This window comes from Rosa chinensis, chromosome 6, assembly GCF_002994745.2.
Source record: "Rosa chinensis cultivar Old Blush chromosome 6, RchiOBHm-V2, whole genome shotgun sequence".
Classification (NCBI taxonomy): Eukaryota; Viridiplantae; Streptophyta; class Magnoliopsida; order Rosales; family Rosaceae; genus Rosa; species Rosa chinensis.
In genome coordinates, this window is record NC_037093.1 from 68,800,434 (window position 1) to 68,870,858 (window position 70,425).

The window sequence follows — 70,425 nt, forward strand, 5'->3', positions numbered from 1 at the left end:
TACTTGGCCAACCTTCTGGCAAGTATGATTATAAAGTCAGATATGATCCTCCGTCCTGGTTCAGTGATCCAGACATCAAAGAGATAATTCCTACAAACTGGGATGATAGTGAAGATAAATCACCCATGCAGGAAAATGTTTCAGAAGAATGTAAACCATTCATTCCAAAAGAGCAAGCTCAAGAAAATGAGCCTCACCAATCGAAAGTCGTCTCTACAAGTAGATACAGCAACTACATAGAGATCGGGCTCAAGTTCCCTGATCACAGGAAATATCATCTACATGCCTTTGTAGATAATGGATCAGGTTTTACTGTTGCAAAGAGATTTGCAATTCCAGATGAACTCTGGAAAGAAGATAAGAAAAAGTCTGCTACTGGTGTTACATTTGATGGAAGCCATCTCACCATGAAGAAAGTAGCAAAAAATGTTCATATCACCATTGGTGGAGGAACATTTATCATCCAGAATGTTTGGCAGTCAGAAGGCCAAGGATCAGATTTCCTGATAGGAAATGATTTTATTCTCCAACAGAGATTCATTCAGGATGAAGAAGCGATAGGTTTCAGGAAAGGAGAACGGGTGTTCTGGGCAGATCGACTCACACATGCATTCAGTGTGGTAGGTCCCGGTTTTACTACTCACTATCAGAGATCGCAACCGAATAGTGGTGATCTTACCCCCTACAAACCCAAATTCGAGCCCATACTCCAAATCAAACAACAAGAAGAATTGCTTGTTGAAGAATCCTCAGAAGAAAAAGAAGAAGAAGCTAGTGAAGATGAAGAAGCTAGTTTCATCCATGAACACAACCTCAAGCACTTTCAGAATAAGCTTGAGTCTCAGCAAACTCCCACTCTTGAAAAAATCAAGAAACTACTCGAGCAGAATGTGGATACAAATCCTCAAAAGTTTTGGGAAAAAGACCCAGTGGTCTGTGAATTGAAATTGCATGACATGAATGCTATCTGCCATGTCAAAGCCATTCCTCATTACAAAGAAGAAGATCAAAAAGAATTCAGAAAAGATATTGAAGATCTCCTGAACAAGAAATTGATTCAACCTTCCACTAGCCCTCATCATGCTCCAGCATTCTACGTGAGAAATCATGCAGAAACTCTACGAGGAAAAGCTAGAATGGTGATTGACTACAGAGATGTCAACAAAAAGACTGTCAAAGATGGTTATCAAATTGCTCAAGTAAGAGTACTGATCAACCAGCTCAGAGGAGCCAAAGTCTTTTCGAAATTCGATGCAAAGTCGGGTTTCTGGCAAGTCAAGATGCATCCCGAGAGTGTACCTCTCACTGCATTTGGAACACCACAAGGTCATTACGAGTGGCTGGTGATGCCTTTCGGTCTCAAGCAAGCTCCCTCAATCTTCCAAAGAAAGATGGACAACATCTTCAAGCATGTGGCGGAGTTCTGTGTCGTCTACATAGATGACATTCTGGTCTTCTCCAAAAACAAAGAAGAACACATGAGACACCTCCATGAGGTAGTAAAGCTGATAGTTCAGCATGGAATTATCTTAGGAGAAAAGAAAATCTTCTTTATCCTCGATGAAGTTGATTTCCTAGGAATAAACATCAAAAATGGGGTCATAAAACTCCAACCTCATATCCTTGAGAAAATCTGGAAGTTCCCAGATAGAATTCCTGATGCTAAGAGTCTAGAGAGATTCCTTGGTGTCATAAATTATGGGAGAGACTTCATCCCTAAAATCTCAGGGTTAACAGCAATGTTATCTCCTAAGACAAGTTCCAAAAGAAAATGGAACTTCACAGAAGATGATGAAAAGATTGTGAAGCAGATAAAAAATCTCTGCAAAAATCTCCCTCCTCTCCAACAACCAGAAGAGAATGATGAAATTATCCTCCAGACAGATGCGAGCGATAATTACTGGTCCGGTGTTGTTCTGGCAAGAGCGCCTGGAACTAACATTGAAAAGATCTGCAAATTTTGTAGTGGCAAGTTCAGCCCTGCAGAACTGAATTATCCCACAGGGGAAAAAGAAATTTTGGCTGTCAAGAAAACGATTTTAAATTCACCAGCTTTTCTTGGAAAAACCTTTACTGTCCGCACCGATTGTGCCAGAGTAAAGAATTTCAAAAATTTTAAACTTGATAAAGCTGCTGATAGGGGAAGATTAGCAAACTGGCAATTATTTCTTAACCAATATGATTATAATGTTGAATTAATTGCAGGAAACAAGAATTATCTTCCAGACGCATTGACCAGGGAAATGGCAATGTTTAGCCAAAGAGAAGACGACGAAGGTCGTAATCCCAGAAGCAGAAGGACTGGGAAAGAACATGAGCATCAAGAAGATCCTATGGAAACCAAAGAAAAAATTCTTAAAAGGTTTTTGCTAAGTCCTAAAGGACTAGCCTCAACTGATCAATCCCAGGGTAAAGGATTGGCTAGCCCGTCTCAAACGGCAGACGGTAAAGGCTCATCAAGACCGTTGACGGCTGCTGCTTTGCCAAAAAGCAGACCAACTCCAACTGGAGTCATAAATGTTTTTAATTATGAATTAAGAACTTTTGACACTCCTGTGTTCAGAACTGGCAGGAGACTAGCTTATCACCAGAAGGCAATCCTGGATAATCTCTTATTTGCTTTTCAAGAAAGAAGCAGTGGTCTAATGTTCCCGGCACTCTTTGCACTAGCCGAAGAACTATATGAGAACGCCAGACCACAATTTGAAGAAAGTCATATACAGCAGAGTGCTGTAAGAAAAGAAAAAATTCTCTTCCTTGAAAGTCCAGAAAGTGCTAGAGTTCCTGTCATGGCACTTAATGAATCAGACTGGCATGAATTCCATAGTCTGATAGGAAGACATAATCCAGAAGACCTAGTTCCTCCAACTCTCTTTATTGTTTCAGGTCCTTATGTTGGAAGATACCTGGTTAATGTTCAGAGTGAACATCCTCAAGAACACAAGCTCTGGCTTGTTGAAAATGGTTTTGTCCATAATCTGTGGACTAAAACAAATGATGATCTAAAAGGTTTGCCGCCTATCATTGTCAATACAGTCAAAAATGTAAGAAAAAATGACTGTATGCTTCGACTGAAGTTCAGATCCACCCCTCCAGAATGGATCCAGAAGGCAAACGGTGAAGTTGAATATATTCCTCCTTATCATTATGTAAGAATTATTCAAAGGAAATATCTTCAACCAGCCTGTGTAGGGTACAATGGCCAACCAAACTCAAGCATTCCATGGATGAAGGCCATGACTCTAGAATATATCAAAAAGATCATCTCTGAGGATACCTACAATACCTTCCTGGCAGCAGGAGAAAAAATTATCATCACTGCTTACGATCATCCTGACGTAGTCAGCAGTGACTTATTCTTATCTCTTACCAGAAAGGAGATAGATTCGACACTGGCATGCTTACGATGGGTGGAAAAACTTGAAACTGACAACCACTACAAGATGTATGTTGATACAGATGTCGAAGACAATGCAACAACAGTAAGGATGGCCCAGGCAGATAACGACTCGTTTGTCCTTGGTCACAATTCAGAAACCGACGAGAACATGTGAAGCAGCAGGTGTAGAAAACACCGAAGGTCCTTTTGGATTTTTCCCAAAAGTGACTTTTGCTTTTCAAAAAGTAGGTGAAAAACATTTCACCTAAAGGAATCTGCTTTTTCCTCTGCCGACCTCCACCAGCAGGAGCACTAAGGAAAGCAGGAAATCACGGAGTCGTTCTGTACATTTTGGTGTTTTGAATTGTAATTTGAGTTCCGCTCCCTATATAAGGAGCTTTAGCTTCTCTTAGAAGGCATTCGAAAAAGAAAGGCATCAGTTCTATATTCGAAAATCTCTAAGATCAGCATATCTCAGTAGCAGTAGCAGTCCGTCTGTGGACACAGTGTGCTTTCTATTACAAGTAAGTGTTTGTAAATCAGTTATGAGTAGCTAAAACAGCTTCTAGCTGTTTGCCCAAGAGTGAGGCTCTGGGTTCTGTATCTGTATTTATGTTTGAATAAATAAATTCAGTTTGTGCCTAGTACGCTGTCACAAAAATATTTTACTGTTTTTGCATCTATGTTTTGGTAGCAGTAGCAGTCAGTAAGCAGTAGCAGTCTTTCTATAAAAACTGACCCCTATCATACTAAGGCAGCAGTGATTCCGCCCTGGTAGTAGCCGCTTAGACAGGAAGTCGTTAGGTGAAATTGTGGCATGTTGAAGGCTAGTCCTTAGGCTGATACTGTGTTAGTTTGGAAAAGAAATAGGCTGATACTGTGTACTGTAGCTGATACTATGTAAAAAGCAAAAGAAGGTAAAAGGAGAATAGTGTCTGTCCTTAATTGTATAGTGGAAAAGGTTGTGGACTTAGTTGTCAAAAAATATGTTGTCTGGTAGTGCTTTGTAGTTAACCCATTGAATTACATAATAGAATTCACGTTGCCAAATGCCAATTACACCCTGAGCCAATTATTTGAGGGATATTAACCCCATCTATCCGTCACTCTGTCAATGATCCACAGTCTTCATCTCAATACGTCATTATACTGTCCATTCAAGAGATCTCATCTCTGTGGAGCTCTTAAAGATCTCATTTTATTGTCCATTCAAGCGATCTCAAAGAAGGGAAAAATCCAAGGCCAGTAAATTGCAACGAATTACTGACATCGTAAATTCTTCTTATGAACAATAACAAATACAAGACCCGAAATTGAGCATTATCCCTAAGGACGAAAATAACAACTGACCTATAATGAAGTAGTAGGTTGCGAGGGATGGGTAGAGTTAGAGAAGGGGTCGGAGAGAGGAGAGAAATTGAAGAGAGGAAAAAGCCTTCATTGGTCGGTTGTTGTTATTTTTCATCCTCAATTTCGGGTCTTGTAATTCTATGCGTGCCTAGAGAACAAAAATATCATGCGGATATTGTAATTCTAGGCACGCGTTGGGCCCAAAAATGGGGACCCGAACAGTAAACAAAGACTCAACTCGGAGTAGTAACCAGAAGCAGACCCCTAAAGTGAAACAATTACTTGTACTTCAAACTCTTCGCTATGCTCTCTATACTGGTTTAGCCCCATTCCCAGTTCTCCCCAATTTCAAAATCACTCCATTAATGATGTCTTGAATTTTGGAGGGAAACCAGACAATGCACCCAAGAAATAATGCAGTTGCACACCAATCTCCGACCCAAATCAATTTTCTTCTCCACCAAAAACCACAAAACCCTTCTCCCTCTCTTCAATTTCTCTTCTCTCTCCAACCCCATCTCTCACTCGCAACCCTCTTCTTCATCTTCTCCATGGTTCTCTATCCTCCGCTCCGCCATTGCCAATACAGACTTGCCCCTCGGCAAGCGCGCCCACGCCCTTATGTTAACCTCAGGGGAATGCCAAGACCATTTTCTAATCAACAATCTCATCACCATGTATTCGAAATGCAGGTCGCTCACGTATGCACGCCACCTGTTCGATAAAAGTCCTGACCGAGACCTGGTCACCTGGAATGCCATTCTAGCAGCCTATGCGCAAGCTGGGGGCTCTGTGGTTGAGAATGTTCAAGAGGGGCTTGGCCTTTTCCGGCGGCTTCGCGAGTCTGTTGTGTTCACCAGTCGGCACACTTTGGCTTCCGTTCTGAAGCTGTGTTTGCTGTCGGGGCGTGTTTGGATTTCGGAGGCTGTTCAGGGGTACGCTGTGAAAGTTGGGTTGGAGTGGGATGTGTTTGTTTCGGGTACTCTGGTGAATGTGTATTGTAAACTCAGAAGAGTTAAGGAGGCTCGGGCTTTGTTTGATGGGATGCTGGAAAGGGATGTTGTGTTGTGGAACACAATGCTGAAGGCATATGTGGAAATGGGTCTTCATGAAGAAGCACTTGCTCTTTTCTCCAAGTTTCACCGGAGTGGATTGGGTCCTGATGATGTCAGTGTGCGTTGTGTTCTTAGTGGGATTCACGAAGTTGATTATGATGAAGGCAAGAGGCACATGGAGGAGGTTCAAGCATATGCAGCAAAGCTGGGGGAGTTTATAACTAATGTGGATGATGAAGCCCATCCACCAAGCTTATGTGTTCCCACTACTAATTCCGACATATTTTTGTGGAACAAGACATTGTCCAAGTATATCCGAGCTGGTGAAAATTGGGCTGCGATAGAGTTCTTTAGAAATATGATTAGATCAAAAGTGGGATATGACAGTGTGACATTAGTAATTATTCTATCTGCGATTGTAGGCACAAATAATTTGGAGGTGGGGAAACAGATTCATGGTGCTGCTTTGAAATCAGATTTTGGTTCTGTTCTTTTGGTAGCAAATAGCCTTATCAACATGTATTCAAAGGCTCGCTGTGTTCACTTTGCGAGAGCAGTATTCAATCACATGAAAGAAGTGGACCTAGTTTCATGGAACTCGATGATATCATGTTATGCTCAAAGCAGTTCAGGAGAGGAATCAATAAATCTATTTATAGGTTTATTACGGGATGGTCTAAGACCTGATCAATTTACAATTGCAAGTATTTTAAGGGCTTGCTCCTCTCTTCAAGAAGGGTTGCATCTCAGTGAACAGGTTCATGTTCATGCAATAAAGAACGGTATTGCTGCTGACAGATTTGTTTCAACAGCTCTTATTGATGTTTATTCTAGAAGTGGAAAGATGGACGAGGCAGAGGCCCTTTTAGATAACAAAGTTAAATTCGATCTGGCATCTTGGAATGCGTTGATGTTTGGTTACATAAAGAGTAATGACAGTCACAAAGCACTACAACTTATGAGGATGATTCATGAAGGTGGAAAGAGAGTAGATGAGATTACTCTGGCAACTGTTGCTAAGGCCACTAGTTGCCTGGTAGCGTTGGTGCCGGGGAAGCAAATTCATGCTCATGTCATAAAAACAGGGTATTCAAAGGACTTATATGTTAACAGCAGTATTCTAGATATGTACATAAAATGTGGAGACATGAAAAGTGCACACACAGTTTTCAATGACATTCCTGCACCTGATGATGTTGCGTGGACAACTCTAATCTCAGGATGTTTAGAAAATGGAGATGAAGGGCGCTCTGTGTCTATATACCATCAGATGAGGCAGTCAGGAGTTCAGCCTGATGAATACACCTTAGCTACCTTAGTCAAAGCCGCCTCTTGTCTGACAGCATTGGAACAAGGGAAACAGATACATGCAGATGCAATAAAGTTGGAATATTCCTCAGACCCTTATGTTGCGACATCACTTGTTGACATGTACGCCAAGTGCGGTAACATAGAAGGTGCATATCGTTTATTCAGAAGGATGGATGTCGGGAGCATTGTTCTGTGGAATGCCATGTTGGTGGGTTTAGCTCAACATGGAGACGCTGAAGAAGCACTAAATCTTTTCAGAGTCATGAAATCTAATAACATTTTGCCTGATAGGGTTACTTTCATTGGAGTTCTTTCTGCTTGCAGCCACTCTGGTTTAGTTTCTGAAGCTTACGAGCATTTTTCTTCAATGCAAAGAGATTACGGCATTGAACCTGAGATCGAGCACTACTCTTGTCTAGTCGATGCCCTTGGCCGCGCAAGGCGTGTTCAAGAGGCAGAAAAGCTGATAGCATCAATGCCATTTGAAGCTTCTGCTTCAATGTACAGAGCCCTGCTTGGTGCTTGCAGGGTTCAAGGGGACACAGAAACAGGAAAACGAGTAGCAGAACAGCTCTTGGCTATTGAGCCAACTGACTCATCCGCGTATGTTCTCATATCCAATATGAATGCTGCTGCCAACCAGTGGGATGCTGTGAACGATGCTCGTCAAATGATGAAACAGAAGAATGTAAAGAAAGAACCAGGTTTCAGTTGGATGGATGTGAAGAACAAGGTCCATTTGTTTGTAGTAGATGACAAATCCCATCCTGAAGCCGATTTGATATACGACAAGTTGGAGGACTTGATGAAACAGATCGGTGAAGAAGGGTATGTCCCTGACACAGAGTTTGTGCTTGCTGATGTTGAAGAAGAGGAAAAAGAGCGAGCCCTATATTACCATAGTGAGAGGCTAGCAATAGCTTATGGACTGATAAGCACTCCCTCATCTGCCATTGTTCGGGTCATTAAGAACCTTAGAGTTTGTGGAGACTGCCATAATGCAATCAAATACATATCAAAGGTTTCTCAAAGAGAAATTGTGGTGAGAGATGCAAATCGCTTCCATCGTTTCAGAAATGGGAGCTGCTCCTGTGGTGATTACTGGTAAACCCAGCCATACAGGGTAGAGTCAACCTAATTAAAGCATCTTTTTAGTTCCTTTTGTTGTGAACATTTTCAATTCATTCAATATTAGTTACTTTTAGTGGATTAATTAAGCTCGTTGATGACAACATCATTTTCAAGTTTCAAGCAACGTAAATATGTAATGTGTAAATGAACGATACAAAAACTTGATGCGTAATATATTATTCTTAGGTAAACTCATTCATTCACTCTTACTTGTAACGCAATTCCATTTTAGGTTTTTAAATACGAGTCCTTTTTCGTAAGTGTTGTGATTGCAGTCGATTTGTAATTACAATTTATTGGAACGAAATTCTTAAAAATACATGTAACACTCACTTGTCCAACAATGTGTTTTGCCTTTTTTCATATAATTGTTATCGGCAGACAAATTTTTTTTGACTAAAGCAAAGAAAAAAAAAGATGAATAATATTACCATTTTTAACTTAAAGATGAATAATATTACCATTTTAAAGTAGGTTATGGTGTTCTTTTTCGGATAATTTGGTAACTCATGAGATCTTCTTGATCTTCTATTATCATGTCATTGTTCCATGATTTCAATTTTCAAGGTACCCCTCAACATGTTTAAGACCAAGTAAATTCTAGTTTAGTTTGGTCAAAAGTAAATCCGAGGTTGGGAATTGATCACATCGGTGCGAGTTCATTGACCTTGTTTTTCTTCTTCTTCTATAACTCTAACAGTTTTTCTATAATTTCTGTATTTTATAGGGAAATAAAAGTCAATTTTTTTTTTTTGGATCAAAATAGGTCAGCCCATTATATAGATTCAGCAAGCAGTACAAAAACGAAACACCCCTATATGGGGTTGACAGAAAGAATCGTTCCTCAGAGCACCCTAAGACTTCTATTCTAAACAAGAACAAGAACCCAGTATACCCCCATACTTTTAGAAAGTCCACGCACCATTAGTTCATACAAAAACCTAGAAACTCCGAAGCAGGAATAAAAAACCCTCAGAGCTACTGTTTTCTGAGACCAAGATAAAAAATTAAATAAAATTAGGAGTAGAGGATGATGTATCATCATCCACTCCGTCTTCATTCATTAGAGCAGCCCAAATTGAGGATCCCCGATTAAACTTAGCCCAGCTAGAGACCCATGCATCACACAGGAAGTCCACCGTCCAAAAGCAAGCCCAAATGCCCCAACCATAGGCAAAGGTCCACTCCAGGCCCAATAGTCTTAGAGCCCAGTAGCAAACCCTAGCATACCTAGCGACCCAAGAGCCGCCGCCCTCAGTAGGATCTCCCTCACCACTGCCGCCATAGCCTTTCCTATCGCCGCCGCAATCCAGCATAGGAGAAAGATTACCATCACCACCGTCACAGTGTAATTGCAGCCCAACTGCAATCTTTGCCACCGAAGGAGAAACTGGATCGCCTCCGATCACCGGTTCGCCATCGATCACGTTGTCCTCTGCCACCATACAAATCGAACAGTCCCATTTGATCGGATCTGAGCCCATTCCGGCCTGAACAACCCAGCCATCACTGCGTCCCCGTCCCACATCACCTAACCCAAACACATCGGCGGCGAAATGCCCTGCTCCTCCTATTGCCGCCGAGCTTCAAGTCAAGGAAACTCGCGCCATCTCAGCCAAGATGACTACCATCATAATCTCCGATCCATCCAGAAGACCAAACCGATCCAAGCAGATATTAAAGGGACGTCGAATCCAACCACTAGCATCACCAAGGAAGGGAGAAGAAAGAGAGACATCGCCGCCCTTCCAAATCCAAGATGCAGAGCCACAACGTGGCTGAGAAACCTCTCTCTCCAGAGTTAGGAAATTTGCAGTGCCGCCACCGCCAATCAAGGCCGATTGTGACCTTAGGGTTGCTCGCTCGAGAGAAAGAGAGAGCGTCATTTTTTTATAGTTATACATAAAATAAAAAAAGTCAAAATTTTAGCCTTTCTTCTTCTATAACTCCAACAGTTTTTCTATAATTTCAGTATTTTATAGAGAAGTAAAAGTCAAAACTTTAGCCTATTTTTGTTTTCCAACTCCAACAGATTCCCTATTTTTGTCCTTAAAATTTTAGAGATTGTTGTAAATTTAGAGAATTTGATTTTCTCTTTTCTTATTATCCTTAAAATGAAGATAATTATAGGAAATCAGTTGGAACAAAAGAGACTCATCTTTCCTTAAAATAAATAAAAATCAAACACAGGTGAACAACTTTTTGTGGTAACTCAGCCACCATTTTATAAAAAAGGGCTATTCACCTTGTTACACTGCAGGTGAATACCTCTTCTTCTTTAAATTATTAAGTTCGGAACCCAGTCGTTGTCCACTGGCCTAACCCGGTCACACCTTCACGTGCCGCCCAAAACCCCATTTAAGAAAAAAAAACACAGAAAGGAACAGTTCACAGTCCCATAGTCTGCACTCTGCAGTCACTTCGGTGTTAAGAAGAACCCACAACCAGGGAAAAAAAAAAATCCTTCATGATTTCTTAGGAGTTAGGGCTGCTTCAGTGGGATTTCTTTCCCTTTTTATTTTTTCTTTTCACAATCTCTGCAACATGCATTTGCCAGTGGAAAAAGGCCAGAATCCCCTGAAACGCAGCTTCTCTGAAATCACTGATGATCATGGTAGGAGTTTCATAGCGCTTCAATCCCACAAGCTCTTTTTTTTTTTTTTTTTTTTTTTTTGTGTGTGTGTTACTATCTCTGGCTAAGGCATTGTGGGTGCCTGTAAAGTTAAGATTTTGATAGTGGGAATTTTTTTGGGTGTGTGGTTTTGGTTAATAGGTATCAGACACAAGTGTATGAGGTTGCTAGGAGGAGGAACACAATAGCTGTGATGGAGACAGGTTCTGGGAAGACAATGATGGCTGTGATGCTCATTGATGAAATTGGTCAAGCTATCAAATCATCTGGTGACAACAAATTGACCACACCAGTTTTGAAGTGGAGGAGTATTATGGAGCCAAGGGGGTTGATGCATGGGATAAGGAGCATTAGGAAAAGGAATTTTAAACCCATGATGTAAGTTTTCTTTGAAAATCTTGACTAGTAATTTAGATTAATAATGTTGATGTTCATGCTTAATGCCAGTGCTTCTTATCTTTGCACTTTCTGCAATGTTCTTAATCCGTTGAAATTTGAAAGATCGCATCTTTTTTTATTGCTGATGAAGTAAGAAGCTGATCCGTGCTCACTTTGCTTAGTTCCTTGTGTTAGTTAGTTATGAGAAATTACTTAATTTGTTCAGAAGTCATGTTGGTATAATTTATCACAGTTCATTTTGTTAATCCTTTTGTTTCTAGTTTTTCTGCATGATTATTGAGTTTTTATCTGTATTTCCCTTTCTGTTTTTAGCATAGTGAGAACCACATTTGAAAAAAGCTATTAAAGTATTAACAAGTACCATTCTCAAGGCACATAACATACTTCTGTTAGATTCCTTATAATAAAACAGAAGTATCAAGTTTTTGCGGTTGGTGAACCTGTTATTTTATCCTGTAGGTACTGGTTATGACACCCCAGATTCTTTTGGATGCCTTAAGAAAGGCATTCTTGACCATAGAAGCAGTATGCTTGATGATTATGGATGAGTGCCATCGGGCTACCAGAAACCACCCTTATACAAAGATAATGAAGGTTGATTTCGTTGCTGTATTCCTCCCATTTCTTTGTTGTGATTTGTTACAAAATATGCATAGTTATATCATTTGTAGTCGACCAACTTGACAATATTTTGTCTTCCCTCTTGTTTCAATGTAGTACTATGTTTTTTGTTTATATAAAGGCTTGCTCTTTACATGTCCATTATTGATACCAAACATACTGCTAGAATTTATGGATCATGTGTCTCATCCACAATGGACTTTGAAGATCAAATATCAGAACCCGAAAGCATTTTGGAGTCCCAGGTAACCCACCTATTTTTTATTTTTATTTTTTCCTTCAGTTGTCAATGTGAGTTACTATTGATGGATCATATGTGATGATTTACTGTCTTATAATTTGCTTAAACAGATTTATACTGTTAAGGATAAAGTATCAATTTAATGTGGGTTTTTGGTGGAGAAGAAAATTGATTTGGGTCGGAGATTGGTCTGCAGCTGCATTATTTCTTGGGTGCATTGTCTGGTTTCCCTCCAAAATTCAAGACATAATGGAGTGATTAATGTAAGATAGTCTGTTGCCGGAAAGTCAAAGAAATGACCTGTGTTGCCATTGAACTTATTCCAACGATTGTAATTTGCATTTCATGTTGCTTTCAATTTAATCTTTTGACTTCTACGGTCCCCAGTTCTCCCCAATTTCAAAAAGCACTCCATTATGTCTTGAATTTTGGAGGGAAACCGGACAATGCACCCAAGAAATAATGCAGCTGCAGACCAATCTCCGACCCAAATTAATTTTCTTCTTCACCAAAAACCCGAAAACCCTCTCCCTCTCTTCAATTTCTCCTCTGTCTCCAACCCCATCTCTCACTCGCAACCCTCTTCTCCATGGTTCTCTATCCTCCGCACCGCCATTGCCAATACAGACTTGCCCCTCGGAAAGCGCGCCCACGCCCTTATGTTAACCTCAGGGGAATGCCAAGATCATTTTCTAATCAACAATCTCATCACCATGTATTCGAAATGCAGGTCGCTCACATATGCACGCCATCTGTTCGATAAAAGTCCTGACCGAGACCTGGTCACCTGGAATGCCATTCTAGCAGCCTATGCACAAGCTGGGGGCCCTGTGGTTGAGAATGTTCAAGAGGGACTCGGCCTTTTCCGGCGGCTTCGTGAGTCTGTTGTGTTCACCAGTCGGCACACTTTGGCTTCCGTTTTGAAGCTGTGTTTGCTGTCAGGGCGTGTTTGGATTTCGGAGGCTGTTCAGGGTTACGCTCTGAAAATTGGGTTGGAGTGGGATGTGTTTGTTTCGGGTACCCTGGTGAATGTGTATTGTAAACTCAGAAGAGTTAAGGAGGCTCGGGCTTTGTTTGATGGGATGCTGGAACGGGATGTTGTGTTGTGGAACACAATGCTGAAGGCATATGTGGAAATGGGTCTTCAGGAAGAAGCACTTGCTCTTTTCTCCAAGTTTCATCAAAGTGGATTAGGTCCTGACCATGTTAGTGTGCGTTGTGTTCTTAGTGGGATTCACAAAGTTGATTATGTTGAAGGCAAGAGGTACATGGAGGAGGTTCAAGCATATGCAGCAAAGCTGGGGGAGTTTATTATAACTAATGTGGATGATGATGCCCATCCAACGAGTTTATGTGATCCTACTACTAATTCCGACATATTTCTGTGGAACAAGAAGTTGTCTAAGTATATCCGAGCTGGTGAAAATTGGGCTGCAATAGATTGCTTTAGAAATATGATTATATCGAAAGTTGGATATGACAAGGTGACATTAGTTATCATTCTATCTGCGATTGTGGACACAAATAATTTGGAGGTGGGGAAACAGATTCATGGTGCTGCTTTGAAATCAGATTTTGATTCTGTTCTTTTGGTAGCAAATAGCCTTATCAACATGTATTCAAAGGCTCGCTGTGTTCACTTTGCGAGAGAAGTATTCAATCACATGAAAGAAGTGGACCTAGTTTCATGGAACTCGATGATATCATGTTATGTGCAAAGCGGTTCAGGAGAGGAATCAGTAAACCTATTTATTGGTTTATTACGGGATGGTCTAAGACCTGATCAATTTACAATTGCAAGTATTTTAAGGGCTTGCTCCTCTCTTCAAGAAGGGCTGCATCTCAGTAAACAGGTTCATGTTCATGCAATAAAAACTGGTATTGCTGCTGACAGATTTGTTTCAACAGCTCTTATTGATGTTTATTCCAGAAGTGGAAAGATGGAGGAAGTGGAGCCCCTTTTAGAAAACAAAGTTAATTTCGATCTGCCATCTTGGAATGCATTGATGTTTGGGTACATAAAGAGTAATGACGGTCACAAAGCACTACAACTTATGAGGATGATTCATGAAGGTGGAAAGAGGGGAGACGAGATTACTTTGGCAACTGTTGCTAAGGCCACTAGTTGCCTGGTAGCGTTGGTACCGGGGAAGCAAATTCATGCTCATGTCATAAAAACAGGGTATTCAAAGGACTTATATGTTAACAGCAGTATTCTAGATATGTACATAAAATGTGGAGACATGGGAAGTGCGCACACAGTTTTCAATGACATTCCTGCACCTGATGATGTTGCGTGGACAACTCTAATCTCAGGATGTCTAGAAAATGGAGATGAAGGGCGCTCAGTGTCTATATACCATCAGATGAGGCAGTCAGGAGTTCATCCCGATGAATACACCTTAGCTACCCTCGTCAAAGCCGCCTCTTGTCTGACAGCATTGGAACAAGGGAAACAGATACATGCAGATGCAATAAAGTTGGAATATTCCTCAGACCCTTATGTTGCGACATCACTTGTTGACATGTATGCCAAGTGCGGTAATATAGAAGATGCATATCGTTTATTTAGAAGGATGGATGTCGGGAGCATTGTCCTGTGGAATGCCATGTTGGTGGGCTTTGCTCAACATGGAGACGCTGAAGAAGCACTAAATCTTTTCAGAGTCATGAAATCTAATAACATTTTGCCTGATAGAGTTACTTTCATTGGAGTTCTTTCTGCTTGCAGCCACTCTGGTTTAGTTTCTGAAGCTTACGAGCATTTTTCTTCAATGCAAAGAGATTACGGCATTGAACCTGAGATCGAGCACTACTCTTGTCTAGTCAATGCCCTTAGCCGCGCAGGGCGTGTTCAAGAGGCAGAAAAGCTGATAGCATCAATGCCATTTGAAGCTTCTGCTTCAATGTACAGAGCCCTGCTTGGTGCTTGCAGGGTTCAAGGGGACACAGAAACAGGAAAACGAGTAGCAGAACAGCTCTTGGCTATTGAGCCAACTGACTCATTGGCTTATGTTCTCATATCCAATATGAATGCTGCTGCCAACCAGTGGGATGCTGTGAAAGATGCTCGACGAATGATGAAACAGAAGAATGTAAAGAAAGAACCAGGTTTCAGTTGGATAGATGTGAAGAACAAGGTCCATTTGTTTCTGGTAGATGATAAATCCCATCCTGAAGCCGATTTGATATACGACAAGTTGGAGGACTTGATGAGATGGATCAGCGAAGAAGGGTATGTCCCTGATACAGAGTGTGCTTGCTGATGTTTAATAAGACGAAAAAGAGCGAGCTCTATATTACCATAGTGAGAGGTAGGGATGGCAAAAATCCTCATCGAGTAGGGTACCCATCGGGTATTCGACCCTAACGGGGAGAAATTCGGGGGAAATCGGGTAACGGGGATGGGGATTCCTAGTATTCAAATTTTGAAATTGGGTACGGGGCGGGGATGATATTTTGATCCTCATCCCCATACCCCCCAATAAGAATTGTCTGAAATATATGTATATATACAGCCCCCTTCCAATGAGGGATACCTATTTTTGGCCAATTTGAGGGATAGGCTCCCAGCCCTTGGATCAGGTTTAATGAGCTTGGACGGCTGAGATCGTAAACAGTGATTTAACCCTTATCTAACCCCAATTCCTGAACTCGGGTCCGTTCTCAAGCCTCCCAATTTCTTCTCTTGGTCCCTCTCTCTCTCTCTCTCTCTCTCTCTCTCTCTCGCTCAGAGAACTTGTAAATCGAGCATGAACTTCTCTAGAAATCAGGTGGGTTTTGTATTTGTAGTGAGTATTTGATCAGCCTGAGGCCGCCGAGCTCGACCCCAACGACGATGGTAGCGATCTCGAAGAAGATGGTTAGTTTACCTCACTGTAATTTGTTTTGAAGAAGAAGACGGTTAGATGAAGCTACTGCCTAACGTCCTCGACAGGCCTCTCAGCAAAGGAAAACAAGAGGTCTTCTCTCTCTCTCTAGCTCATTCACTTTTGTTTCGTTATGCATCAAATTACTAATCCTTGAACTTAATGGGTGTGATTTTGATGGATCTCTGTGTGTTGGGTACTCGATTTAAGGGGAAAGATCGAAACTTTGTACTCAATTAACCTTAATTTGAGTGATGAGGACCTGGTTTTTTTTGCTTTTATTGAATTTTTGGGTGATTGAGATTTTGGATGTTTGCTGATTTTGGGATTTGACGGTTGTTTCAGGTCAGTTTGAGTGCATTTGCGTTCTTTTTTTCAGAGCTTGTGCAATACAGCCAAACACAGGTTGACAACATTGCCTAGCTAGAACCAAGGTGATTCACGTTCTTGGTATTTCGATTCGTTTGTTTTGTGCTCATGTACATTCAGAATTGGTTAGTTTAGGGGTTCTATTAGATTGAAGAATGAAGTGCTCATGTGAAAGAATTATATGAATTGAAATAGAGATAAGGTATGGCTTCTAGTTCTTGAATTGAAACATATTTCAATGGATATCCCTTTACTTCATTTTGGCAGTAACTAAGAAATAAAAGGCAGACGTCCATTTTTTGGGTGCTATAAGATGTAATCTATCTATAAATTGCTCCTATCTAAATGAATGTTACATTGGGTTATTTTGTAAACAAAATTCTACGTTGAACAAAATTCGTTTTTACTGCTTCACTTTGCTCTTATATGTTTTACTTTTTCCTAGTTTTGTTGCTGCTGCTGGTGTTATTGTTGTTCTTATCATTGTTATGTCTTGTGCCTGTCCATGTTTGGTAAAATCTGTGTGAACATCTTGGTGTGTTGCTTCATGGGGCGAAAAGATTTAGGGGTTATGCTTGGCTGTAAATTTACAAATTCGGTTTTGAGTGTCTTTTATCATATGAAAACTTAAACATGGACATAAAGATATGTCCTGTAAATCTTATACTACTTTTAAGGTGGACATGAATCTATTAGGAGTTGTGTTCTGTGCAAGACAAGATGCTACTGTTGTCATGTCTACTGAGTTGTATCAGAGTTAGGTACATACAGTCATAGAGGAACTACTTATTTTAGTCTTGACTCTAGGGAGGATTGGTGTTTGGCTCTCTTGTTGTAATAGTGGAGTAGCAAACATGTAGTTTGACAATGTTGGACTCTTAGACCATGTATGTTAGGAAGCAAAACTTATCAAGCCACATTTTGGGAGGGCAAGGTTTGGTGCAATAGATGGATGTTGAGTTGCTATTTATGATTTTTACATGATTTGTTGCTTCATGTGAATAAGATAAACTTTGATCACAAAAATAAAAAATAAAAAAAACGATTAACCTGGCAGCTTTGGGTATTTGAGCAAATATATCTCATTTATTAAGAAGGATGGATGAGTTGAAGAATCTCTGATCTTGAAATCAAAACTTTGGAACAGTGGTCCTAGTTTTCCAGAGGGGTTACCAATCACTACATCCCTTTGGTCTGATATCAGGGAAGAATAGCTACCATATGTTTTCATGCCTCCTAACGTTCCCATAATGTCTTTCTATTTCACATGGTTTACACATCTTTAGAATGTATTGAACTTTCTTGACATTTGCATAGTAACTTGTGTTATCATGTCTGTCTTATGGGTCAGTGACATTTCTGATATGCACCAGGCCTGCGCTTACCAGCAAAGGTCTAATAATAGCTCACTTTTGATTACTTAAATGGATTCCACAATTTACTGGAACATAAAACTATCTGATACATGTACAGAAATGTAGATTGAAAAATATTTTGGTATAGACCAGGCCTGCGCTTACCAGCAAAGGTCTAATAATTGCTCACTTTTGATTACTTAAATGGATTCCACAATTTACTGGAACATAAAACTATCTGATACATGTACAGAAATGTAGATTGAAAAATATTTTGGTATAGACTTGCCCAATGAGTGAGGTGTCTTGTTTGTTATCGTAAACAATATTAAAAGCTAATGCATTGCACATATCTTGGCTTTTGTGGATCTGATTCTGGTTATTAACTTGAGCATGTTCAGATTGATTTCTACCACAATCAAATTTCTGTGCAAATTTGACATTTGTCATGTCTTTTGTTTGCAGGAAGTTATACCTCAATTCTTTTAGCAGATGGAGTTGCAAGTGAAAAAATACTGAAGAATTTCTAACTAATACGTAGAAAGTCTGCATTGTTGTACCATTGTTGAGTAATAGTTACTATTAATTTGTTCCCCACTGCTGAGGATAAAATATCCTAGCTCGGAATCAGAAAAATAAATACAATTTTGGCATTCCGACTTCTGAGGATTTTGTTGTTTTTATTTAAAACTGCTGTTTGGTCGTCGGCATTAGTATGAAATATGATCCATTTTTGTGTCAAAATGTCTATGCTATAGCAACTATTTTCAAGTAAGCTTACACTTTTAATTTCATTTGACATTTTCCGTTTGTGTGTTGAATGAAAGTCTAAACTCCTGAGAACCAATTTCATGATACCCTGAAAATATATAACAATAATAGATCACATACTACTTGCTTTGAAGTTTAGAGCATCTTCTAATAATGTGCAACTTGAAATGGAAAAAGAATTTCTTGATAATCGATTAGAATTTGACTGTCCTAATACGTTTGAATCACGTTCAGTCTTGGAGAACAGGGATTGGTTCAAAGATACCTAGATGTTCAGTGGTTTGAGCATCCAAATATCTTAGTTTTATTGATAAAAACAAAAAATCTTGGTTTTCCTCATGGATTGGAACTTCAACCTTGCTAACTCATACAAGCCACTCCCACAATATTTGAGCACTAATATAAATGGAACATATTGCAAAACAGTAAAAAATTTAGTTAAACTTGTTCAGCTAACAAGCTCGGCTTTAATCGTCAAACCAGCAATGCTGAGAACCTCCTTTCTTTTTGTACTTTTTCTTTTCTCTAAACTGATCACAAAACAATTTCACAAAGGAGAATTTTCAGATATCAATTCATAATTGGGAATGTTAAAAAAGGCCAAGCCTCTTAATTCAATAGAAGTTTAAGGTACAAATGCAGGAAAGAGAACATCCCTCCCAACAGTTAAGAATCAATGTAAACAAGACCAAACCAGGGAATGAACTCTGCGTCCTATAAGATCATACTACACATTACCATCATTAATGTCATCAGTTCCATTTCTACTGTGGTCTTTGATGTGCTTTCCATGGGGCTTAACTGAATCCCGATGATGGTGATCTTTCTCCTCTCCTGAGTAATGATTGTGACCATGTCTATGATGATGGTGGTGGCCATTTTTCTTGTCCTTCAAATGTTTTTCTTGTCCTTCAAATGTTTACCTGCCTCATCATGGTTGTCATCTGATGACTTCCCTAAAGATCTGCTTCTTTTGTCACGCATATACGAATCTGACTCCGATGACCTTGAATCAACACTATTTGGTCGCCTATGACATTTATGGTGCTTTGCACGACTTTTCCTTCTAATCTCACCATCCTCATAACTAGAAGAATCAGAAGAAACAGATTTCAACTGCCGGTGGTGTTTAGGGTGCTTTGCATGACTTCTTCTGATTCTTCTCTGATCATCATCACTAGAATCAGAAAGATCAGAATCTGCCCTCCTATGGTGCCTGTGGTACTTCAAATGACTTCTCTTCACTCTCTCATCCTTGTCATCACTTGAAGAATCAGAAGCACCAGATTCTAGCTAGGCAATGTACATGAGCAAAGTGAACTAGCACTTCATTCTTCAATCTAATAGAACCCCTAAACTAACTAATTCTGAATGTACATGAGCACAAAACAAATGAATCGAAATACCAAGAATGTGAATCACCTTGGTTCTAGCTAGGCAATGTTGTCAACCTGTGTTTGGCTGTATTGCACAAGCTCTGAAAACAAGAACGCAAATGCACTCAAACTGACCTGAAACAACCGTCAAATCCCAAAATCAGCAAACATCCAAAATCTCAATCACCCAAAAATTCAATAAAAGCAAAAAAAACCAGGTCCTCATCACTCAAATTAAGGTTAATTGAGTACAAAGTTTCGATCTTTCCCCTTAAATTGAGTACCCAACACACAGAGATCCATCAATATCACACCCATTAAGTTCAGGGATTAGTAATTTGATGCATAACGAAACAAAAGTGAATGAGCTAGAGAGAGAGTGAGAGAGAGAGAGAGAGAGAAGACCTCTTGTTTTTCTTTGCTGAGAGGCCTGTCGAGGACGTTAGGCAGTAGCTTCATCCAACCGTCTTCTTCTTCAAAACAAATTACAGTGAGGTAAACTAACCATCTTCTTCGAGACCGCTACCGTCGTCGTTGGGGTCGAGCTTGGCGGCCTCAGGCTGATATATATATATATATATATATATATATATATATTTATAGCAGAGCGTTCTGAAGAGGACGTCGACACTTTCGCTAAAGTGTGGACGGCGCTGCTACAACAGCTTTCAGGCGGCGGCGGGGCTTGCCGAACGGAGGCTAGAGGTATTCAGACCGCTTCTGGGTAGCAATCGAGGTCGGAGGAGATCGAGGTTGCAGGTTCTGGGCAGCAACCTCACCTGCAACCGCAACGTTCTGGGCAACACTACAACCTAATCGCCGGCGACTCCACCCAACTGCAGACCGGTCCGTCCGACCCCTGGCCTCCGTCCGGCAAGCCCCGCTACCCCATCGCCGCCTGAAAGCTGCTGCAGCAGTGCCGTCCGCACTTTACTGAAAGTGCGCGCACTTTACTGAAAGTGCGCGCACTTTACTGAAAGTGTATGTATGTATGTATGTATAAACTAGAGAATAAGAGAGAGATAGAATACACAAGCAAGGAGGTAGAAGTGTGTGTTTCATTCTTATTATACCATTTTATATAGGAGTAGTGTTTACATCATAAGGACATAACTAATGAGTATTTACAGTGGACAACCACATATATATAATATTTACAACACTCCCCCTTGGATGTCCACCACTAAATGATATGGTGTTGGACGCGCTTAATGTTGTTTCGTCAAAAACCTTGTCAGGTAACAAAAACTCAGTGGGACAAAAATAACCCTGATCGAAGGAGAAAAAGAGTACAACGAGCATATGTCCTAGATAGCATAATTTTGAATGCTCCCCCTGATTGTTGCAAGCTTCAATCATGTATGTAACAAAGTACATGCAACATGTATATTGGATATGGTGTGTCGATCACATGGGTGAGACCATGTGTGCTTTGCATAAAAGGGACTCATCATGAATTGCAATTCCTACAAAGGTTAGGGCAATGCCGATAAAACTATAGGGTTATTATCACAAATGGTACATGAACTTATCCTCTATTTTATCGATGGTACCTGAACTTCAATTTTGATCACAACCAGTACCTGAAATTTTCGATTTCATTTTAAATGGTACCTAACGCCACCTTCGATCACTATTCCGGCCAAAAAAGCCAAATCTAAAAAAACAAAAAACAAAAAAAAATGTTCAAGGCAAGTCTATTACTAAAAAATCATCACTATATATGATCGCAACCCTCGAAATCATCAAAAATCATCACTATGATCTCCTCCCATGCCGTTTTTAGTCGGAATATTGATCAGAGGTGACTCTAGGTACTATTTAAAATGAAATCGAAAAGTTCGGGTACTGGTTGTGATCAAAATTGAAGTTCAAGTACCATCGATAAGATTGAAGTATAGTTCAGGTACCATTTGTGATAATAACCCAAAACTATAATATTCTTAATGAATCTTACCTGACATGATATGGGTAGAACCAATTTCATATGCTCAATTTATAGATAAAGATATTAGTTAAAGAATAACAATATAAAGGTACAATAATTGACACATTTACCTTTGTCCGAACATTGAAATTTAAGTATGGCGTACTTAGCCATAAATATCAATTTGTGTAATTGATAATTTCATATAGGCTCAATATGAGCTCTAGACAAATTCATAACTTCGCGAAAGTTAGAATATGTTGCAACATTGTGAGCATGCTACAAATTCGATTTCTTAGTCTTGTCATAATACTCATTGAGACAATAAGTCACTTTGACCATAATTGAATTAGTATATATGAACTTTATACTTTTTGATTTCGTACGCGAGCTTTAAGCTCTTTCATTCATTCATGGACTTGCCTTTGGCAATATGAATCCATTAAGGATTTGGTTAAGCAATATGCTTATAATGACACATTTGGGGATTTGCTTCACTATGCCAATAAAGCCTTCAGACGACAGATGAGATCTGTCGTCTGATATGTAAATTATATGTTGTCTATCCAGCTGCCGTCTCTTAAGGCATCAAACGACAGATATCCTCGGTCGTCTCTTCTCACTCAGACAACAGAAGTTTCACAAGGCTCTGTCGTCTGAACAACCCAACACTGAAGGATTTGGGACTTTCTGTCGTTAATAATCACATACAACGACAGATTAATGTTGTTCAAATGAACTACAAACTACAGTTTTAATAAAACTGCTGTTGTCTGACATGTAATAAGAACACATTTATATGTTATCTGAAGTTACCAAAATAAAGGCTTGTTTAACAATCTGTTGTCTGAATGCATTTTCAAAGACATTTGATTGTTGTTTGAAATTCACTTAAAATTAGGTAAATTATAACTCATCTGTCGTTTAAAGGTGATTTACGGCAGGAACATCATGACATACCTCAATACCTTGAAGTAACCCATCTCCTGTTTATGTCTTAATAAAGTAGAAAAACCTTCAGCACCAAGCAGAAATAGATAGGGGGATACTGGATCCCCTTGTCTCAATCGTCTACTTGGAATAATTAAACCTTTGGGTTTTCCACGCACCAAAAAATAGTATATCACTGAACTAATGCACTACATCACCATCTCAATCCAACCATGATTAAAACCAAACCGGTCCAGAACCTTTCTTAGGAAAGTCCATTCCATTTGATCATATGCTTTACTTAGATTGAGCTTTAATGCCAAAAAACCTTCCCTTCCCTCTCTCTTATTATGAACAAAGTGGGCAATTTCATTAGCTACCAGGATGTTATCAGTGATCAACCTCCCAGGTACAAAAGCACTATGATAAGGGGAGATCAGAGAAGGTAGAACTTGCTTCAACCTGTTAGCAATTACCTTTGAACAAATTTTGTAAATCACGTTACAGAGAGCAATTGGCCTCAAGTCCAACATGTGTTCCGGATTATTTACTTTGGCAATCAAGCAAATATGAGTAAAATTGATTTAAGGAAGTAGTTGACCAGAATGCAGAAAATCCTGAACTGCCTCTGTAACATCTGCTCCAATAGTTTCCCAATAGTGTTGGGAAAAAATGGGAGGCATGCCATCTGGTCCTGGAGATTTAGTAGGATACATCTGGAATAATGCAGCCTTCATTTCCTTTTGAGAATACGACGCACAAAGTTGCTCATTCATACCATGCGTGACACAAGGCTGTATTGCTGCAAGAGTAGTTGCTACAGCGTCCATATCAATGTTTGACGCAGTAAACATTTTTGTGAAGTAGTCAGTGACAACCTTTCCCATTCCATCATCGTCATCAAACCATTGACCTTGTTCATCATACAAACCCTGAATTGAATTCTTCATCCTTCGATTTGCAACTTTTCGGTGGAAATAGCTAGTATTCCTATCCCCCTCCTTTAACCAAGAGATCTTTGATCTTTGTCTCCAGAACAACTCTTCTTGTGACAAATGTGACTGTAGACGACCCATCAAATCTTTCTTCTCATTTTGAGCACCCATCGAAAACGGTACCCCTAACAACTCCTCCAGACGTTCCCTTATGCCTATCATCTCTTGCTAATGGGCCTTAAAAGTCTGCCTCTGCCAGACATTGAGTCGCAGGCGAGTGTGCTCAATTTTCTTAACAACAGAATACATAAGGCTGCCGGCAACGTCAGTAGCCCAAGCACTCTTCACTACCCCATCACACTCACCATGCTGAAGACAAAACGCTTCTAATTTGAAGCAATGCCTACGTGGTTTCTGTGGCAACTGAACTGCACTAGCCTGCAGTAGTATTGGGACGTGATCTGAATCACTCGGCGACAAATGTCTAACTCGAGCACAGCCAAAGATATCGTACCAACAAGGGGTGCAGACCACATGATCCAATCTGAGTCTTGTCTCAGAATTCCACCACGTAGACATCACTCCTTGAAACCCTAGATCAAGAAGATCCCCATATCCTAGGGCTTCACAAAACCCACACATTTGTCTCTCTGCTCTTGGAGTTCCATCCAACTTCTCGCTATTATTAAGAATTTCATTGAAATCCCCAATAACAACCCAAGGCAAGGAATCCAGATCACGGAGTTCTCGGAGTAATTGCCAAGACTTATCTCCTCTCCGCCTTTGTAGGATACCCGTAAAACCCAGTTAGCCTCCACCTCGGATCTCCTAGACCACCACCTATCTCCAGATCAATATGGTGTGCAGAAAAAGTTCGAACCTGCACATTAACTTCATCATTCCAGAACATCCCTAGCCCTCCTGATTGTCCAACACTCAACAACTCCTTTGAGTGTGGAAATCCTAGCGCAGCGCACGATGTAGATCACGGAAGCCAGAGAGGCTATTGATTTTTGTCTCAAAGAGAAAGACGATTTGAGGACGATTTTGAACGATTAAATCCTTCAAAGCCCTCCTTGTTGTGTCATTGCAGATCCCTCTACAATTCCAACTAAGTATATCCATGTCGATGGTAGACCGGAAACTTACTTTCTAGAACCCTAGAAAGTAAACCCTAGCAGAGCACTAGGTCAAAAAAAAGATTCAACTATTAATTTGCTTTTCTATTCTCAAGTTAGTTTTACTTGTTTTAATAATTCATGTTAGTCGATTTTTCAAATTGAGTGTTTGTTGATTGAATTTTATTTTTATTGGAATGTATTAAGTTAGATCAATCGATTTTATTTTTATTGGATATCTCTTTAGATTTGATAATTTCAATTAGTGTTTATTAATTCAATTTTTATATTCTCGAATGATGTTTAATGTCTTAGTTTTTTGGTTGAAAATTATACAACGGTGTTCAAGACTGATATAAATGAAAAAAATGAAAATTCTCGATTGATATAATGCAAATTTTTTTTTTAATCGGGTAGTTAGCTGTTAGTAACTCACACACCCATGCAGTGGTATCTCAGCGCCAGGACACCTGCACCAACATTGCGGCGAAAGCCAGGAAAAGCCAAACTAATCCACTTCACCGTAGACGCAAGAACCCAAAGGGTCCCTCAAATCTGCTGGCCACGGGATGCAGCTGGGATTCGAACGCTAGACCTGGGGGTTCCAGACTAGGCCGTTCGACCAACACACCACACCACGTGGTTGATATAATGCAATTTGAGTTCCTCGAATCAATTAAATGAAAAAAATGAAAAGTATGGTGGAAAAAATCATTATCATGAGTTTCTATTATGAAATTTTCCTCTCATATTGTTCAACATATATTTTAAATGCACTTTCAACTATTTCATATGGTTTTAATTGTAAAATAACTATATCAATTTGGCTCAATCAGTTGTCCAAATTTGTTCTCGTCGTTGTATCCATTTGACATGTCAGTGTTTTCTCTACCCTAAGAAAAAAAAAGTGAAGATGTTTAGTTTTAGTTTACTTAAGTTTATAGTTGGTTTTAATCTCGATATGTGTCTTGATTGTAGTCAGTTTGTAATTACAATTTATTTGCATGAAATTTCTTTCAATGAAAAAAAACAGTACATATAACACTCACTTGTCAAACAATTTTTTCATATAATTGTTATCGGCCGACAAATTTTTTAGGCCAAAGCAAAAAAAAAAAAAGGTTAAACTTTGAGCATACCATTTTTAATCAGTTTATTTAATCTAGCTTCGTAGTGGTATTCTTTTTTGGATAATTTGGTAACTCATGAGATCTTCATGTTCTTCTATTATAGTATACATGTTTAAGAGCAAGTCCACCGGTTCCTCTTTGACCGGGCAAAGCATGGATTTGGTGAAGTGGTGATCGGCCAACCCCAAAATCTCTCTTCCACCAACACAAGCTTGACCGGGCAAAGGATGAACTTTCTTGACTGAAATCAAGAAAAAAGGCAAGAGGATGACATTTTCCTTGACCCAGCCAAGGCCTGTGCCAGCTCGGCCCACACCCAAACGTGGGTGACGTCTGCGAAGAGAGAAGAGAAACAGACGCGCTGATGAAGCTAACCTAGAAACCCAATCAGTCAACAATCGATTGAATTCAAAAACTAAACTAGCAAGACGTAGAGCACGTCGAGAGAATCAACTTTCGTACCTCATGCAGCTCCGGAGATCGCCGGAGATTGCAGGAACTTCGTCGGAAAACCCGTAGCTTCTCGTCGTCGATTCTTTGTTCACCGTCGATGCATGTACAATCCGAGAACGCAGGGACGTAGGCGACGGAGAGACGAAGCTGTTGCAGGTGGTTCGCCGCAGAGAGGTGGTCGGACGGAGGAGTGTTGTCCCGGTCGTGGCTTCGGGTCGTCGAGGAGCAGAAACGGGTCGAGAGCTCTGATCGTCTCTGGAATGATCTGGGACGGTGATTCGATCTAAGGGCTATTTATAGCCTGAGTTTCATTTCAGACGAACGGTGCTGATCAAGCGGTGGACTTTTTAACGATCCAGATCATGCCAGAGCATTTCTTTTTATTTAAAATGAATTTCCATAATTCCTAAACTTATGAAATTCAAAATAAATAGTTCCGGTGTTGGAAAAATTCCCCGAAAATTCTCACAGACTCGTAACGTCGCGTACTTTATTATAGACTCCAAACAAGCTTTGGAGATTCCACCTTGTGAAAAATCCCAATACTTATTTCCGAAGACCCTAATAATTACCGAGATCGTCAAATTGTTCCAAACGATCTCACCTTATCTCGATAAATTTTTCCGGGGCTCACAGCTGGCTTCACTTATTTCAAGATAAATTGTCGGTAACTGTAGGTGGCTCATAATTTGTCCACAGAAAACATTAGAAAAATAGTAAATTGCATAATTATGACATTAATTATCCATAAATCTCCATTATTATCATCTATTTACATCAAATATATTTTAATTTTAAAATAAAAATTCAATAACAGTGAAAATGAACAGTTAAAACACTTACTGAAGAGTGAAAATGAACAATTAAGAATCGATGAACAGTGAAAAATGAACACCCATGTCTAGTGGCAGTGAACAATTACTTGACTGGTCGACGCCTTGACTTTTCGACCTTGACATTTCTTGACTACGGGTGAACTTGCTCTAAGTGATTTGAGTTTAGAACACCGTGGTGTGGTGTGTTGGTCGAGCGACCTAGTCTAGAACCCCCAGGTCTAGCGTTCGATTCCCAGCTCCATCCCGTGGCCAGCAGATTTGAGAGACCTTTGTTTGTTAACACGAGGGTTCGTGCGTCTGCGGTGCAGTGATTAGTCTGGCAAAGCTGGGATACATTGTATGAGATTGCGTGTGTGGTTCTATTGACACCTTTCCCCTAAAAAAAAAAAAAAAAAAGTGATTCGAGTTTAGCTTGGTCAAAAGTAAATCCGAGGTTGAGAGTTTACCGGTGTGGTCGTGCGAGTTCATTGACCTTGTTTTTATTCTTCTTCTAGTAAAAGGGATATTTACTTTCAGAGTGGTACTGTACCGTTTCTTCTTCTTCTTCTTCTTCTTCTTGTGGCAGTAAAAAAACAAGAAATAGAAGGAGCTGCCGATTCTTTAAATTCCGAACCCAGTCGTTTGTCCACTTCCCTAACCCGGTTCGTCACCTTCACCTGCCACAAAACCCCATTAAGAAAAAAAAAGAAAAAAGAAAGGAACAGTTCACAGTCCCAAAGTCTGCAGTCACAGTTCCCACTTTGGTGAAAAGAAGAACCCACAACCAGACCAAAAAAAAAAAAACCTTTAAGATTTCTTAGGGCTTCTTCTGTGGAATCTTTGCCCTTCTTTGTTTTCATAATCCCTGCAACATGCATTTGCCAGAGGAAGAAGGCCAGATTCCCCTGAAACACAGCTTCACTGAAACCACTAATGATCATGGTGCCGCCGCCGATCAAGGAGTTTCAAAGCGCCTCAATCCCAGAAGGTTTTTTTTTTGGTTACTATCTCTGTCTAAGGCATTGTGGGTGCCTGTAAAGTTAAGATTTTGACAGTGGGAATTTTTTTGGGTGTGTGGTTTTGGTTAATAGGTATCAGACACAAGTGTATGAGGTTGCTAGAAAGAGGAACACAATAGCTGTGATGGAGACAGGAACTGGCAAGACAATGATAGCTGTGATGCTCATTGATGAAATTGGTCAAGCTATCAAGTCATCTGGTGACAACAAATTGATCGTATTCTTGGCCCCAACTGTTCATCTTGTTCATCAGGTACTCTTTTCTGTTCCCCTTTTGGTAATATGGATCATTGGTTGTTTCATAGATTGTTGAACTGAATGGCTTTTGGTATTTCCAGCAATTTGAGGTTATTAAAGAACACACTACTTTTAAAGTAGAGGAGTATTACGGAGCCAAGGGGGTTGATGCGTGGGATAAGGAGCATTGGGAAAAGGAATTTAAAACCCATGATGTAAGTTTACTTCTTTTGAAACTCTTGACCAGTAATTTAGATTAATGAGGTTGATGTTCATGCTTATATGTCAGTGCTCCTTATCTTTGCACTTTCTGCAATGTTCTTAATCCGTTGAAATTTGAAAGATGGCATCTTTTTTATTGCTGACGAAGTAAGAAGCTGATCCGTGCTCACTTTGCTTAGTTCCTTGTGTTAGTTAGTTATGAGAAATTACTTAATTTGTTCAGAAGTCATGTAGTATAATTTATCACAGTTCATTTTGTTAATCCTTTTGTTTCTAGTTTTTCTGCATGATTATTGAGTTTTTATCTGTATTTCCCTTTCTGTTTTTAGCATAGTGAGAACCACATTTGAAAAGAGCTATTAAAGTATTAACAAGTACTATTCTTAAGGCACATAACATACTTCTGCTAGATTCCTTATAAGAAAACAGAAGTATCAAGTTTTTGCGGTTGATGAACCTGTTATTTTATCCTGTAGGTACTGGTTATGACACCCCAGATTCTTTTGGATGCCTTAAGAAAGGCATTCTTGACCATAGAAGCAGTATGCTTGATGATTATGGATGAGTGCCATCGGACTACCGGAAACCACCCTTATAAAAAGATAATGAAGGTTGATTCCGTTGCTGTATTCCTCCATTTTCTTTGTTGTGATTTGTTAAGAGATATGCATGGTATATATCATTTGTAGTCGACCAACTTGACAATATTTTCTCTTTGGGTACAGGAGTTTTATCACAGGTCTAGTATCAAGCCAAAAGTTTTTGGAATGACGGCTTCTCCTGTAATTCGAAAGGGTAATAAATTGCTATTATCTATTGTTTCTCTTCACTCTTGTTTCAATGTATTACTATGTTTTTCGTTTATATAGAGGATTGCTCTTTACATGTCCGTTATTGATACCAAACATACTGCTAAAATTTATGGATCAGGTGTCTCATCCACAATGGACTGTGAAGATCAAATATCTGAACTTGAAAGCATTTTGGATTCCCAGGTATCCGCCTTTGGTTTTTTTTCTTTTCTTGAGTTGTCAATTTGGGTTGCTATTGATGGATCATATGTGATGATTTACTGTCTTATAATTTGCTCAGATTTATACTATAGAGGATAAAACAGAGATGGAAGTATATGCCCCTACTGCAAAAGAAACTCGTAGATTTTATAACCCAACATGGTTTTCGAGTTTGGATTTGAAAGAAAAGATCAAGGCCTCTTGGTCGAAGGTACTCCTGGTTGATACTTATTACAAGCTTTTCATTTAGAGTGTGGATACTAACAGATGTTTAAATACATGGACAGAATGATGCTTCGTTTTTAAAGCTGCAAGAATCAATTCAAAGCAATTTCAAAGATTTGGATGACAAAGTTAAGGCCCTGCGGAAACGATTGTCTAATGACTATGAAAAGATCCTGTATTGCCTGGACGACCTTGGTCTCATATGTGCTTATGAGGTATGATCTTAAGTATTAATTTAATGAAAGATAGTCTCTTGAGGAAAGTCAAAGAAATGATATGTGTTGCCATTGAACTTGTTTCTGCCACTTTATTCCAAAGATTGTAATTTCGATTTCATGTTGCTTCCAATTTAATTTTTTTACTTCTATGGTCCTTCATTCTGGTTGTGGTTATAACCTGAGTTCTTTTGCAGGCTGTGAAGGTCTGTCTAGAGAATGCTCCTACTAGCGAAGAGTGTGAATTTTATAGAGAAAGTTCTTTGCAGTGCAGATATTTTCTTGAGGAAGTTTTTGGTATAATCAAGCAATCTCTTTCAAATGGTATGCCATTCTTTGGCTTTCTCTCTAACAGTACTAATACGATCTTATATGCAAGTCAGTGATATGTTATAATTTACTAAAACTTGAAATTTCTCTTAATCACCCCCAGGCTTTTGCTTAATTTCATATGACATAATCATAATTGATGCATTGTTTTTCTTGTCAGTTTAATTAACGAGGACCAAAACATGATGCTCTTTCTGATAGTGTTTCAGGTTCAGATTCTTAAGATAGATGAAAAATAACACTACGTTCCTGACGTTCTTTCATGAACCATTATGCCTTTATGGTGCTAACAACTTCATGTTCTCCTTTAAAGACTTTATATATGTCTCAGTATTCCCTTGTTCTTTTCACTTTTCAGGTTGTGAAAATTTTTTGGATGTTGGGTTTGACTATTTGAAGGCAGTAGATTTGGGCTACATATCTCCAAAGTTAAATGAACTTGTTCAGCTTTTCCATTCATTTGGGTGAGGAAATGACTCCAAAATCTTATTCGTCTGATTGCAAAATTGATTGTTGACCATGATTTCTAATTGCAGAGTATCTAGGGAACTACTGTGCCTCATCTTTGTGGATAGAATTGTCACTGCTAAAGTGATTGAAAGATTTATGAGAAAAGTTACCTCCTTATCTCATTTCAAAATTTCCTATTTGACTGGGAGTACTACATCAGTTGATGCTCTGACACCAAAAGTACAAAAGGAGACATTGAAGTTATTCAGCTCTGGGGAGGTAAATGATGATTTATGTTGTAGGAAAAAAGATTGACTTATGAGTAGTTCAATTTATTATGAGAAGTTTAGACATATCAGAACCTAATACTGAACTGGTACTCTTGCTATATAGGTCAATTTATTATTTTCTACCGATGTAGTTGAGGAGGGAATTCATGTTCCAAACTGCTCCTGTGTGATACGTTTTGACTTGCCAAAGACAGTGCGTAGTTATGTCCAGTCCAGAGGACGGTCTCGTCAAGATAACTCTCAATTCATTATAATGCTAGAAAGGTAAGATCATTGCTTTATCGTTTCACTTCATCAAAATATCAATAGGTGCACATAGTAAATCTCCAATAAGTTTAAGCTTTCCTCTGTTGGCATCCTTATTTTGTGTCCTCAAGTGATCTTAACTATCCCTTCATACAGGGGAAACAAGCAACAGAGGGATCAACTATATGAGATCATCAAGAGCGAAGGTTTGATGACAAATACAGCTCTAAATAGAGATCCTGAAGAAAGCGTTTTGAAACCATGTACACTTGATCAAATAAGTGAATATGTTGTGAATGCCACTGGAGCATCAGTTACAGCAGATTCCAGTGTCCGTACTATACATAAGTATTGTGACACGCTTCCCAGAGACAAGTATGTGTGTTCCTCATCAGTAATTATTCACCAATTCACAGCTCAATTTTTTATTTCTTTACTTATTGTACCGCTATTTGATCACCGGGTACAGGTACTTTGTTCCAAGACCAGCATTTCAATTTTCATATCTCGGAGATTCTTATGAATGTAAGATTACATTGCCTCCAAATGCGGCTTTCCAAACCTTGGTCGGTCCTGCATGCAAAAACTCCGCTTTATCAAAGCAGGTTGTATGCTTAGAAGCTTGTAAGAAGCTGCATCAATTGGGTGCCTTGAATGATCATCTTCTCCCGTCCACTGATAAGCCTTTGGAGAAAGATATAAATGTAGAAAGCAAAGGGCCAGCTTCTGGTGCAGGTATGTATTTTGTGACATCATATTAGTGAAATCAATGTTAATTAATTGTTTCTTCTGGACACAGTAGCTCTTTTTTATTTCTTTTTTTCTGTTTATTGATCTTCGTACACATTTTAAGGTGATGGAGCAGTGGTGCAATATCCTTTGCAAGAGATTTTAAAGGATGATGTAGTAGTTTAGTTGGCACAATTTGTTGCTTGCTTAATGTCTTAGTTTGTCTTTTATATTCAAGTGCTGAATAACATAAAGACGGTGGCTAACTGTCTCCGGTTATCACGTCTATATGCACATTTTAGACCAATCTCTTTGTTTTACTTCATGTTGATTTTTGTTTAGGAACCCATCTTGTATGTGCTCTGGCATTTTCTTCTACCACTGTTTTTTCTCCTGTCCTGTTAATTAGATAATTGTATTTTCCCTTTAAGGAACAACTAAAAGGAAGGAACTACATGGGACAACTGGCATTCGCGCTCTGTCAGGAACTTGGGCAGAAAAACTTGATGGTGCCGTTTTTTACGCCTATAAATTTGACTTCTCCTGTGATATTGTTAACGAGCTATATTCTGGATTTATTCTTCTGATTGAGTCAGACCTTGCTAAGGATGTGGGGAATATTGAACTGACGCTTTACTTGGTTTCAAAGAAAGTTAAAGCTTCTGTTTCTTCCTGTGGGCAAGTTCGTTTGGATGGAGAACAGGTAAATCATAAGCTTTTGTAAGTCAAGTACTGCTTATTTATTTTGGGGAAGTACTTAATGTAACTATATTTTTCTTATCAGATGGCAAAAGCAAAGCTCTTTCAGGAATTTTTCTTCAATGGATTGTTTGGGAAATTGTTTCATCGAGCCAACCCAGCTGAAAAGCAGAGAGAGTTTTTACTTAAGAAAGAAACAAGAAAGCTGTGGAGGCAATCATACATGTATTTGGTTCTTCCGCTTGAAACATTGGATGATTCAAATAATGAATCTTGGACAATAAATTGGGGAGGGATCAGTTCTTGTGTTTCTGTGGTAGAGTTCTTGAAGCAAAATGCATTGTTGGGTGCTCAGCATTGTAAGGGTGATGCAAGGAATTCATTGCAAAGCAGAAGTGATGCATCTGGGACTGGATGCAATAGTTCACAGATATTCCACTTTGCTGATTCTTCTGTTAATGAAAAAAATCTCAAAGATATGGTGGTAGTGGCCATCCACACCGGAAAAATATATTCTGTTTTTGAGATTTTGAGTGACACATCTGCTGAGAGTCCTTTTGACACATCACAGTACAATACCTATGCTGAGTACTTCCACAAAAAGTATGTGATTTCATATATTTTTGATGTTCCGTAGATGTCATCTTACAGTTTTCACAATTGTGCTAGTTCTGTTCAGATATGGGGTTCTGCTCATGTATCCAGGTCAGCCTCTGTTGCGGCTGAAGCAAAATCATAATCCACACAACCTTCTTGTGAACTTCAATGGCGAAGGTTTGTTGATTTACATGCAACAGCTTTTAGACACAATCTGTAGATTGGTCATTCCCATCTTCATGATCTTTTATGCATGACCCTCTTGTTGTATGCCCCTTTCTCTATGGTTGGTAGACACAAAGGATTCGCATAACATTGATTGTACCATAGAAAGACATCAATTATAATCCTCAATTCAATTATGATACCGGCAATATGATTGAGTTAAAAGTTTCCTGTGAAAAAAATCAAGAATGCTATCATCATGTCTCTTAAATTAATTGGAGTTATAAATGCATTTCTCTTTGAATTTTGGTCAGTGAAATTGAGTGATTTAGGACTACAAGCTCACTTTGTAATTTTGGTTTCTGATATTCTCTCAACTGGGCAGGTGGTAGTGGTAAGACATCAGAATCTGGCCTTGTTAATGGAAAGGAACGTATGTATGCCCATATGCCTCCTGAGCTTCTAGTCTGTACTGGATTGCGAAGAGACGTTTTGAAGTCATTTTATCTATTACCATCATTGATTCATCGATTGGAATCCTTGATGTTAGCCAGCCAACTCAGAGAAGAGATTGACAGTCATTGCAGCTTACAGATATCAAGCTCATTGGTATGTGCCATGCATCTTGGTTACAGTACTTGTGATTTGTCGCTTTCATCTTTTAGCAATATGACTGATCCAACTAATCTCTTATGTTTAGATTCTAGAAGCACTTACATCACTCAGATGCAGTGAAGATTTTTCCATGGAGCGTTTGGAATTGCTTGGTGATTCAGTGCTAAAGTACACAGTAGGCTGCCACCTCTTCCTAAAATATCCCGAAAAACATGATGGACAATTATCTTCTCTGCGCCAGTCTGTAATTTGCAACGCTAACCTGCATAAATTGGGAATAGATCGAAACTTACAGGTATTTGTCCATATATATGATACTATGACTTGCATCGATTTAATTGGTCACTGATTTTGACGTCATGTGATAATGAGTTTGGTTTATTATTTGATAGGGATATATACGTGATGGTGCTTTTGATCCACGCCGTTGGGTTGGTCCAGGACAGGTCTCTATACGACCTGTTCCTTGTGAGTGTGGAGTGGATACCTTAGAAGTTCCAGTAGATAGCAAGTTTCAAACTAGAGACCGTGAAGTTGTGGTTGGAAAGTGCTGTGACAAGGGCCATAGATGGATGGGTTCCAAAACAATCTCTGATTGCGTTGAAGCCCTTATAGGAGCTTACTATGTAGCTGGTGGATTATCTGCTGCAGTCCATTTTATGAAGTGGCTCCAAATTGATGTAGAACTTGAGCCATCCTTGGTTTCTGAAGCAATTACTACCGCATCACTTCATTCCTGCAACCCAAAAGTGGATGAGATTGGAATCCTAGAGCCAAAGCTTCGTTATGTATTTTCTACCAAGGGTCTCTTACAGGAAGCTATAACACATGCATCTGAGCAAGAATCAAAACTTGGCTATTCTTATGAGGTAGTGATTCACTTTTTCTTGCTCACTATTTATTTCTTTGAAAAAAGAAGATGATGGTTCTAGAACAGTAGGGAGGAGAATTTATCGTGAACTTGTAAAGATTGTTGTGTTCATATATAAGTAAACAGTTCCTTATATTTCCTTTTCTTAATTTTTTTGAATCTTCAACAGAGACTAGAGTTTCTCGGTGATTGTGTGTTGGACCTGCTTATCACATGGTATCTCTATCAGAACCACAAAGATATTGATCCAGGTGAGTTAACTGACTTGCGTGCCGCTTCAGTTAACAATGAAAACTTTGCTCAAGCTGCTGTGAGACACAACCTTCAACAGCATCTACAACATTGCTCTGGGTTACTTCAAAGTCAAATAACAGAATATGTAAAGTTGCTTTCTGAACATGATAGTGGTGACAAACTTCAAGGGCCAAAAGGTCCTAAGGTATGTCTCTCTGAATACCACTGGGAATCCATTGTTTTTATTATGATTTTTGTATTTATGAATGACGTCTCTATAGGCTCTTGGAGACATGGTGGAAAGTATTGCAGGGGCAATACTAATTGATACGGAGCTCAACCTTGATGAAGTGTGGAGAGTATACAAACCACTGTTATCTCCAATTGTGACCCCTGATAAACTTGAGCTGCCTCCCTTGCGTGAACTGATTGAATTATGTGGCTCACTTGGGTACTTTTATAAAGAACAAACTGTAAAGAAGGGTGAAACAGTTCACGCGGAGCTTAGTGTACAGCTGAAAGATGTCCTGTTGATTGGAGAGGGGATTGATCGGAGTAAGAAAATAGCAAAAGGAGAAGCAGCTCATCATTTATTGAAGGAGCTTGAGGTTTGTTAGTTCTCCAATGTCTGCTTCCTGCTCTTTAATATTTCTTTGAGACCTCGACGACTATCTCAGATTGGTTTGGACATTCTGCAATTATAATAGTATCTCATTATCTGGTTAGCAGCTATGTTTGTTTTCAAAATTCTTTGATTTTAGAGAAAATTTAGGAATAACTTATGTTTTCATAGATCAATAGTGTAGCTTGGGACAGTCCACCAGAATCCTCAGTACTGTGTACCTACACTGAAACAAGTTGACCGCAAAAGAATTTGTGGAATTCTACAGACGGTCAAAGAAAAGGAAAACAATATATCTTTTAGAAAAAAGATCGAGAATATGGATCTCTTTTGTAGGATTTTATAGTTTTTTTTTTCTCGTAAGTTTCAAAACAAAAGATTGCTGATGCTGAAACATCCATGCTACAGAAAAGAGGTATTACACACTCTGGGTCTGCCAGGAAGAGAAAACTGGGTGCTGACCAAGTTGATGATTCATCTCCAATAAAGCAAAAGAAAACTGAGATGCATCTGCCTATGGATGCAACTGGACTTTCTTTGCCAGCCACTGACAGAAAAATAAGTGGTTCGAAAAATGACATCCCAGGTTTGCACCATCTATATTTGGGTCCCCCACTTATCAGAGTCACAATCAAGCTTATTTTTTCTAATCATGCTGTGGGATTCTTGTACGCAGTTATCAAAGCAATCAACATGAAGAAAGGAGGACCTCGAGTCTCTCTTTACGAGCTGTGCAAACAACTACAATGGCAAATGCCTACCTTCAAACCAACAGAAAAGGATTCCAGGTTAACCATATGCATCAGCCTATCTACTTCAATAATGTTGCTTTTTCTTCGTCTCTTTTATTTTGGCATCAAAAGTATCTTTCCTCCCTTAGATTCTCAAATTGAATATGATGATTATGCGACTAACCATCTCTTTCAACTTTTTTTCTCTGAATAGTTTCATATCAACAATAACGTTGTACATACCCAATTTGGGCAACATCGAATGCACAGGAGATCCTAGGTCAGATAAGAAGAGTTCACTGGACTCTGCAGCACTTCTCATGCTTTATGATCTCGAAAGGCAGGGTAAAATTATCATTGGTGGATGTTAATATTATATTTAATGCCTGCTTGTATTATTAGGATTTTAGAAATGGGAGGGTGGTACCTTTTAAATCCGGCATCCCAATTCTCTTATTGTGGAGCAACTAGGAAATGTCAATGTAAAATGGAGTACTTGACATCAGAATCAACATGTCTATTTGTGCATGTACAAAATAAAGTGTCCAAATGCCATCAAGTGTATAATGTATTGCATGAACCGTCCAAGATTGCTTTCAATTTCAATAAACGGGGTATTTGGTCATGACACTTGTTCCATGTGGTATGTCTATCCATTCAGAGGGGTTTTTCATTTTTGATCAATAAGAGGGCAGAAAATATTGGGTATCTCACTGATTTAAATAGGTTTTCAGCCTATAAATCACTTTTGATTCCATATATATGGTCTTCAAGTTCCAAATCATTAGATTTTAAGCTTGAAGGTCTTCAAGGGTCGCCATAGCAAAATTGTCCTGTTCTGATGTAAGGATACGGTAATAAGAAGTATATACAGAGAAATGCGCTATAATTACCTTTATGGGTGTATGTATATACTATGTGGTCTGCATGATTTTTTTATCGCTCAACTCAATATGCTGCAGTGTTATTAACTGTCCCTTGTAGTTCAACTCACCCACAAGTTCCATCATATTTCACATTGATTTAACGATTAAACAATCCGGACTTCGTCAGATGTCCTAGACTCCTAGGTTTGTTAGAAAGACATTGTCGTCATACGACTACCCAGAAAATACAGTTTTGCAGTTTTGCTGTTGCCACTTTCTGGACCGAGTTCTGTACATTGTCATTTCTTGATATTTAAGAGACCTTTTGGATTTGATATAAGGACAGCTTATCTGTTTTTTCTCCCGAAAACAACATATGGTAAATGTGCCCCGTATGTAAGGGAAAATGGTCCGTACGGTACCCCGTCTTTGGCTCCTTATAACTTTTGGTACCTGACAAAAAAAAAATATCAATACGGTACCTGAAGTTCTCTGCCCGACCGAAGATTGGTATATATGGCCGTTACCTCCGTTACGAAACTTGCCAGCTGGCAAATATACAAGGGTACTCTCGTCCATTCACATATCAATTAATTTTCTCTCTCTCTCTCTCTCTCTCTCTCTCTCATTCATTATCCTTCGTCAGTTCGTCTGCTTCTTCCTCTCTGAGTCTCTCTCTCCCTCTCCCAGTAAATGAAACTCATAAATCAATCACAATTAAACAAAACCCATTTTCATTTTCATCTACACCCATAGAGCTAGCTTTAGTCGGTGGAGAGAAACCCAGAGCCTAGAAGAAGAAGAAGAAGAAGAAGAAGAAGAACCGGCTTAACCTCAAGCAGCCACTCATGCTTAGCCGATCTATCATCGCCACGTCAGATGCCGGTGGAATCTCCGGTCGAGTCTCCGACCACGTCCTCACCGGTCGGGTTGAGAAATCATGAAGAAGGATCGGATTCAGAGGTGTCAGGTGTGCCTTCCAAGTGCTTGATTACTCAATTGGAAATAAAATTACCTGCTTCGATCGGCTCCTTGGGAATAGACATGGCTTCGGGGACCTGCTTCCGCATTATCAGTTTCATTCAATTTTGTTTTTTTCCAATTCAAAGCCCTAACCCCCAAATTCACTTTTGCTCTCTGCCATGGATCCTTGCTCGAAGCTTGAGTTTTTCACTAGTGATATACGACCCAACCTCTTGAACTCCACCAGTATTTTCATGCCTCAATTGATCCGGAGTGATGTACTCTTTGCCGGAGATGGTGTGGAGAAGCTCGAAGTCGAGGAATCAGTTGTATATAGTTTGAAAAAGAAGAACTGAATGATTGTTTTTTTTTAAGAAGAATTAAGTGAATGTTAAAGAAGAAGATTTAGTGAAAATTGAAGTTTGTTTTCTTTTTGGAAGCATTGTTCTGAGTGAAGGAAGTGTCTGAATTTGGAGGTGTCTGAATTTGGAGATGCCTGAATTTGGGTTTGTGTTATATGGTATTGAAGAATTGGATGTGGAAACTAGTGAGGATGTAGAAGTGGGTTTATCAGGTTTGGGCATGAGATCTGGTTCGAGTAATACAGAGGAAATGAGATCCATGAGGTTTGGTTTATCAGGCTATGCTTAAGGAGAGGATGTACAGAGGAGAGAGAGAGAGAGAGAGATGGGTGTTTCAGACACCATTTCTTCTTTTGCATTCACCGTTAGAAAAAAAAAAAAAAAAAACTTTCTTTTGATTTTTTTAAATTATATGCAGAAGAATAATTAAGAAAAAAATAAAATAAAGGGTAAATTGGTCATTTTAAGTTCAAAAGTGCCAGCTGGCAAGTTCCGTAACGGAGGTAACGGCCATATATACCAATCTTCGGTCGGGCAGAGAACTTCAGGTACCGTATTGATATTTTTTTTTGTCAGGTACCAAAAGTTATAAGGAGCCAAAGGCGAGGTACCGTACAGACCATTTTCCCCGTATGTAATGCATTGCAGGAACTATCCAACATTGCTTTCAGTTTCAATAAACAAGGTATTTGGTAATGACACTTATTCCATGTGGTATGTCCATCCATTTGTAGGGGTTTTTATCAATAAGAGAGCAGAAAATATTGGGTATTTCACACACGTAATTTAATCCACCCACAAATTCTATCATACTTCAAAACATTCTCATTGATTTACTAATAAGGTCAGCAATGCTATTGACTGTCACTCGTAATTTAACTCACCCGCAAATTCTATCATACTTCAGAACATTTCTCATTGATTTAGTGATTAAACAAAGCGGACTATTATCGCATATTCTAGAATTTTTCAAAAATGACATCGTTCAAAGTGTCATACATGATACAAACTATCCAGAAAATACAGTTTTGCTGTTGCCACTTCATGGACATACAGTACATTCTCATTTCCAAAAGACCTTTTGGATTTGACATCCCACTGCTCTTCAAATACCCAAAAAAAAAAAGGGGCCGTGACCACTTACCCAATTTTAACCAAAAAATTGCCCACTTGCTCCACTAAGAGTTTTTTGACCTCATTTACCCAATCTAACTTCTACTGACATAATTACCCTCATTTTAATCTCTCTCCCCCCCCCCTCACTCTCTCTCTCTCTCTCTCTCTCTCTCTCTCTCTCTCTCTCTCTCTCTCTCTCTCTCTCTCTCTCTCTCTCTCTCTCTCTCTCTCCCCACATCCGCACCTCCGGTGCGGCGTCGAAATTAGGATTAGCGCTTTCTCTCTCCGGTGCGGCGTCGAAGTCCAGATCATGCCTGAAGCTCTCTCTCTCTCCGGTGTGGCGGTGCGGCGTCGAACTCCGGATCACGCCTGAAGCTCTCTCTCCACCGGCGGGGCGGCCTCAAACTCCAGATCTTGCCTGAAGCTCTCTTTTCACCTCCGGTGCGGCGTCGAACTCCGGAATCACCCTGAAGCTCCAGTCGGAACTATCAGAGTTTAACTAAGTCTAGATGCAGAGCGTCGACGGCAAGGCCGATAACAGGTTGGTGTAGACCACTGCTCTGCTTATGCTGCTCTTCGCAATTTCGTTCACTGCTTCTGCTATGGGTATCGGGCCTCACCCATCTTCAATCTGTCTTATAACTTGATTATTTGTCCATGGCAATTCCCTTCACTGCTTCTGCAATGGGTCTCGGGCCTCACCCATTGAAGTCGGAGAAGGGAGATCCGCAACCGTCGAAGTCAAGATGGGAGGAGAAGTAGAAATGGGTGCCCAGAGCATTTTCTGGGTGCCCCGACTTTTTTTTTTTCCTGCATCCCGAGTTTTTTTTTTTTTTTTTTAATTTTTTCGGCAGTAGACACATTATTGGCCCCCAGTAGACTTTGATACGATGGACAGGGATCACTATAGTGTGGTGTTTTGATAAGTTACCTGTTGTTTTCTATGTATTAAAGTCAAATTATCTGTGAATCCTACAAAATTGTGCATTTTTGGTGGTCTATTGGGAGGCAGTAGAGACATTGGACTTTGTATTGGGGGGCAATAATATGATTATTGGGAGGCACTAATATGATTATTGGGAGCCAATAATTTGATTATAAATTGATCAATTGTGCCTGTAGTGTATTCATTTTGGTTTTTGGAGTTCATACAATTCACTGGACGACAATAATAGGATTATTGGAGGCAATAATATGATTTTTGAGAGGCAGTAATATGATTATTGGGGGGCAATAATATGATTACTGGGGGGCAATAATATGGTTACTGGATATTATTAGGGACCGGTCGCCTGTCGTCAGATTCCGATCACGGTCACCGTTCGCCGGATTCCGGTCACCAGTCGCCGGCGCCCTGCCACTGGTCACCGGAGGCCGGCAAGGTGGAGAATGACTTCTCCCTCTAAGTGAAAAAGAAGGAGAGGGCAAAAAAGTCTAAAAAAAAAATAAAAAAGAATTAATTGGGTAAAGGGGAAATAATCCCTTAGAGTGTTTTGGGTAAATGGGGTTAAAAAACAGTTGGTGGAGCAAGTGGGCAATTTTTAGCCTAAAATCGGGTAAAGATTAATTTAAAATCACAAAAGATTTTGGGATATGGCCGACGTGACACGTGAGCAGCACGGCGAACCAATTAGCATCTATCGTTTGCGGATGTTTTTGGTATTTCGATGAGCCAAACGCGGGATATTTATGGAATATAATATTATCATTTGCTTAGAGCAAGTCCACCCGTTGGGTCACCAAGTCACTCACTACTTTTTATGTCTATTTCCACCCTCTGAGTAACTGGCACAGTTTTTAAACTGACCTGGTGACCTGCAAACTGACCCGGTGACCCAGGTCAATCTAGAAATTGTGCCCGTGACCCAGATGGTGGAAATAAACACTAAAAAGTAGTGAATAGTAACTGACCCGGTAACCCAATTAGTGAACTTACTCTTATGTGGCGGTTTCTTATTGGATGGTCAGACCAATATCAGGCGATCAATATCCGGATTGGCCTTGGGTCCCCAGTTTACCACATCAAGTCAACAACTGGCAACAGACACGTAGCTCGTAATCAACAGCCCCTACGTGGATACGCCACGTGGTTGGGGACACGGGGCATCGTGAATAAGCATTAACCATCTGCTTCCACGTGAAGGCCCTTCGATTTTGCTCTCCCGCCCTCGCCCTGGGGACCTCGCGATGTCGTTTTAGTAGAATCATTTCCAATCACAACCCAATCAAATAAAGTGCTCGTCTTATATGATTGGATGTTGGATATATAAGTGATCCCCTTTATCTCTCTCTAACATATTTTCGTTAGATAATGATTAATGGATAATGTCTGTCCTTGCTTCATATATGGTTAATATGAAATTCTTAAAAAATTAAAATTAAAATTATATGGTTATTAGAGGAGATTACATAACCCTCTTTCTTAGAATTTAGGGAGAGTTGATCCTAAATGGTCCAAAGTTGACTACTGAGAAAGTAGAGAACGAATCTAATTACGAGAGTATGTAACGTCTACGAAAGTGTTCGAAAGCATCATCCACAATGACATATTCGTTATTCACTTTCCACAAAGACACGTGTTTTTCAACACCGAGCGGCAAGAGAAATAAGGGGAATGCCTCGATCATTGAAGATCCCACCAAAAAGATACTCATCCTCTATCGCAGAGTAGTAGGAGGAAACCAATGCTAAGCCATCACAATTGACCATCGAGGAAAATCTTATATCGTGAAAATGCTCGTGTGGGATACACGGTTAAAAAATTCGTAATTTAATTAGAAATAAAGAGTATGAAAGTGAAGAACTCATTTTTTGAGGAACAATTTATTCAAACAACTATTACTCTAAAATATGACAACTTTTGCTCTATGTAAATTTGAAATTTACACTAAAGACATTTGCATGGCACAAATAAAGACTTATTGCAAGCGATGGAATATTAGATTAATATAAAAACTTACACATTTTCACGAGTTTCAATCATCATGAGCCACCTTCAGTTAATTTATCATAACTCTTTGCAGAAAACTTCAATCTAAATTTCCTAAAAACTAGTGAAATCTTGACTTACAAGACTTAATTTCCCCCCGGCCCGATGTTGAGCTTTTGAGTATTGTCATGTTCTGTTTCCTTTTCTTTTATTATCCAATTCTTTTATTGTAAACTAACTATATATGGTGTACGTGTGGATTCTTTAGAGAGAATCAAATTTCCACAGTAGATTATTTAATAGTAAATCCTAATTAATTAGCAAATTATTATTATTATTATTATTTTTTTAGAATGATTTAATTTTGTTTTCAAATGACAGAGATTATGAAACAGGTATATTTCGTTCCTTTCACATATGGAATCATAACAGTAACAATCAAATCAGAGCATGTCCTGTATCGATCTATAAGTATGTGCTGTAGAAGTAGAAGTCAATTAGTCAATCTAATTACCAAACTGCCACTGTCCCTTACTCAGTAGCAACACCTGGTTACCAACACACAGATACATACACAAAAACATATCTACACTTTCGCTGACATGGCACAATGAGCAGGTATATAAACACAGAATTACAGACGATTGAGCTATTTGGTTCTTCAATATCGACATTCATTTATCATTCATAGAAAAGCTATATTTTACAGAAAGCAATACAAATTGTTGAACGGATCGAACACAACACACCATCTAGATCACGCTTTTTTATTAAAGTAAACCAGGAAGCCAATGCAAAGAGGAGATCAAATGAAACCTATAACTCTACGTATGTGTACCCATGAAACCCAGAAAAACCATATACCAAATTAAGACTAATTAATCCCAGAAAGAAACCGGAATTGATATATAAATGAGAGATCATAGAGATCGAGCTGAAGAGAGCAAATAAGATTCACTCACTCAATAGTAGTGATCGATCACATGTCTCTGACGTGGAAGAGATTGGGGTTTTTAATGACGATGTCGTACATGTAAACGGAGTTGAACTTGCTGAAGTCTCTGGGCAGAGAAATTAGGTCGATGGAAGAGTGCTTGTGGAATTGGTACAGGTCGGGGTCGCCGCCGTAGTACCTCTCCCACCCTAGCCCGGTGAGGATACGCTCCAGCGCCGAATAGGAATTCACCACCTGGCCGCTGGGCAAGTGCACCAACGCCTTCTTCCGGGAGGAAGACGAATCATCCACCAGGCGCATCACACCGTTCTGCTTGAAAACCCAAACTCCAGACATAATGAGAAATTTGACCTAATCGAACAATTGATCGATCTTTCGAAGAGAAAGAGGCAAAGAGCTCTGTGTGTGTTGTGTTTGTTGATGATGGCGAAAAATGAGAAGGGGGAGGGAGGTATTTATAGGTGCTGAAAGGAGCGTTGGGGACAAAAAAAAACAAGAGGAAAATACTCTCGGAGTTTGAGTGGAGTTAGACAAGTTCTGAAAATGACGGCGAGTGTGGGTGTGTTTGGCTTTTGAAGAGAATCAAGATATTGTGGGATCCAGTGTGGGGATGATGGTGTATGGTAATAGCCCTAAGGTCCCTCGCAGGAAACGAATTCTACCTCCGTGGGGTTAGGGTTTGAGGAGGAGAATCTTTGCTGTGTGCTTTTCGAAATCAATGGGGAGGGAATCTTTCATCTTTGTACACTTGGCGCACTGCTGGAACTGTTCATTAGTTATTTATCAAGAAAAAGATACGGAAACGATCCAAGTCAATGAACCACAGAGATCACGAGATGTCCACGTGAAGGGAGTGGGAGATGGAAATCGATTTAGATATTTCGAGGTCGACTCCATCACTCTCCTCCTCCTCCTCAAGAAAAAGTTCTTTTTTCAGTTTTTGTGTGCGCTTCCTAGTCTATTCTACTTGATGCTTCTATTCTACTAGTGCAATCTGGAAACCTTAATAACGCTTTCACTTCACTTCACTTCACTCACGTTGTGTTGTCTCATTGATCCATTTGCTATGTTGGATAGTTGTGTGACGTTCTATGCTTTGCTGAATTTTGTGTTACGTTAGACCAAAAGTTATGACGTTGGTTATTTAAGCAGTGATTATATTTATAACTATATTACCTTATAATTTTGACCTAAGACCAAATGTGATGTAGGACGAGAATGTACCATTTTCTCTCTTTCTCTTGTGGATTCAAGAACTATGTCTTTTAGAGTTTATCGCTTGTAAATCCAGGTTACTTCCGACTGCGTCAAAATGATGTGCATCAAATTTTTAAATCTGAATCAAATGATGTGTATACATGATTTACCCTAACACAATAGTTTGGATCGTGATTTCGCACCCTCATTTACCCCACTCACAATAGTTTGGAAATAATGAGCTAGAATAAATTGGATATTAATCATAATATCATATTAAACAATTTTCACATACTTTTTCTTTAAAATTATGCAAATTCTTATTTTCATCATTAGTAGCATTTCGCAACACAAAACATGCAAAATGTGAACACAAAAAGAAAGAAAAACAGTGCAAGTGGATACAGAAAATAACTTAATCTTATTACTTTGTGAGTAAAGTTATGACTTATATATTTTATCTAATGTTTTTCAAGAACCTTAAATGTTATTTTGTTCTTTCAATATTGGAATTTATTAGCCATTTTGAAGTAGGGGAGATTTAACACCTATTTTGAAATTCTATATACACACACACACACACATATATATATATATGCGCCTGTGTGTGTGGAAATAAATTTTCTTATGAGACTATAGGTACCCTTGAATATCTCATGTCTTATGTGCTTTTATTCACTTTTAATTCCTGCAGTTTTTACCAATACATAAATCATCATCGTCTTCTTGGCTTCTCGCCATATGGTATGTACTTACTCCTTATAAAGGAACAAAAAGATCTTAAAGGATAACAAGATTGACCATAAAAAGTGTACCATGTTGACTACACAATTAAACATTTTCCTTAACCTACTAAAAGTTCTAAATTTGGATCAAACGAGGTTGTAAGTTAAATCACTATAATGAACAGTAGAGTACCGAGTTCTTTTATGGTCGAGATTAGACAGTCATTGCACATAATCATTTCATGATCATTGGTCTTTCCACAAGCTCTCAACACCACTCAAATGTAATCGATCAAAAGTGTCACAATCAAATCAAACATAATTGAACCCTATTGTTACGTACTTTAATTGTCATCAAAAGGACCACCAAGTTACACAATTCCACAATTTCTTTATTCAATATCATATTGGTTGTAATGTACCCTGTTGCCCACATGTGATCACACATGGGCTAGATGGTCCTCAATTTAGGTCAAGCGGGTTCTTTGAGCCTTGTCTTGTCAAATCCATGATTAATGTTTTGCCTTGGGATATTTTGCAGTTGGAAAAAAACTACTTCCTGTTCACATGCTTAGTTGCTTACACATATGGGAGACATGAGGTGGGAAAGAGCACCATTTGTAACTATTATGTATAATGATTGTTAAGAAGAAAAAGGAAACCTTTGCAATGATTCATGAGTAGTCAGTCTCCAATTTTCTTATCAATGAGGTAACTTGGACAAAGAATAGACTAGCATGTATGGTCTTTACCTCTTGTTTCCTAATTTTAGTTTTATTCTCTAACGAATTTGCTTTCATGCCCGTGTGCGATAATTGATTAATCGAAGTTGATAAATGACACAAGCAATCTAGAACGGATATATAACATCAGTTATCCATCAAATTTCTTATCATTAATCATATTTGTTATGTACGTATCTCAATTAATATGTCCTAAAGAACATTGTTTTTAGCAGTTAAATTAACAATGATTAATTCAACCTCATTTAAGAGGAGTGGTTAGACCGGTAAATGAACCAGATTTGGATCGGATCGACCTAAATGCAAACCCGTTTACTTAAAAAAAAAATTGATCCAAACCCGCTCCGTTAAACCGGCGGATTATTGATAGCTCGATCCAAATCCGTATCTGCGGATTAAAGGATACCCGATCCGCTAATCCGACCAGTTTATAATTTCAAATATTTTAAAATTTTAAATAGGGATTAATTTCAGTTTACCCCCCTGAGGTTTGGGGGTGTCATTATGTTACCCTCTCGACTCTCAATTTTGAATTGTTACCCCCCAAACTTTCCAATTTCAGTCAGTCATATCCAATTTCTCAGATTCCGTCCAAATTGGACGTTAATTCTGACGATCTAACCCACTTTGAAGCCTTTTAAGAACACATATGAGTTTTTTTTTTCTTTCTTAAAATGACCATTTTAGCCCTCAAAGTGGGTTAGATCGTCAGAATTAACATCTAATTTGGACGGAATCTAAGAAATTGGACCTGACTGACTGAAATTGGAAAGTTTGGGGGTAAAAATTCAAAATTAAGAGTTGAGGGGGTGACATGATGATACCCCCAAACCTCAGGGGGGTAAACTGGAATTAATCATTTAAATAGTAATATTAAATTTATATCATGATACCTCATAAGATATTAATAAAATATTAAAACAACATGAAAAGTATCACCAAAAGTAGAATTACATCATCAAAATTCTTAATGCTTCTTGGAATTTTGGGTGATGGACTGTCCCTTAGATTTCTGCAAAAAATTTGTATTAGAAATTCTTCATATTTTATATTATATATGTATTTTTTTTAAAATAATATATTAATAAAAAATAATATTTTATTATTACGAAAACCGGTCGGATCATTAACAGATTGGATCGACCTAAATTCGTATTTGAACCGTTAAATAAACGGGTTAACGGATTCGGATCATTAACGGATGAACGGATCAAAATTTTCGATCCAAACCCGTCAAATAGACACAGATTTGGAGTGGGTCCGGATTAAAATCCGGTCCATTTACAGGTCTAGTAGTAGTTCTTGTTTTCTTTTTACAAGTGTCAAAATGCAACCAACAAATTTATGATAGAGAAATTTCTCGAACTCAAAGAGACTCAAGTGGTTTCTTTTCTTTGATGTTGGCTCTAGTGGTTAATTATCTTACGGGAATCTAGTAAAATTGTAACATTGTTAACCAAAAGAAGAAGAACGTACATTGGAGCACAAGTATACAGGCAGTACAAGTATAAATGGAGTAGTATCAAGTCTCTTCTTTTGTTGTATAACTTAGGTATGTTGGAATGTATTTTGTTTTTTTACAAGCTTAAATATAACAATTATCTTTTCATATCACATGTGTTAGCTCGTAATGTTCTAGCTTAGCTAGATTGTTGAAATGGAATGGGAGGGAGACTGTAAAATGTAAATTTCAATCCTAATCCCTAAACCCTTCCGGCCTATGCATGTCTCCATCCCTCCTTTGAAAAAAAAAAAAAAAAAGTGTTGTTGATATGTATTGACGTATATATACTATTTGTAATCCCCAATCAACCACATATACATAAGTAATTTAACATTTAAGAAATAGTATGTTAAAAAACATATTTAAGATATCAAAATAATAATTACTAACTTTAAAGTGTAGATCGACTTTATGAAAAATATATAAATATTAAGCGAAAGATATGAATAAAATTAGACGGATATATAGGGAGGATTTTAGAAGGGAGAACAGACTTTTACGTTCCAGTGTAGTGGTTCTTAATTTTTTTTTTTTTTTGAATTAAACCTCGCAAATGCTAGGAAAAAGATTTATTAAAAATAAAGGGAAATACAAGTAAGAGGAGAGGACATATCCTACGATGTAAAGTACTACGGATGAGGAATGACAGACAACATTCTGCCTTCCAAAACAAAAAAAATCATCTAAAACGAAAACTAGGGAGAATCAACTTATCTCTTAAACAAAATTAATTAACGAAGCTTGGAGATGAATCAAACCAAGTAAAGCCCATACCTGTAGTGGTCCTTAATTAACTATATGATAAGTTTGAAAGTTGATTCCACTGTTCTATATATGTATGGATGGAGCTGGTCTCTAGCTTGTATGCCTTTAGCCATCCAATGCCTTGAGTAAAAGGTTACCTTTGCGATTTTGTGTTTCTCTTTATGCATGCCTCAATGGTCCTGGTGATAAGGACCCCTAGCTCCATCCTAATCCTAATTGTTTTGGGTACCATTTCCGATTTTTTTTTTTCTGTTTTCGGCTATACAGATATTTCTGGGTATTGATGGACAATGCGACATATAGTATACCCGGCATTGTGGGTAGCTAGCTGTACCGCACCTGCTCCTTCTAAAATTTTGATGGAATATTGTTAAAAATATAAGAATAACTATGTGAGGAATAGTTCTCTACTGCATGATCGACCTAGCTTTAATTAGCAACAACTTAGAGAAGATTTATTATGCATTTCTAGCTGTGGGTGTTCTTCACTGGCCCTAAACCGAATCAAAGCATTTTAAAGCTTTCTATACTCCATGGTGGATCAATGAGTTGGTGCTTGATATAAGTTGTATAAGTTTGGTTTTCTGGCATGATGCTGAAAAGATTAGTCATATTAGTCACATATCGGTAAGTAAACATTAGTCACACATCAGAAAGCCAACAGTCATGCATTGGTCTCGAAGCAATCAAATCACACTCTAATGCTGAAGCTTTTAATCAGTTTTTTACTAATTTGTCTTCTGGGTAGCTAGAGAACAATATCAGTATGTTTGATAAATGTGGGCGGAGCTAATTGGTGCTTCTCCGTTAAAGTCATATATTTAATAACAGTATATATGCACACCACATACAACAATATTCACCATGTGGTGTATTCTTTTTCCCAAAACATTCATGAGGACTTGCCAAATCGGCAGCTAATCCTTCATTCACATATTATCCCAAAAAATTAAGAACTTAAATACTATCCCAGAGAGTTTAGTGATGATCAAGATGTACTTTGTTGGAAACCTTCATTACAAAAAGTTGGCACTGAAGGAATATAAGAAGCAGTAAGCAAATCTAAAAGAAATTAGTAAGGAATATTAGACGGCATTTATATGAAATTAACTCCTGCCCAAGGGAACATGGACACCTTAATGTCATTCATAAGTGATTTAAAACCAGAAAAGAGAATCATTGCCTAGGTGTATATTAATGTGCTTATTTGGCACTAAGCAGCAAATTAATCGGATACCAATCATTAAACATTTTAAGCTTGTCAAATCATTTCGGTGTTTGGATCTTCGAGGACAACCCTAGCTCACCCTTCTTTTTGTTATTCTCTGAATTTTCCATATGTATTTTCACTTTACTTTCCTTTTCCCCCCTTTGCATGCAAATTCAAAGGCTTTTCATGGGGGATAACGCCTTTTGATTCTTTATACACCACAAACTTTATGGACATGCTTAGCTTTTATATATCTCATTCTGGCGAGAAACGTACTGGGAATCAAGGGAAAAGTAGCCTCCACTTAGCATGTTTTATATATGCTCGATCGTCACTATCTATTAGACCCAAATGAATAGAAGACTGAGGAATCTAAATTTGAAAAATATGTGGATAGAAGCCGTTATCTTCCGAAACATCTAGAGCCAATGGTTGCCACAACTAGTGACAACCATTTAAATCATGTAAAGCTTGTAGTTTAAGTAATAGAGAGTACTTGCTATTTGCCAATTTAAGACCAAAAATTTAGGCACTTAATTATGCCATGCGGACAGAATATGATGTTTTTGAAGCACATATCATTTTTATGCATTTTTAAAAGACTAAACGAAAATTACAGTTCGAAAATCCGTTCTAAAAACTTGGAATCGGTAGGTAGGATCGAGTTGCATAATATAGGGACTCTTTCTTTATTCGTCACTTCTTTGCGGGATTTGAACCCCACAATGACACATGATTTCATTCAAAAACAACAGAAAGTAATCTTTTAATGAAATAGTACTGATGGCGGCAGTATATATACTCGATCATTATGTGTTTTTATATGTTATAAAGCAAGAGTTAGGCATAAGTCGAATTAAGTGCTAATATACCTAGAGATAATCTAGCTAGCTTAGGAATATTGCCTAAGTTATGAAACAGATAATCTAGTTTGCAAACTTCAAACAAATCTAGGACTCTATTTCTAGAAATTAGATGCTATATTCTCATTAGAAAGAGCAAATAGGATGCAGTCAGGTTATAATTAACTAGAAGCACAAATTCTTATGAATAACTATTATAATCAAATATATAATTCATGCATCCCAAAAAATATTCTATTATAAATTACCACCTTCGATCATAACTTTAGATCAGTCGTGTGCTATACGTACGTATTAAAAAGACATAAATGAATACTTCACTATCATGAAATTTTAATTGATACTATTCATCCCAACTTTTTCTCAATTAAATTAAATGAAAGAAAACCTGATTTGCACACTTCACATCACTGTTTTAAATAGTTGATTATGGATAATAAGTTAATTAAGCCAATGATACGATTTTCTTAATTAGAAAATTCAACGTTAATTCATCTAAAAGTTAAATTTCCTGTCAAACACCAACTCCTTGCTCATTTTTCTTGCTTATCTCTAACGTTTCTTCTCTCACTAATTAAAGAAGCTCAAGTTAGCAATGCGTAGTAATTTGGTATCTTATCAGACAAAATCATTTTAAGACCCTAAGATTTTTGTTCATAGAAATTCCTTATTATTCTAAATGCTATATTATCGGCAATGCTGGCTGGTCTGCTTGTCACTATTCATCAGTAGTGGGGTGAAGTCGAGTTTGAAAGTGACAGTGCTACAGTGCTGGCCCCCTGGCTAGAGAAGAAAATGAATTGTCTGAGGTTGGTCTTATTTTGCATGATTGTAAACGTTATATGGAAGATTTCAATCTTATGTCTAAGATGTCTATAGGGAAGCAAATGGTGTACCTCATAGGCTAGCGCACCTTGCTAGTAAATCTAGGTTGGATGAGTTTTGGGTGGAGGTAACTCCTGATATTATTCAGGACGTCCTTATTGAAGATGATTGTATGTTAAATCGAGGTTTAGGTTATATGTCCCACTCGATATACTATCCTTCTATGAATAAGGTTATATGTCCCCCTCGGTATACTATCCTTCTATGAATAATGAAAGTTTAGGGAGGAGCACCATCACTCCAACCTAAAGGGTGTTGCTTGCCCGAATTCAAAAAAAAAAAGCTATATTATCATTCTATTCCCGTTTGGTCAACCTCCATTTGAAATGACAACTATTTCATCTCCAACCAGTTATGCTCCGTGATAGTAACCTTTCAATTTTTTCCAACGTAAACTACAACTGTAGTGAATTGAAGGCTGCAAGTTAACCATCAGAAAGTAGTGTAACAATATAACACTAACAGTTTTAGCTAAAGAGTTGAGAGATTGTTGGAAAGAACATAGGCCTACAAGGAAAAATCTTCCAATAAAAATGGGCCTATATTTTTAAGTGTGCATACCCTAATAAGAATCCTTATATGTTGTGTTGAACTTCATTCATTTAGAACTATGAAAGAACTATCAGTTAATATCATCATGCATATACTATTTCAATTTGAAATGGCTAGTATTTCATCTCCAGCCGGTTATGCTCCGTGGTAGTAACCTTTCAATTTTTTCCACCGTAAACTACAGCTCTAGTGAATTGAAGGCTGCAAGTTAACCATCAGAAAGTAGTGTAACAATATAACAGTGTGTTAACGTATGACATGCATACAATTGCCTTAAAGTGGTAAAATGATTGAAGGACATGGGAGAGGCTAGTTATGTTTTGGGAATTGAGATCGTAAGGGATAGATCTCGATGTTTGCTAGGATTATCTCAGAGAAATTATGTATCTAAGATTTTGCAGAGATTTGATATGCACACATGTAAAGCTGGTGATTCACCTATGTCTAAAGGTGACAAATTACATGAGGGACAGTGTCCTAGAAACGCAGTAGAACGGAAAGATATGGAAAAGTGGCCATATGCAAGGTTAGTCGGGAGTTTAATGTATGCTTAGGTTTGTACAAGGCTAGACATAGCTTTTGCAGTTGGTGTGTTAGCTAGATATCAATCTAATCCTGGTTTTCAACATTGGGTGGCTGGCAAGAAAATTTTAAGATATCTTCAGAAAACAAAAGATTATATGTTGGTCTATAGAAAAATTAATAATATGCAGCTAGAAATAATTGGCTATTCCGATTCAGATTATAGAGGCTGTCCAGATGATCTTAAATCCGCTTCAGGTTACATTTTCATGTTTATTGGGGCTGCAGTGTCTTGGAAAAGTGTCAATCAAGGTTTGACAGCTACGTCTACAACGCAGGCTGAGTATGTTGTTGTTCATGAGGCAGCTTGTCATGCATTATGGCTACGAAATTTTGTTATCGAAATTCAGGTCATTGATTCAATTGAAAGGCCAATTAAGATTTTCTGTGAGAATGCAGTAGCTGTTTTCTTTGCCAAAAACAATAAGAGATCTTCAGGTTCTAAAAACATTGACTTGAAATACTTTGCTGTTAGGGAAAGTGTCAGAGATGATAAGATAGAAGTAATACATAATAGAACCTTGAAGCAGCTAGCAGATCCTCTCACAAAGCCATTGTTGATTTCAACTTATCAGGAACATGTGAAAAATATAGGAGTATTGAGCAGTTTGGATGAGTAAAGTTAGTTTCATTAGCTTGAGTTTAGTTGCTTGTTTGCCCTTCATAAACTTCTTGTATCTATAGGATTTCTAACTGACATTAACATGAATTTAGTTTTATTGTTCAGTAATCCCTTATATGTTTTCTTTATGCCATTTTTCAGAAAAGGTATTATATTTTGCATATGTATATTGCCTTGTTTTACTGGAATTCAATTATTCAGAATTGATGCAGAATTATTTTTATTTGGCATATGAAATTTCATATCAATAAGCCATTTATGGCATTTTTAGTTGAGCTTTCAAAAAAAAAAAAAAAGAATTCATGTTGCATAGCCTACGACACACTAAACTCGCTAGAATAAAAACCTAGTTCTCTCTGAAAACTAGGGAAGAGGTCGGCGGCTAGGGTTTTGTCGATCTGAGGATATTAAAGTCGAGGACAAAGGTTCTCGTAGATCGGAGGCGTGATGGCAGAGGCTATGGCGGCTCGACTGGAGGCGGCACTTGCGCTGACGGATGATGCGGTGGTGGAGTTTGGGGAAGCTGGAGCAGCGACCATTGCTGCGTCTGGCTTTTATCTGGTGGGTCGTATGTTGGCACCTAGGGCAGAGGATGATGCTGGATTGCTCAAGGCGATGGCGGTGGTATGGGGCCTGCGTGATCGTCTCTCGATCACGAAGGTTGAGGGGGACCGGTTTCAGTTCCGTTTTGTGGTGAAGGAGGAAGGTCAGAGGGTTCTACACGATGGCCCGTGGCATTTCAAGAACTGGATGCTCTTGCTGGAGGAGTATGACTGCTTTGGGGCGCTGGAGTTAGTTCCACTGAACTCATTAGAGGCATGGGTCACAGTGCGACGTCTACCTCCACGCTTGCGGACGGAAGAGTCGTTGATGCTGATTGGATTGTCGATGGGACGGTTTCTGAGGGCAGAGAAGTTTGCACAGCAACGAGGTTCTCCTGAACAACGTTTCCGGGTCCTCTTGGACGTTCGCCGGCGTCTCTAGGGGCAGCGGACTTTTGGTTTTACAGAGACGGTAAAGGCGGAGGTGGATCTGTTCTATGAGAAGGTCAAAGGGTGGTGCAGAGAGTGTGGACTCTTCGACCATGGTGATCAGGTGTGTGATCAGTTTTTGCTTAAGAAAACGGGGGTGTGATAACAGGAACTACATGGCTGGTATTGGGAGGTCAGGTGACTCCGACGGTGGCTAGGAAAGAGCCGTCTAAGGTGATCCTGTCAGAGACTCCTAGGTGCAGCGCTGGTGTTACTGTGACACCTACATCTACACCAATTCTGTTAGGGTAGATGGCAACAGATGGAGGGCCAAATCTCATGGATATTGTTGGCCGGTCCATGGAGATGCTGAAGGGGATACCAAGTTGGAATGCTCCCTGTCCCATTCAATCTGGAGCCCCACTGACTATACCAGTGGCTCCCAAAGCTATAGAAGCAGCACAAGTAAGTGGTTTGAAGCGCTCAGCTTTGTCTGTGCAAGCTCGTCCAGGTAAGAAGGCTAAACTGCGTTCTGATTCTTCTGCGTTAATGTGCTTGGATGTGGAAGAGGGTTTTAGCTTACCTAATTTTAATGGGAAAGTGAAACTCTCACCTTTGAAGACTAAAAGGGGTAGGCCTAAAGGGTCTAAGAATCAGTTAGGACCAAAGGTTAGTAGTAAGAGAGTGGTTCAGAAGATTACTATTGCTGAGACTGCTGAAGGACAGGTGGGCAATGACTTGTCTGTGATGGGCGAAGAAACTCCATCGGGGGAGAAAGTGGTTTCTGAGGAGGTATGTGTGAGTCCTCTCTTGATGGGGATGGCTTCGGGTACAGCTCAAGAATGAGTTTTGTCACCAAAAATATTCCGGACATCTTGGCCTTTTGATTCTCTAGGATGTTCTAGGATAGATTTTGGCAGGGCTTCATGATCTTTAAAAAGGTTGAATTACTTAGGTAGTGACTCTTTTGACAGTCCCACAGGGATGTGTCATTATGTAATTTCGCTGATCAATCCAATGAGTTGACAATTCTCTCCAAAAAAAAAAATTAAGGCAGCCTACGTATGTATTCATTTATATTCTCATGTTCTTAAGTTAACTCATGTGGGTCAAGATTGCTGCATTGTGATTATGGACTGCTGATATTGCTTAATATCTGTTTTTCCATAGTCTTTTGTGTGTTGTCTTGATCTGACTGAGTTGTCAAATAGGTCTAGAAATTCATATTTTCTCTTGTGCACACTTCAGGGTTGCTATATCCAATTTTGTGACATTCTTGTTGAAATTAATAAAGTACAGTCCAGTGAGAGAATGTAAGAATTATTAGGACTTGTCTTTGTTAGTTAACCAAAGAACTTGTCATACTTTTGTGGAACAAGTAATCGAGAGAATATGGTAAGTTCGGTTTAAGTGCCTAGAACATGTAGGAATCATATATGTTCAGGATTGCATGCCTATTGCATTAAGGAATAAACTTCTATAAGACATGAATCAGGAAGCACTTTACCATGTTGGATTTGGATTAGGAATACTTTATGGGAGGTTCCTAATTAATTTGTATATATATAAGGGACTTAAGCTCTGCTCTATCAATTACAACAAGCAATTCAGATTCACTGTCTCATAGGGTGATTGCATTCAATATATTGATCAGAGGAGAAGCTACGAGTTCTAACAAGTTCATTATCAAAATAGTAATATTAGTCCTCAAAATGGTAACACGAGTTCTTAAAGTGGTAAATTTTTTTTAGTTACCACATGAGTCCTCAAGTAATAAAATGAGTCATTGAAGCGGTAAAATGAGTCATCAAAGTGATAAAAATAATTGATGTATGAGAAATATTAACATACCATAACCATACATTTTTCCTATAAAACTAACTAGTTTGAGGTAAAGAGTTAAGGGATTGCTGGAAAGAACATAGGTCTACAAGGAAAAATCTTCCAATAAAAATGGGCCCATATTTTTTAGTGTGCATACCCTAACAAGAACCCTATAATTAATACCCATCATATGCATATGTTATCTGTCACATCAGTTAAATAATAAAGTGTTGGAAACAACTGGTGAATGCGTCTTGTGTGATTGTATAGATAAAATACTAGTTTGCAATCACATGCTCTACATGTGTAAGGAAAAAAAAAAAGTTATCTGCAAAAGAAAATAGATTTAATGGGTAGTTATTGCAGAGAGAAAAGTGGAGGTTGTGAGATAATTTCTTTTCAATTTTCTTAATAAAATCTATTTTATAATTGTCCTATTTAGCCTTGTGATTTAATTTATTGTCAAAGTTTTTTAATCTTTCAGGGTTAAATTTGTCAAAATTTTCAGTTTTGGCTAACAAAGTCTCTTCTCTTAATAATAGTATAGATATATATATAAGCCTTTTCTTTCTTTCTTAATTTGAACTTTAATTTCATCTTTTCAAGAACAAATTAATGTCTTACAGAACTAATTCAAATTAGAATACTTCTACCCTTTTGGGGGTAGTTCATTTTCAGTGCCTATTATTATTTTATCAGTTTTATCTCATGATCGTCAGAACAAAGCAACCAATACTGAAATAACCAACCCCATCGCAACAACCCCAACTCCCACCTCAGCAGCGGTGGCGCGTGCATCATTCTTGGAGGGCGCAGGTGCCGGAGTCGAAGATGGCGAATCTGCCGTCACCAGATCATCCTCATAACCTGGCTTGGGTGGAGTCGAATCTCTGGCTTTGGACGGACTTGGAGCCTCCGAGTCCGAGTCCGACGTGTCATCGGCAGGACTTTCAGCGGTGTCTTCGGAAGGGCTCTCTGCCTCGTCTTCCAGACTGGCAGACTTGCCTTTCTTCGGTGATGGAGCTTTCTCGGGCGTCGGAGAAGCATTGATGTTGGGAACCCCAATGATGGAGCTGACCTCAAGCACGGAAATGTTGTAGGGCTGAGCTGTCACCGACTTAACTATCTTGGAGTTCATTTGTGCACCCTTGGATGCTGACCCGAAAAAAATCTCACCGTCAACGACTTCGACCCGAACGTAGCCCTGTTGGTTTTGAGCCACGCCCGAACTCTGGAATAGAGACGTCAGCATGGCGCTTCTATTGTTCTTGGCCAGCTTAGCCAACTTCTCCTTGTCGTAGTAGTCGAGGATGACGTGGACGCTCATGACCGACTTGAGGGTGAAGCTGTCGTCGCTAGAGAGGCCGCCCATTGCGTCGTTGGCCACGGCGAGGACGGTGATGGTGCTTCGCTTGTTGATCTGGTCGGCGAGTTTGGTCTCGGAGAGGTATTTGTTAAAGGTGCTGAAATCGGATTCTTTGTTAAGCAGCTTCGTGATGTTGAAAGCCGAACAAGAGCTTATGGACAACATGGAGAGAACGAAGAAGAACATCGAGGCTTTAGTTTTATTGGCCTCCATAGTTGTAAAGTTGCAGTATGAAATTTATTACTTATTCTTCTTTTAATTTTTTTGGTGTTTCCTTGTAGAAGTTTGTTTTGGTTTTGGGGATTTTGGGGGAGTTATATAGGGGACAACGTTGCATGCATGGAGATTACTTTATTTAGAGAGACAAAAAAATTGGATGCGTCCTTAAATTTTAACTAGAAGCTCTTAATTAGTTGTGACTAGAAACCTTGTTTTAACCAACAAACAAGAATTTGAAAAGGAGATAACAGTTATGGCTACAATCTTTTGTTTAAAAACTTGATTTGCATCAGTTTAAACTGAAACAGTTTTACAAAAGGAAAAAAGAAAAAAGAAAAAAACTGAAATTAGTTTTATCTTTCTTCTAGTAAAAATGATTTAAAAGTTTTTTTTGACCAAAAAAGAGTTTAACCTCTTTTATTGATCAGCAAAATTATACATAACAACCTATCATACCGGGACTGTTAAAAAAACCATTATGTGAGCAATTGAACTTTCCTAAAAACTAATGAAGCTCATTCAAAACTATCCTACACTACCCATGAATAACTCAATAGCACAGGGTGAATACTCTTAGCAACATCTCTCAAACTTGATTCGAGCTTGATGCCATCTCTAAGTGAGCTCGACGCTCCAAAATCTCCTCCATAGAAGTTTCCATCCTAAACTCTGCTGCCTCCTTCGATCACAACCTCTTCGGACCCACCTCATCCATCAAAAGTTTCTAAAGGAAATCTTTTCTTTTAGGTTTTAGGGCCTTTTACAGCTATTGTATGGTTATTCTTACGCCCCCTTGGCCACCCCTCTTCTTCTTAGTCGGTGAAATGTGCACCACCTCATTTGTGTTTGGAAGATCAAAACCATCTTACATATCCAACGGTTTTGAAGCTTGAACCGCAGCCATTTTTGGTCGCTTCCTTGACCTAACCAGATCTAATTAAGCCTCATGTCGTACACCCAAAGTACGTGTTGTCAATGCAGAATCCTTATCCACCACTAGCGAGGGTAGGGCCATCGCCGCCAGTTCTCAACTCAGAATAGCCTGTAGGTCATCATTTTCACCAGGGATGTATGAGACAGGGACGAAAACCCTAGCCTTCCTTGACCTTCTGCCATTACTACCAAACTAGGGTTAGAAACCCTAGGTTCCTTAATTAGCACCATCAGATTGAGACTAAGCTAGGTATCTGATCCACCCCAGCCTGCAATCCAGCACTGCCAATTCCCTGCGCTGGCAACCCACACGGGGTGCCCCAACCGCCCCTCCGCCGCCGCCTTTGACTTCGCAACTGTTGAACAAGAAACTGAGTGCACCCCTCCGGCCCATGCATGAACCACCCACAAGCACGGCAGAGCTGAGACCCTTCATTTTCTTATACTATAGCTCGACCCCTCTAAAAAAATATAAATATAGTCATATTCCCCATATAGAAAAGAGGAATCTGAGGGCTGGGATGAATTAGAGGAATCTGAGGGCTGGGATGAATTAGAGGTAGAAAGTGATTGTATGACACTAGTTGCTGTTGCTGTGGTCAAGGCGGTGGATGATGACTAATCTAATATTGGTCGGATAGTTGATGATTGCAAAAGGTACCTATATGTAAACTTCCGGTATGGTTATCGTGAAGCAAACTGTGTGACCCATAGGTTGGCACACCTTGCTAGCTTTAATTGTATTGATGAACTTTGGTTAAAGGAGCCGCCCGCTATTATTCGGGACGTGCTCTATGAAGATATTTGTAATGCTGTATGGGGCACATGTTTTACGTCCTCCCCATTGTACTATGTTTCTTCGGTTAATAATAAGTACGGGCATGAGGCTGACCCTCACAGCTACGCTAGGTTCCAAACCCCGTTTCAAAAAAAAAAAAAAAATCCTAATTTTCAGGTGGGCTAAAAACAACCAAGCCCACCCCATTCCAACACAACCCAGTTGAAACCCTAGCCCAATAAAGCAAAGATTTGCAAGTTCAGGTGGCCCGAAAACTCCGGCCAACTGCCGCAGCCGCAGTAAATAAAGTGTCAAAAAATATAGATTTTTTTATTTTTTATTTTTTTGTTAAAGAGATATCATAAAATATAGATTGAATAACATTTCTTATAGATATAATGTAATTAGATAACATACCAATTACATTGCATGCTAGGCGAATGATCTAAATCCCCTGTTGTCGTTACATAGTGAAATAATGTAGTTTTGTACCAACTAATTCACTCAAAATTTGTCTTGATCCGATTCATCTGTATATTGATTATATTCTTCATTTCAACCACAAACATCTTTAGCAATAGTAACCATTGTTTAGTTAAGTTTTAGCCTAAGTAGCTAAAAAGTCATTATGACCAATCATTTTTAAAATATGTTTGCGTCAGTTTTCTCTATTTTAGCTATTTTTGAATTTATGTTATTTATTAATAGAAGAAAAATAATTTAAATGCATTTATAAGTTATATGGAATCACTTAAAAAGAATGTTTTAAATTAATAAAAGTAAGGGTGCGGCTATTACCACCCTACCATTTTCTTTGTTCACCCTACTTGCTCATTATACCCTACATTTTAATTTTAATTATTAAATTTACTTATCTAACCCATTTCCGTTTCCAAGAATATCCTCATATGACATCCAATTAGAAAGATATTTTTTTAAGGAAAATCTATCACAATAAAAAAAAAACTAAAATCTATTAAAGTTTCCTAATAAAATTATAACTTCCATTTAAAATTTTTTTTTTCTTTTAGTTTCGTTGTTCGTCTACTTCAATCAATGTCAAAAGATTAGTAAATCAATAACAATGAGCAATGAAGAATAGATTGATTTTTCATTCAAAGAAAAAAAAACATTAATTTTTTTTTAATTTTTACTTTCGGTGCTCACAAAGAGAATTGCAAATATTTTGATGAAGTTAACAGTAATGGTTTTGTGAATTGAATAATAAATTAACGATGAGGATACAACAAAAAATGAAAAAATAATAATCAATTCAAATTTGTGTAGAGAAGATGAAGACTGATATTATCCAATGAGAAATTAGATAGTCTTTGTATTTAATTTGTTATGTATTTATTTTTCTTACAAATTTAGATTTTAGAAAATTAGGGTACTTATTAGTCATTTTGCACCTGGGTAATATAGTTTTTCAATAATTCAAATGTTTGTAGGGTAAACTAAGAAAATGGTAGGGTGACAATAGCCGCACCCTAAAAGTAATAGAGAGTCTCGTATCCCTCTCTATATTTAGGAGTCTGATGCAACTGCAAAATTGATAAGAAACTAAACATACTCTTCAAAATATCTAAAAAACCAGGATATAGAGTTTGCTAAAGATGCGACATTTCCAACAGACTAACTATTTTAACAAAAACTTCAAAATCTGACTAATTTTGAGATAATTTATCACTCAAACAAAATAGCTATATGGAAGTCAAATTTGACTTATGCTAGAATCTATTGCTAATTTTTTTTTTGGAATAATCTCTGGCTAAATTTAGCTAGAGAGGAAAGAAAAAAACATAACAAAAAGTTAAACACTTCCATGTCCAATTTTTTTAATTTATAAATTTAGCCAGCTAACGCTCCTGCTGGAGCAAAAATTAAAAATTTGCTAACTAAATTTGAGTTTTAAATAATTTAGATGCAAAAATAGCTTTATCTGTTGAGAATGATTTAAATCCCTTGTTGCCGTTACGTAGTGATACGATGTAATGTTGTACGAATTCATTCACAATTTGTCCTCATCCGATTCATCTATCTTTATTTCAAATAAATAAAATTGAATAACATGTCTTATAGAGATAATGCAGTTGGATAACATATATAACATATGAAATCCCTAGGGGGTACATATCTCGCTCTTTACATACAGAAATGCTTATAAACATATATGGAATGTTGTCCAATATATGGATCGATCACATTCTAAGAATATGACTCATACATTGGATATCGCCATGTATGGGTCACATTCCATCATATATAGGATGGTAATACATATCTTACACTATATATACATTATAGTGCAAGTAGGAGTGAACCTTGCAAGCTTGATCTTAATTTGCTTATGCATGATTTCTTTTAGCTACTAAGATTTACTAATGGAGTAATGGCTACTCCTGAGGAAGCCTACATGCGTATCATCCCCCTTGATTTTGGCTCAGCCAAATCAGTTCCAGATTCCTTCGTGTGGCCCCAAGCATCCGATGAGGTCCACTCTAGCGACGGGTTAACCATACCCGTTATCGACCTCACGGATCCGAATGCCCCGCAACTCATAACGGAGGCATGTCAGACATGGGGTATTCTCCAATTGAAAGGACATGGAATTCCAACTAAGCTTATGGAGGACATGGAGTCTGAGTGTGAAAGATTGTTTAGTCTCCCAACAGACCAAAAAATGAAGGCCTTAAGATCTCCAGGCGGGAGTACAGGATACGGTATCGTCCCGATGCAGTCCTTGTTTTCCACCACCATGTGGCACGAAGGGCTCACCATCATGGGGTCTGCAATTGATCATGCTAGGCTGCTTTGGCCCAATGATTATCAAAGATTTTGGTAAGTACTCCATGAGTTTTCATGCACCTCGATAAAGCGTGACACATGTGTTATTGTTTAAAGGCCTGATTACAGTTCGAGTTTCATATTTTGCTAAAATTTGTAATCATAATGAACATCTTTTAACATTTTAACTTCGTCAATTTTCATATTAAATACATGTAGTTTCAACAAGTTGGGTTTTAGTGATGGAAATCACCACGGTTTATGATTTGTGAGTGAGTTATGAGATTAATATTGCTAAAGTTAAAAGTAATAGAGGCAAAACTGAAAAGCGTCCCAAAAATGAGACTAAAAATACAATTATGAATATTTGGAAGGTTTTATTTGTCATGTATGCAAATTAGATAACCCCATTTAGTTTACAGAATGAGACGGTCGTATCTGTACATACTTATAAAATCAGAAAATATGGTCTACCTTTTGTTTGGAATTGAAAATGGGAGTTGTGTTTACGGTGATAAAATAATTCTTTATTTGAATGATTTTATAGTGATAAAATAGATGATTATCAGAAGCAAATGAAGGCCTTGGCAGAGCAGCTGATGCGCATCCTCTTCAAAGCCATGAGCATTCCTGTAAAAGAAGTCAACTGGTTCGATGATCCAACCAACAGCAGCGGCTGCAATCTGGCTTTACAGCTGAACTCTTACCCTCCATGCCCTGACCCGACCCGAACCTTGGGCCTTGCACCACACACTGACACTTCCATAGTAACCCTACTCCAAGCTAAAACCAGCGGCCTCCAAGTCTTCAAAGACGGAGTTGGGTGGGTTGCGGTGAAACCCTTACCCAATGCCCTCATTGTACATCTTGGTGATTTCACCCGCATTCTATCCAATGGTCAATTCATCAGTGTTCTTCATCGTGTGGTGGTGAAACCGATCCAACGCTACTCAGTTGGATACTTCTTTAGGCCGCCAATGGATTTTGCTGTGTCACCACTTCTGTCAAAGGATTTGGGTCCGGAACAAGTTCCGCGGTATCGTTCAGTCACAGCAAAGGAGTATCTTGATCTGAAGGCCAGGCATCTTGAGAAAGCATTTTCTCTTATCGAAAATTAGATGCCCCGACTTATAGTATTATCTAAATAAAGGAAATAAGTATATTGCATCAACATGCATAAACCTTTCGGGCCATTTAACTCCATCGCTAACTCACGTAAAGGGTTTTGGATTTACAAAATTTCCAAAACCTTATTTAATATTTTAATTCAATAAATTTTAGGGTTAATTACATATGAGTGCATATTTGAATGTTCTTTTAGCCATAAGGCCACCAACTAGTTTTTTTCCCTCATAAGGCCACTAGATTAAAAAATGTGTTATATTTTGGATATTAAAAACCAACATATTTACATAAATGCCACTAGAGTACAAAATCAACAATCATTCTCTCTCTCCTCTCCGGCGAGGTCTCCGGTCAACTCCGGCCGACCTCCAGCGAACTCCGACGACCACAAAAACTACTGTCACTAACACCAAAAGTTATTGTGGCTAGCAACAAAAGCTACTATGATGAGAATCCCGGCAACCTCCGGCGAGGTCACAAAAGCTACTATCACTAGCAACAAGAGATATTCTGGTGAGATTTCCGGCAACCTCCAACCTCCGGCGAGATAACAAAAGCTACTATTACCAACAACAAAAGCTACTCCTTACCAAAAAAACCTACGCTCCCCAAAACGAAAAGATACTATCCCCACCAACAAAAGATACTGTCACAAATACCAAAAGCTACTCTCATCAGCAACAAATGCTACTCTCACCAACACCAGAAAACTACTCTCACCAACAGTAAAAGCTACTTTCACCAACAACAAAAGATACTGTCACCAACACCAACGAGATACCCTCACTAACATCAGTAACAAAAGCTACTCTCACCATCACTAAAAGCTACTATCAAGCAAAAAAAAAAACTACGCTAACCAAAAACTACACTAACCAACACCAAGACCTACTCTCACAAAAACCAAAAGCTACTACCAAGTAGAAAAAAACTACTCTCATAGATTGAGAAAGCTATTCTCAAAGTCTAACGAAGCTATGAAAATAAAAGCTACTTCCATAGTTTTAAAAATCTACTACCATAGTTGTGAAAATCTATTACAATAAATGTCGAAAGCTACTGTCAATGTGCTAAAAAGCCATTATAACAAAAGCTACTAACATCAGCTTGAAAAGATACTAACAGAGACATAGAAAGCTACTATCACCTTGTTGAAAAAACCACTGTAACAGTTATAAAGAGCTAATGAAACGAACTTGATAAAAACACTCCAAACACTCCAATCAAAACATCAAAACAACTACAAATTTACAATATCAAATACTCCAATCAAAACACTCCGATTTCAACCAAACACAACAAGGACTTGATAAAGTAATCCTTCTTAATAGAAAGTTCAGCAATTGGATTCAAATTACATAAACCATGTATTGCAAATATAAACAAAATCCGACAATTGAAAACTATTTTCAACCTATCACCAATAGTAAAAGCTACTATCACCAACATTAAATGCTATTCTCACCAACACTAAAAGCTACTTCATACTGCATTTCTTATCTAGCATTTTCTTTTGTCTCAATTTGCTCTCTTCTTCTCACTTTTACTTCCCGCATCACATATGAGACTTTGGAGTATTTCAAAACTGCAAGAAAGAACAATGAGAGAAGCTTTAGACAATAAAAAGAATTGCCAAGATCTCAAAAGCTAATGAGTTGATTATCACCTCAGTTTCATCATCCAAAATAAGATCAAAAGCGTCAGAAGCTCAAACTATTCCACTCAATCCCCTGGAAGACTAATTACAAGGCCCTTTTCATTGACTTCAGCAAAAACTCCCCAAACCTTCATCCCAGGAGATATATTCTGACCATAGGAAAAGCAGTTATAAGTACATCAACATCAAAACGCATTTCAGCCAAACAGAACTCCAATTAGTCCTAAATGAATAAACAAATAAAATGCCAATCATCCCAACACATCATTTCCAAATCTCTGCGGCATTATTCCTAAATGAATAAGACCAATTTACTTGCTCAAGCAAAGCAGCTGCATCTACCAAATCTCTACCTGAGATTTCCCTTCTAGAATTTCAGTTTGAAAAAATAACAAAATGGAAACATTAAACATCAGAAACAATGATTATCAACTTGCAATGCAATTATACGAAACCTTAACTTGCAATCATCAATCACAATTGAATTAAACACTAAACAATTCCTAAAAACTAACGCAAAATCAGAACCCAAAGCCAAAGAGAGAAGTTTACCACATCATTCATGCTCCTCAGCTATGAGCTCCCAATCGGCATCAGTCATATCGTCCGACCTGTAGGCCATGACGAAGAGCAAGAGAGACTTTCCGGTTGGGGATTTTCGATTGGAGATGAAGAGGCCGCTAGCCTTGTCGTCGTCGCCGGAGAATCAATGCTCGTTTAGGGTTCTAATGCAGGTGAGGTGGAGGAAGAGGCGATGGCAGCGGTGGAGGGCCTCGTCGAAGAGCCGGAGACCATGACGACTTTGTTGTGTAGAGCCGGAGAGGCGGCGAGACTTGAGGAGAGGAAGAGACGGCGAGAGAGTGAAGGCGGCGGTCTGAGGGTTGCACGGAGCATCTTCCACCGTCGATGAAGAAGGCGAAGCCCCAGTCGCCGCTGTTACGGCCGGGTTCTCCATCTCCTACAACAAATCTAACCCATTCGCGTCGTCGAATACGAAATCCCAATCGATCACTCCGATCACGTCAACGCCGCTGTCCAAGAGTTCGGGTCGGTGAAGGCTGGGTCTGATCTGAGAGACGGCGGCGAGGTTGGTGGTCGCCGGAATCGGAGGCGGAGACCAAGACGTGAAGATCTGTGATAAGAGAGAGAGAGAGAGAGAGAGAGAGAGGAGAGAGAGAGAGAGAGAGAGAGAGAGAGAGAGAGAGAGAGAGAGAGAGAGAGAGAGAGAGAGAGAGAGAGAGAGAGAGAGAGAGAGAGAGAGAGAGAGAGAGAATGTGATCGAGGAAAGGGAGAGCGATCACAGAGATCGATGTATGGCTGGTGGACCTTGGGTTTATTAGGTAGAAGGGTAAAATTGTCATGAATGAAATAATTTGTGAATGCAGGTGGCCTTATTTGTACAATAAAATTTAAGTGGCCTTATGACTAATATAATTCTCAAAATTGCACTCAAAATGACACTCATATGCAATTTTTTATAAATTTTAATGTATGTTCAAAATCCTTTTTTTTTTTTTTTTAAATTATTTAGAATCAGTTTAATTATTTGGATGAAAAAAGTTGAATTTGATAGAGTTGAGGCTATAAATTAACAATTGACAATGTGTATTTTGGCAATTATGCCTAAAATTAATGGAATGCATTAGCTAGTTACTAACAAGTTTAGAAAATTCAAAATTTAAATTGGATCCAAAAAAATAGAAGAAGATAAAAAATATATTGAAATCGTAATTTCAACGCATGAAATATGGTAATTGAAGTAATATTAAATTCTTTTAATATGATAAAAAAAGAGTTAAGAGTAAATCTAAATATAAATTATTCAGTAAAATGGTAAAGCTACCTTATGATGTGCAACATGTACTACGTAGAATGACAGAGGACTACATTGTTATTGAGTTGGTTACAAATTACAATTATATCAGCTTTTCTACTACTAAAATTACCAAAATACCCTAATATACTCCTAACAAATTCAAATAAGGCCGGTATGTATTTGGTTAGAAATGCCAACTTAGTAGCTTCATGATTGTATTGATCAATCCCTAGTAAGTTGTAACTAATCGATGTTCTTAATAACAAGCAAAAAGCCTATGCATATTTAGATGACGGTTAAAAAATCTCTCTGTCGCTCTCTTTTTCTTTGAGTTTTCAAGCTTTTACAGAACAGATATATCAATGCCTTACAAACTAATTCAGATTCAAATCTTTCTACCCTCGAGGTAGCTGATTTTTCAGTTACATATTCTTATTGGCCGTATCCGTTGTCATGCTCGTCAAAAGAAGGCAACTAACACCGAAACTAACCCCATAGCAACAACCCCAACGCCCATCTCCGCAGCGGTGGCGCGTGCATCACTCTTACCGGGCGCAGGCGCTGGACTCGACGATGGCGAATCTGACGTATCATCCTTAGGCTTGGGTGGTGTATGGTGCTTCGACGGACTGGGAGCCTCCGAGTCCGAGTCGTCCCCGGGACTGTCGGCTGTGTCGTCGGAGGGACTGTCAGAGTCGTCGTCGGAGGGACTGTCGGCGTCGTCGGACGAACTCGGAGGCTTTCCCCTCTTCGGTGCCGGAGCCTTTTCGGGGGAAGGATTAGCATTAATGTCGGGAACCTCTATGATGGAACTAACCTGAAGCACGGAAATGTTGAAGGGCTGAGCTGTCACAGACTTGACCAGCTTGGAGTTCATTTGTCCACCCTTGCTTGCCGACCCGAAAGTAATCTCACCGTCGTCGGCTGCTACTCGGAGGAAGCCCTGTTGGTTCTTAGCCAACCCGGAGGTCTGGTACAGCGTCGTCAGCATGGCGCTCTTGTTGGTCTTGGCATGCTTGGTCAGCTTCTCCTTGTCGTAGTAGTCGAGGATGACGTGGACGCTCATGATCGCCTTCGTCACGGAGCTGTCGTCACCTAGACCGCCTATTGCGCTGTTGTCCACGGCGAGGACGGTGATGGTGCTTCGCTTGTTGATCTGGTCGGCGATTTTGGTCTGGGAGAGCTGCTGGTTGAAGTTGCTGAAATCGTCTTCCTTTTCGAGGAGCTTGGTGATGTTGAAAGCCGAACAAGAGCTTATTAACAACATCATGAGAAGGAAGAAGGAGACAGAGGCTTTAGCTTTATTCGTCTTCATTTTTGAAAGTTGCACTGAAGTTTATTACTTGTTATTTTTTTAATTTCTTTTTTGGGTGGTCTTTGCTTTGAAAGCCTGGTTTGTGTTTAGTGACTTTGGGAGATTTATATATGGGGGACAATCTTGCAGGGAATGACTATAATTAGAGAGACAAGGAAATTGGATGTTAGAAAGAGCTCAAGTTAAGGTGTGGAGCGAATTTCTCACTCTTTGCCTGAAAACAGTTACGATTATTTGATCAGTTGTTCTAGTCGTACCTAAAAAATTGCCGTCCACATTTAGTTACTCAGTTAACACACACCATAACTAATGCATTCTTAATTACATGGATCTTGCCTGTCAATGGTTTTTGAACTACACCCTCCACATATCATTTTCGTAGATAAATACTCGCATAAGTACTTTTGGTCTTATTCATTTTGTGACTAATTAGACCAATGATTTGACATGGTGGCCTTTTGGTCTTATTCACTCTTATTATAGACATGATTATTTGGAGCTGCCCAATTGTTTCATTGTTTGTTTTCGTTAGGTTGGCATTGCTTTTTTGTTATATTTTTTATTTGTTTAATTTCTTTTCTGGTTGGGAGAGACATTCGTTTCTTGCTTCTTCTTCTTCTTCTTTTTTTTTCCCTCAAGAATTTGGTTTATGACACTCCACACTGTTGTAATTAATTTTCTTTTTCTTCTCGGCAAAATTCAATAGGGAATAATTTGGGAAGCTTCATGTTAATTCTTTGTAATCCATCCAAAAAAAGGATTTCTTTGACTCATGTTCCACCTAAAAATGTAAGTAGTTCATCATGTATGAAATACAATATGTTTTCTACGGTACGTAGGCAAGTACGTATGGGGGCTGAGCAATCTCAATTAATAAGAAGTCACTAAAATAACCAATATTTGAACTGTAAACTTGATAGCTAGTAGATGATATTCAAATTTAAAGGCACAAATATATATAGTTTAGGGTTATCAGTTTAGAGATGTAACTTGAAATCATTGGGGGTAGGAGTGAAATCTTTTAATCTTTTTAAAAAAAAAAAAAAAAAAAAACTTGAAATCATTCAAACAAAATGAAGTGAATTAAACTTGCATGATTGAAAAATGTCCCATGACAATCCATTCAGACCGTTTGATAAATTACTTATATCTTCTTCTTTTTTCTTCTTGTGAACGATAGGAAGTTGTGCAAAATTATTTAAACATCGTTTGCATTATTGCATATATATGTTTGAAATGAGTCTAGTATATGAGAGTTGTGGTTTAAGAGTATGTTATTGGATTTAAATTTAATGGTGGAAAATAATGAGGCAATTAGAATGAGAAGGAAATCAGCTGTTTCCAAATTTCCTATCCCAACTATGTCCCACGAATAACATAATGACATGTAATCACTAACCGAACACCCCACTAAACACTGTTAACTCTGAATAAAAAATAAATAATAAAATCTTAAAAAAGTGATTTAAAAAACCAGTAGATTTTTCTCTCTCTTTCTTCACTAAAGGAAGGAAATGGGCTTATCGTCTCCAGTGATTCATTACCATCAAAATGGGTCTTACCATCAAAATGGGTCTTACCCAGTAATTCATTATCATCAACTTGTAAAATTCAATTTCATAGCAATCAGTGAATCAGATATCTAAAGGAAGAATTGAAGAAGCTAAAACGCATTGAAATCCCTAATTCGGCACCCCTGCACCAGATTCTCATTTTCATTGACATCTACAAGAAAATGAAAATGGTAAGAAGTTTCTTCTTCTGTTTCTGTTTCTTTATGTTGAAGCCGGCCAAGTTTGGCGGGAGGAAAGCAGAAGAAGAAGAAATGGAGCAAAGAAAAGCAGAAGAAGAAGAAGAAGAAGAAGAAGGTCAACAACTCGATCGATCATTATCATCAGACAAAAACAAAGATACCAGCAACAATCAGAATCAAATCAAGCTTTATTTAGAAAACTGAAAACCAACAACATGTGAATAATCAATTGAATTTTAATTCTTTTACAATCCAAGGTCACCAGCAACAATTTCTCCCATCACAAATCCCATTTCCAACTCAAATTTCTCTTTCTTTGGGAAACAAGAAAACCAAAACCCTCACTGATCAGCCGAAAACGCCCA

At 38.6% G+C, this 70,425-nt stretch overlaps 8 protein-coding genes and 2 long non-coding RNA genes across 11 annotated transcripts; 6 read left to right on the forward strand and 4 right to left on the reverse strand.

Annotated features, from left to right (window-relative positions):
* Positions 1–4,820: 4,820 nt before the first annotated feature.
* On the forward strand, positions 4,821–8,308 carry LOC112173226 (pentatricopeptide repeat-containing protein At4g33170). Its single transcript, XM_024310814.2, has one exon. The coding sequence runs from the start codon at positions 5,144–5,146 to the stop codon at positions 8,201–8,203; it is 3,060 nt and encodes a 1,019-aa protein (XP_024166582.1). The 5' UTR covers positions 4,821–5,143; the 3' UTR covers positions 8,204–8,308.
* A 2,231-nt stretch (positions 8,309–10,539) lies between these two features.
* LOC121050121 lies at positions 10,540–12,017 on the forward strand. Its single transcript, XR_005802031.1, has 3 exons — positions 10,540–10,840; positions 11,000–11,236; positions 11,717–12,017. It is a non-coding gene; the product is annotated as an uncharacterized LOC121050121 (long non-coding RNA).
* A 217-nt stretch (positions 12,018–12,234) lies between these two features.
* Positions 12,235–18,456, forward strand: LOC112169332 (pentatricopeptide repeat-containing protein At4g33170). Its single transcript, XM_024306348.2, has 3 exons — positions 12,235–16,081; positions 16,334–16,422; positions 18,178–18,456. Exon 1 carries the CDS (start codon positions 12,566–12,568, stop codon positions 15,383–15,385), a length of 2,820 nt encoding a protein of 939 aa, XP_024162116.1. The 5' UTR covers positions 12,235–12,565; the 3' UTR covers positions 15,386–16,081; positions 16,334–16,422; positions 18,178–18,456.
* Positions 18,457–18,969: 513 nt separating this feature from the next.
* LOC112169333 lies at positions 18,970–20,408 on the reverse strand. The gene is made up of 2 exons (XR_002924624.2): positions 20,265–20,408; positions 18,970–19,994 (listed from the first exon to the last, which is right to left on the reverse strand). It is a non-coding gene; the product is annotated as an uncharacterized LOC112169333 (long non-coding RNA).
* Positions 20,409–27,761: 7,353 nt separating this feature from the next.
* Positions 27,762–37,305, forward strand: LOC112169331 (endoribonuclease Dicer homolog 3a). Of its 2 annotated transcripts, none has more exons than XM_040508827.1 (25): positions 27,762–28,155; positions 28,259–28,439; positions 28,525–28,638; positions 29,143–29,256; positions 29,371–29,440; positions 29,576–29,640; positions 29,738–29,869; positions 29,946–30,098; positions 30,296–30,422; positions 30,787–30,892; positions 30,965–31,157; positions 31,272–31,432; positions 31,571–31,789; positions 31,884–32,149; positions 32,575–32,846; positions 32,928–33,445; positions 33,522–33,616; positions 33,990–34,213; positions 34,305–34,514; positions 34,612–35,088; positions 35,260–35,529; positions 35,606–35,932; positions 36,355–36,532; positions 36,623–36,734; positions 36,892–37,305. In XM_040508827.1, the coding sequence occupies exons 1-25, from the start codon at positions 28,040–28,042 to the stop codon at positions 37,046–37,048; spliced, it is 4,857 nt and encodes a 1,618-aa protein (XP_040364761.1). In that variant the 5' UTR covers positions 27,762–28,039; the 3' UTR covers positions 37,049–37,305. The 2 variants fall into 2 exon arrangements, with proteins under 2 accessions (XP_040364761.1, XP_024162113.1); XM_024306345.2 differs by having other exon boundaries at positions 27,763–28,155; positions 29,122–29,256.
* A 6,260-nt stretch (positions 37,306–43,565) lies between these two features.
* Positions 43,566–44,370, reverse strand: LOC112173482 (flowering-promoting factor 1). The gene has a single exon (XM_024311117.2). The coding sequence runs from the start codon at positions 44,202–44,204 to the stop codon at positions 43,893–43,895; it is 312 nt and encodes a 103-aa protein (XP_024166885.1). The 5' UTR covers positions 44,205–44,370; the 3' UTR covers positions 43,566–43,892.
* A 9,593-nt stretch (positions 44,371–53,963) lies between these two features.
* Positions 53,964–54,500, forward strand: LOC112171834. Its single transcript, XM_024308951.1, has one exon. The coding sequence runs from the start codon at positions 53,964–53,966 to the stop codon at positions 54,498–54,500; it is 537 nt and encodes a 178-aa protein (XP_024164719.1).
* Positions 54,501–57,026: 2,526 nt separating this feature from the next.
* LOC112171835 (fasciclin-like arabinogalactan protein 14) lies at positions 57,027–57,890 on the reverse strand. The gene has a single exon (XM_024308952.1). The coding sequence runs from the start codon at positions 57,888–57,890 to the stop codon at positions 57,027–57,029; it is 864 nt and encodes a 287-aa protein (XP_024164720.1).
* A 4,109-nt stretch (positions 57,891–61,999) lies between these two features.
* On the forward strand, positions 62,000–63,570 carry LOC112171836 (gibberellin 3-beta-dioxygenase 1). Its single transcript, XM_024308953.2, has 2 exons — positions 62,000–62,448; positions 62,942–63,570. The coding sequence occupies exons 1-2, from the start codon at positions 62,000–62,002 to the stop codon at positions 63,510–63,512; spliced, it is 1,020 nt and encodes a 339-aa protein (XP_024164721.1). The 3' UTR covers positions 63,513–63,570.
* Positions 63,571–67,452: 3,882 nt separating this feature from the next.
* On the reverse strand, positions 67,453–68,307 carry LOC112171837 (fasciclin-like arabinogalactan protein 14). Its single transcript, XM_024308954.1, has one exon. It carries the CDS (start codon positions 68,305–68,307, stop codon positions 67,453–67,455), a length of 855 nt encoding a protein of 284 aa, XP_024164722.1.
* Positions 68,308–70,425: the final 2,118 nt, after the last annotated feature.

Coding starts and splice junctions, on each gene's coding strand:
- LOC112171837 (XM_024308954.1), bottom strand. CDS start 68,307: ATGAAGACGAATAAAGCTAAAGCCTCTGTCTCCTTCTTCCTTCTCATG.
- LOC112173482 (XM_024311117.2), bottom strand. CDS start 44,204: ATGTCTGGAGTTTGGGTTTTCAAGCAGAACGGTGTGATGCGCCTGGTG.
- LOC112171835 (XM_024308952.1), bottom strand. CDS start 57,890: ATGGAGGCCAATAAAACTAAAGCCTCGATGTTCTTCTTCGTTCTCTCC.
- LOC112171836 (XM_024308953.2), top strand. CDS start 62,000: ATGGCTACTCCTGAGGAAGCCTACATGCGTATCATCCCCCTTGATTTT. Junction 62,449..62,941: donor AATGATTATCAAAGATTTTG/GTAAGTACTCCA, acceptor ATGATTTTATAG/TGATAAAATAGATGATTATC.
- LOC112169331 (XM_024306345.2), top strand. CDS start 28,040: ATGCATTTGCCAGAGGAAGAAGGCCAGATTCCCCTGAAACACAGCTTC. Junction 30,893..30,964: donor CAGCTTTTCCATTCATTTGG/GTGAGGAAATGA, acceptor TTCTAATTGCAG/AGTATCTAGGGAACTACTGT. Junction 33,446..33,521: donor GCTGAGTACTTCCACAAAAA/GTATGTGATTTC, acceptor AGTTCTGTTCAG/ATATGGGGTTCTGCTCATGT.
- LOC112173226 (XM_024310814.2), top strand. CDS start 5,144: ATGCAGTTGCACACCAATCTCCGACCCAAATCAATTTTCTTCTCCACC.
- LOC112171834 (XM_024308951.1), top strand. CDS start 53,964: ATGGCAGAGGCTATGGCGGCTCGACTGGAGGCGGCACTTGCGCTGACG.
- LOC112169332 (XM_024306348.2), top strand. CDS start 12,566: ATGCACCCAAGAAATAATGCAGCTGCAGACCAATCTCCGACCCAAATT.